We start from the raw sequence: 68,089 nt of genomic DNA on the forward strand, positions 1-68,089 counted from the left end.
AGAGTCTGGTGGGCTGCAGTGGGCCTCAGATGCCTCCCCAGCAACCATTCCCCTTTCCTTGGTAATGTCCCCAACTTTATTTCAGCTGTACACACTTGCCCAAGCAGCCCACTGTGCTTTGTGGGGAACTGACCCCCACGGGTCCCAGGGTGGCACACAAGACCATGCCCATTCCCCCACCAGTTACAGGGTCAGGATGGGAATATGACCCGTGTGGGCCAACATGAGTTTTGCCATGAGCTGCCTGCGAAGTCGCTTCCTCAGCTTCCCAGGAGAGCCCCCCAGAGCTACCCTCCCGCTCCACCTGGACCTGGACCCGGGAGCCGCAAACATGGGAGCTGCTGTACCCCGCTGGGCCCCACATGGGACCAGTCTCCGGCGGCTGCAGCACTGTACCTCCCCGTGGAGACACTGAACTCTCCAGCCCTGCTCATCTGAGCCACAGAGCAGGCAGGTCCTGACTGGGTGAGGCTGAGTCAAACCAGCCCTGGGCTCCCTCTCACTCGGAGCTACTAACCAGCTGGTTGAGCTCCTAAACCTTTTTTCCTGCTTAGCCCAGTGTGACTGAGGTGGATGCTTGCAAATGAAAGCCTCCTGCACGGGGATGGGGACGCCTGGGTGGCTCAGGGGTTGAGCGGCCGCCTTTGGCTCAGGTCATGATCCCAGGGTCCTGGGATCAAGTCCTGAATTGTGGTCCCCGCAGAGAGCCTGCTTCCCCCTCTTTGTCTCTGCCTCTCTCTCTGTGCGACATTCACGAATAAATAAATAAAATCTAAAAAAAGAAAGATGGGGATCCCTGGCTGGCTCAGCGGTTTAACGCCTGCCTTCGGCCCAGGGTGCAATCCTGGAGTCCTGGGATCCGGTCCCACTCGGGCTCCCTGCGTGGAGCCTGCTTCTCCCTCTGCCTGGGTCTCTGCCTCTGTTTGTGTGTGTGTCTCTCATGAATAAATAAGTAAAATCTTTTAAAAATTATAATTTAAAAAATAAAATAATAAAGAAAGAAAGAAAGCCCCTTGCTACCTCTAGGCTGCTCCTCAAGATTGTGTTCTCCAGTCTCTCCTATCTGCCCACTCCCCTACCCCACCTGACCACCACCCCCTAATCTGCCCCCTCCCCCAGAACCTACTGGGCTCAGCCTGGGGAGTGCAGACATGAAGGAAACATAGCCCGACCTCACGGAGAGAGAGAGAGAGAGAGAGGCAGACAAATTATCAAGAGAGAACCAGGTGCTCTAGTAAAGCTGGGCCCAGCAGGGGTGCTGTGTGTGAGTGGTCCTGGGGGTGGAGGGCGCCACCAAACTCCAAACAAGAGTAGTGTTTGCACCCAGCCTGGGTTATGCAGGCAACCACGGGGCTCCGGGCTGCAAGAAGCAAGGGTGCTCAGGCACGAAGGCAGGAGAGAGTCAACACAGGCAGGAGGCTGGACGGGGCTGGTGGCTGGAAGGGGGGATGCCTGTGGAACAAAATGGGAGGTGATGTTGCCCGGGACCCCAGGCAAATGGGAGGTGTAAACTGGGTTAAGGACACAGAGGGAAGTGGACAAGTGGGGAGGTTTGGGGCAGCAAGGTGATGGCACAGCCGCACTGTCCTATAAAATTTCCTGCCGCACAGAAATGTTCTGTATCTGCACTGTCCAATGTGGTAGCCACGGGCCACGATGCAGCTACCAAGGTCTTGAAATAGCGCTACGAAGACTAAGGAACTGCATTTTTACATTTTATTTAACTTCATTTTGTAAAGGATTTTATTACTTTATGAGACAGAGAGAGCGTGAGGGGGGAGGGAGGAGTAAAGGAGGAGGGAGAGGGAGAGGGAAAGAATCTCCAGCAGATTTCCAGCGGTGCGCAGAGCCCCAGGAGGGGCTTGATCTCAGGACCCTGAGATCACGACCTGAGCCTCAGCCAAAACCAAGAGTCGGAGGCTTGACTGACTGAGCCACCCAGGCGCCCCCATTATATTTAATTTTAATTAATTTATACATCAATAGCCACAGCTAGCAGTGGCTACAATATTGCACGGCACAGCTCTCTAGAGGAAGGCCTGGAACGGAGGGACTTGGAGGCAGGGCCGCCCGTGGAAATGGTCCAGGTAGGAGAGGGTAAGTGTGGGAAGACTGTGGCAAGGAAATGGGGAGGACAGTGCCCGTGCTGGAGATGAGTAACTAGAACCAGGGGGCAAGTCACTGTGAGGAGCTGAGCATGGGGAGGGGAGGGAGAGCCTCGGGGCTCCCAGGATGACCTGGGTCGCAGGATGCTTGCTGTGTCCTCACGAAGAAGAGGAACCCAACACAAACAGGGGTGGAGATGACGAGTTCCATTTCAGACACTGGGACATTGCCATGCTTTGGGACATCCAGGTGGAGGCGCCCAGTGGGGAGCTCTGTACGTGGCTCTGGTGCTCAGGAGACGGGTCAGAGCTGGAGTTAAATTTATCAGTCAACAGTATTCACAACGGGCAGCCCATAGGCCAGCTCAGGTCACACATGGAAGTTTGGATTGGTTGACTTTTTTTTTTTCCCCTAAAGGAAACTACATTTTAGGGACACCTGGGTGGCTCAGCTGGTTAAGCATCTGTCTGCCTTTGGCTCGGGTCATGATCCCGGGGCCCTGGGATGAGCCCTATATGGGGCTCCCTGTTCAGCGGGGAGCCTGCTTCTCCTTCCTCCTCGGCCTGCCACTCCCCCTGCTTGTGCTCTCTCTGTAAAATAAAATAAAATAATAAAATATAAAATAAAATAAAATAAAATAAAATAAAGAAAAGAAGAATGAGCTAGAAGAATTTAGCTAGGCTAGATTACAGAATGACAGCTCAAGGGGAGAGAAAAGAGCCCCCGCTATTCCAGCCCCTACCCCCAGCTGCACCAGTGCAGCTGCCCACCCCCCCACCCCACCCCCCGGGGCCCTGTAAAAATCTGTAGAATCATGAGCAGGCAACAAAGCAATGATGGTGGTCATTTCAGGCCACTACAGTTTGGGGTATCGTGCGGCAACAGAAAACTGAGACAGGAGTTACAAACCCAGGCTGGACGAGATCAAGCTGGGAAAAGGGAGCGAGGCGGAGAGAGGCCAATGCAGGGTGTGATGGGAGGACGATGCACAACTTACCTGGCTGCGCTGGGGCCAAGGGCCCTCTCTGAGTGAAACTGAACTCAACAAAGGAAATGTTCTGTGAGAAATTTTCAAGCTGAAGTCTTCCCCCAAATTACTTTACTTTTGAATAAATAAAATGGTCCCACAAAGCACCTGTGAGTTTGCACTATTTTAGCACAGCAGCAGAACCAACGCGACAACCCCCCGCCGTAACCACAGCAGCCAGAGTTATGACTCAGAACTTCAAGTTCAGGATGTATAATATGATCAAACCATCAAGGTAAGCTCAGATTAGTCTAGTAAAACATTACCGGCCTCTCAGCCAATGCAGCCAACTTCCCCGCAGAGTGAGTGCGTTAGGCCTTGGACTTCCCCAGCCTGCAACCCCGGGTCCCCTCTCCTCAGCCAACAGCCCAGGCCACTGACCCCGGTGTCTGCGTCAGTTCACTTTAGGCAACGTGGTGGCTGACCTGCTCTAGAGATCGCTCACACCAAGCAAACCCAAGTAGCTCTTCGAGGAATGGACTTTGAGACAACCCCGCTGAAGGAAAAGCAGCCAGGACCCGTGGCATTGCAGGAACCCCAGAGCACACTCAACTCTGGGTAACATGGTTGTGGCAAAATGAAAGTTCTGGGGTTGCATTTACATCCTTCATCAAATTCTTGAACATATTTGGCCATTGCTCCCTGTAGAGGTTTGTTTCACATAAGGAGGAGTTCCGAAATGCGTTTTTTAAAAACACTCTTTGGGGAAAAAGTGAATTTAAATTTAGTAATGTGACATTACAGTGCTTGGAAGGAAAATTAATTTTATACTGTTGTTCTGACAAAGGAAGGGAAAGGCAGTATCTGAAGGAGCGTGATCTAATTTTTTCCAGAATTTTTCTTTGCTTCTAAAGGGAAGATTTTTAAATGACGTTTCCCGAGGTATATTGTTGGAACGGTGGTCCCATGAGATGCTCCTTAAAAAAGGGGGAAAAAAAAAAAAAGGAGGACAAAGGAGAGAAAAAAGAATGGTCTGGTCACATCTACTCGGAAATCCTCTTTGCCTCTCTGGGACCCATCCTAACAATGGCATAGTCCTGCCTCTTCAAAGAAGCGCAATAAAGAAGTCCCGTTAGCTTTGCTTAACACAATGATCCCCAAACTGATTAGACCAGGAACTCTTTTTTTTTCAAGTACCGCCCATGAAAGACCCCTGAGGCTAGAGCAAGCAGGGAACCCACTTTAAGATAAAACCCGGCCTTAGCCACTGCAGGCGGGAGGCGGCCCCTCATCCCCTGCTTTCTGCCAAATGGTTTTGAAATATTCATCAATTAATTCATTTCGCCTACAATTCCTGTAACATTTGGTACCTGATAAAGAAATTTTAAACAAGAAGATACATTCACGATTGGGAACCAAAAGGCAGCCAAGTGTCCCGCTCACCAGCCGCCTGCGTGTCTGAAGCAACTACTTCTGCTCCCACAGTTTGGGAAGCTTCTGGAACACACACCCCCCTTGCCCACCCACCCCCGCACACCCCACACTAAGGAGCGCTGCTCCAGTCTTCAGCTAATCACCCAGCTCAGCCCCTCCAGCCAGTTGACATACTGGGGAAAACGTGCTCATCTTTTTTGCAGACCCATAGAGAGCAGCGTCTGAAGAACTGATGGTGTCGAAAGCATTCGGGAGTTAGATTTCCTCCCCAAACTTCGCTGTTGGTTCATCGATTTCCTATTGCTAAATCCCAAAGGTGAACACAGCAGTATCTGGAAGTCTACCGACTGCCCCCCCCCCCCGCCAATTTTGCCGTCATTTCTCCAAAGCTTCCGTTCACACCAGCAGCATATCATGTGGTCAACTCCAGTGTGCCTCGCTCAGGGTCTATCTAGTTCATTTGGGGAAGTTAACATATTTTTTTTGCTCGAGAAAATTAAGGGGCCATGATGCATTTATAGTTTCTCCCTCCCCTCCCCCTGCCCTGTGATTAAAGAAGGAATGTAAGAGATGATGCCATTTATTCAAAAATAAATTTCCCAACGGCCCTCTACGTGCAGTGAACAAAACAGCAAAAATCCCTCTCCTAATGGAGCTGACATTTGAGCAGATGGCTCAGGCAGAGAAGTTTCCAGCTAATATGGTGGCTCTTATCATGATCACCAGTCCAAGAAGGAGGCAAATCTTTGCCTTTAGGTTGTTGTCTTGCGAGGAAGGGGTTCAAAGTTATGAAAATAGGAAGGTTCACGTAGACTCTCACCTGAGCATAAGGAGCAGCTCTCAGGGGGGCTGAGGGGTCTAGGTTGCTCAGAAGGGGGAAGACCCTGGCAGAGAGATGGAGCTGGGGTTGCAGCCTCCGCCTGTGGAAACAGCAGAGGCCCAGCCGGAGGACACCCCCAGGGACCGCCAGGGCAAGGCAGTGAGGTAGTTAAGTCAAGGCCCCTGCACCGCTATGGAATCCCAGCCCGACCCTTCACGAAAATACATCTTGGGCCTTGGGAGAAGTTCAGTGTGTTCTGGGCCAGGGACAGGGACAGTATTCGAGAAGAAGCCGTCCCACTCGCTGGCCCTCGGTGGGTTGTTGGATGAGGAGAGCACAGGCTCCCGGGCCTGAGAGCTCAGGAGATGGCACCCAGGCCTCCCTCTGTCCCAGAGTGTGACATGGCCAGCCGTTGTGGCCGTCACGTCTGGGGTACCCTCCGGCGTGGGTAGAGCATGTTCATTAGTGCTTCCTAAGAAGACGGACAAGCCAGGTGCATTTTCTGGCTCTCTGGGGAAGATCTGCTTCGGCTGCAGCCTCTTACTCCTTCTCCCTGTGCAGGGGAGGGAGGCTGCGGCCTCCACAGTCCTGCATGGCACCCTGGCACCCCGGGCCTCGTCACGGGGTCTGAACCACCACAGAGTGGGCTCCTTCCTCAGGCGGCCAGGACTCGCTGTCTGCTGCCCAGAGCGCTTTACCCCCACGTATCTCTACTGATTCTCTCATTCAGGTCTTTGGTCAAATGTCACCTTCTCAGTGACGCCTTCCTTGATGACCCCAACTTAAAATTTCAATCTTCCCCGCTCCCCCACCCCCACACTGTGCACAGACCCTCCCTATTTTGTTTTTCTCCATAGCACTTAGTACCATCTGTTATGGGTGGGATTGTGTTCCCCCATCACCAAACATACGTTGGGGTGCCTGAGTGGCTCAGTCAGTTGAGCATCCAACCCTTGGTTTCAGCCTGGGTGGTGATCTCAGGGTTGTGGGATCGAGTCTCACATTGGGGTCCCTGCTCAATGAGGAGTCTGTTTGTCCCTCTGCCTCTGCTGCTTACCCTACTCTCTCTCTCTCTCAAATAAATACATAAAATCTTTATTTTGTTAACGATTTTATGTATTTATTTGCATTAGAGTGAGAGAGAGATAGGAGGAGCGGGAGGGCAGAGGGAGAGGGAGAAGCAGGCCCTCCACTAAGCAGGGAGCCCCACGCAGAACTTGATTCCAGGACCCTGGGATCATGACCTGAACCGAAAGCAGATGCTTAACCGACTGAGCCACCCAGGTGCCCCATAAATAAAATCTTAGAAAAAATATATGTATATATGTTTAAAATATATATATTGAAGCCCAAACCCCCCAGTACCAGAATGTGAGCTTATTAGGAAACAGAGTCATTGTAGACGTGGTTAGCTGAATTAAAATGAGGTCTTTGGAGAGGGATGCCTGGGTGGCTCAGCGGTTGAGGGGCTGCTTTCAGCTCAGGACAGATCCTGGGGTCTGGGGATCAAGTCCCACATGGGGCTCCCGGTGGGAAGCCTGCTTCTCCCTCTGTGTCTCTGCCTCCCTCTGTGTCTCTCATGAATAAATAAATAAAATCTTAAAAAAAAAAAATGAGGTCGTCCGGGAACAGGGTGGGCCCCTAATCCAACGTGACCCGCGTCTTTATAAGAAGAAAGAGATTTGGAAATGGGGACACACATGGGAACACCACGCCCCATGACAACGAAGGCGGCTGACATTTCAGAGTCGTGGCAAAGAGGTGGCAATTTAAGCGGGGGGGGGGGGGGGGGGGGGGCACCCGAGGCGGGAGGGCAGGGTAGGAGGAAGGCCCAGGGCACAGTCCAGGCCGCGGGGCGGGAGGAGGGGCGGGCCCGGGACTCCCGAGGCGGGGGCGAGCGCGGGAGCCAGACCCGCACTGCCTGTGAGCAGCCTCGATTTTACGAGAGAGACAGAGAGAGACAGAGAGAGAGGGAGAGAGGGAGAGAGGGAGAGGATTTCCGTTGCGGAGTAAGTGGCGCACCCAGAGCGGGGCCCACGGACACAGCTGCCCGCCTCCGGGGCCCCGGAGCCTCCTGCCGAAGCTGGGGGGGAGGGATGCGGTGGGGGCGGGGCCGCGGTGGGGGAGGGATGCGGTGGGGGATGCGGTGGGGGCGGGGCCGCGGTGGGGGATGCGGTGGGGGCGGGGCCGCGGTGGGGATGCGGTGGGGGCGGGGCCGCTGTGGGGATGCGGTGGGGGCGGGGCCGCGGTGGGGGATGCGGTGGGGGCGGGGCCCCGGTGGGGGAGGGATGCGGTGGGGGAGGGGCGGGGCCGCTGAGATAGGAACCCGGAGAACCGAGGCCCGCGCCGTCCGCCGAGGTGGGCGATGTCCGGCACCAGCCGGGACCCGGGCAGGGTGCGCGGGGGTGGCCGGGACCGGGCGCAGGTGCGGGTCCCCCCTTTGGAGAGGCCGGCGGCGCGGGCCGAGGCGCGGGGCGGTCACCCTAGGATCCCGGGGGGCCGAGGGGGCTATTTTAAGCGGAGGAAACCTGAGTGTGCTTCGGGACGGAGGAGGAGGGGGAGGGGGAGGCCCGTCAGCAGCCCCGGGCGGGCGGTGGGAGGGGAGGGGCCTTCTCTGCACGGGGAGGGCACGGGGGTCCCCCGAAAGCCCCTGGCTCCAGGACGTGCCCCGCAGACCCGCGGACTGAAGCGGAGGCGGGGGTCGAGAAGCAGGAGAAGCAGGTGGCGAGGACGCCCGAGCGGAGGGCAGGGGACGTGGGGGGGGGCTCGAGAGTGGGGAAGGCTGGGACCCAGCGGGAGGCCGAGCCCGCTGCAGTGAGGCCCAGGGTGGCCAGCGCCCCCGGGGGGCCGGCCTTGGCGCCCTCATCCCGCCCCGGGCTGTGATGCTCTTGGGAGGCGCTCTGCAGCCCTCGGGCCTAAATTCTAAGGTCGGGGAGTTGCATCCGTCCAGGCTGAGATTCCAGCGAGGGGGGGGGGCGCGGGAGGAGTGACCCCGGGGAAGTGGAGGTGACGCTCCTGGACTGCAGCCCGCTGGGGGGCAGGCGGTGGGGGCCGGGTGGGGGCCGAGGACAACGAGGAGGGAGAGCCGGGCAGGTCAGGGACCACACGTCTGAGCGCACGAGGTGGCAGCATCTGGAGCAGGAGCCCCGCAGGCAGGGTGGCTCTGGGCCACCAGCAGGTGGAGGACTCACAGGTGGGGGGTGGCTGAGCGGCCACCCTCCTGGGGACACAGGACTCAGGGAAGCCTGTCTGCTGTGCGGGGTGGCGGGTCGGAGGCCCCGCATAGAATAGGATGAGGTTGCATCGTGAGCCTCCTTCTGCAGCATTTGGTTTGGCCTCGGCAAGACGTGTGCGTGGTGAGCGCTGGCACAGCGGCACAAGGGAGGGTGCTGGACGGAAGGAACCCGCCCTTCCCTCAAGGTGGGGTCACCGGTCACCAGAGGGAACCACATTCCCACATTCTTCTGACTGGGGGCTCCTTGCCTCCGAGGCAGAGGGCGGTGGGGGCAGCTCAGCTTGGCCCGGGATCCAGGGAGAAGCCTTCCCCACCTGCCCTGGGCAAGGGCTCGGGCGAGGCCACCCCCCACACACACACACACACCAGAGCTGCTGGGGCGCCCACTCGGCTCCGAAATTGCTTCTCCCCTGACTGCCAGGAGAGCCAGCTCCCCCCGCGCCCCTCCGTGGATTCTCATCCTCTGCCTCCGCCCCAGCCCCTCTTCTGCGGAGCCTTTAAGTGGTGCCCTACGGGTTGCCAGGCTCAGCCTCCTCGCACCTTGCCCCAATGGCCCCCTCAAACCTGACCTGTTCCCACAGCTCCACTTTCTGTCTCTGGCAACATCATGGTCCAGGTCTCTCTCTCTGCGGAGCGCCCAGCCCCGTACACCAATTGTCCACCTGACAGCTCCCCTTCCAACTCAAGGCACCAGAACTGGGCTCCTGAGCCGGCCCCTCCGCCTGGGGCCCCTATCTGCAGCAGCCACGCACGAGCTGGCTTATGGCCACCCAGCCTCTGGTCACCCCAGGACTGAAACAGGCCTAAATCTGCTGAGGACACCACCTTCCTTAGGGCCCTGTGGTTTGGGGTGTCTTTTTTTATTTATTTATTTTTATTTATTTATGATAGTCACACACAGAGAGAGAGAGAGGCAGAGACACAAGCAGAGGAAGAAGCAGGCTCCATGCACCGGGAGCCTGACGTGGGATTCGATCCCGGGTCTCCAGGATCGCGCCCTGGGCCAAAGGCAGGCGCTAAACCGCTGCGCCACCCAGGGATCCCTTGGGGTGTCTTGACATTCCCCCCCACACACACACACAGACACACACACTGTGAGTAGAACATGTGACTGAGGCCTAGATCATTCTATCCTCGAAGCATGGGACTTCAGGGTGAGTACACAGCCAAACAGCTTCCCCCCGCCCCCCTTCAGCTGCTCTAGGGTCTTGGCCTGATTGACCTGAGAGATGACCCCCCTCTCTTTCCTGATAGATTTGAACCTGAGAGGCCATAATTCCAGCGTCCTGCCTCACGTGGAGGCTGAGAGAATAAAATGAGCACTTACTGTGCATTGCTCTGTGCCGGGCACCGGTGTGTGGCTCTCATTCATCCTAATTTTAAAAATAATAATAATAATAATAATAATAATAATAATAATAAATAAGCACTAGCTAGGCACTGCCTTTCACCACTCTAAAGAGGAGGGAATCGGGTGCCTGGGTGGCTCAGTCAGTTGAGTATCCAGCTCGTGGTTTTGCCTCAGGTTGATCTCACAGGTCATGGGATTGAGCCCCGAGTCAGGCTTCACACTCAGCACGGAGTCTGCTTGCCCCTCTCCCTCTGTTCCTGCCCCTACATGCTCTCTCAAATAAATAAATCTTTCTAAAAGGGTTTCTTTTTTAAAATTTTTATTTATTCATGAGGAACAGAGAGAGAGGTAGAGACACAGGCAGAAGGGGAAACAGGTTCCATGCAGGGAACCTGACATAGGACTCGATCCCAGGTCTCCAGGATCATGCCTTGGGCCAAAGGCCGTGCTAAACCACTGAGCCACCCGGGCTGCCCAATAAATAAAATCTTTTTTAAAAAATAAAAAGGGGGGATCCCTGGGTGGCTCAGCGGTTTGGTGCCTGCCTTTGGCCCAGGGCACGATCCTGGAGTCCCGGGATCGAGTCCCGCGTTGGGCTCCCGCCATGGAGCCTGCTTCTGCCTCCTCCTGTGTGTGTCTCTCTCTCTTTCTCTCTCTCTCATGAATAAATAAATAAATAAAAATTTATTAAAAATTTTTAAAAAATGGGCAGCCCAGGTGGCCCAGTGGTTTGGCCCTGCCTTCCACCCGGGGCGTGATCCTGGAGACCCAGGATCGAGTCCTGCGTCAGGCTCCTTGCAGGGAGCCTGCTTCTCCCTCTGCCTGTGTCTCCACCTCTCTCTCTTTGTCTCTCATGAATAGATAAATAAAATCTTTAAATAAAAAATAAAATAAAAAGGAGGGAATCAAGCCACCAAGGGATGAAGTACGTTGCACAGATCCCACTGCTAGTGAACGTGGTGACAGCTGTGTGATTCCAAGCCCTTGCTCTGACCACTAGACCGCCCTGCCAGAGGCTGACCACAGAGAGTGGACCAAGCCACGGAGGGAGGAGAAATCAAGGCTGCTCATCGTCTGAGACTGGAGTCCTAGCAGGCGGAGGCCAGAGCTACCCCTAGGCTTTTCAGTCACAAGGCCCAATAAATTCCCGCTGCCCAAGCCAACTATCATTTGGGTTTCTGGTAAATTCAGACCAAAAAAGTCCTAACAGATATCACGTCACTTGAGTGGGTGGTAGGCGTCTCCAGGCTCTCAGTGATTCAGGGCAGGAGCCAGATCCTCCCCTCCTGCTTCCCCCTCATCCCTCACATCCAACTAGTGGCCAAAGCCTGAACCCCGAATGTCCCTGGGATCTGTCCCCTTGCTTTCCACCCTAGTCCAGGCCACTACTCCTTTGCCGGGCTGTGATGACGGCCTCCTTCCTGTCCAGTCTGCTCCCGCCCACCAACTTTCCTCCCAATCCCCTGAGATCCAGATCTTACCGCATCCGTTCGCAGCTTGAAACCCTCTAGCCGCCTCATTACCTCCAGGGAAATTCTACTCCGCAGCCACCACCCTCTGGTCTCCGCTCCCTTCACGCTCTGCTCTACCTTCCCTGCTCATAGGGCACCCCCAGCCCCACACCCTCCGCACCTCTGTCCAGAACGCTCTTCTTCCCCTTCTTCACCCCTGTGCATGGCCATTCAGCACACCACCTTCTCCATGGGCAGGTCACTCTCTGCTCTTGGCTCTGTCGATGCTGGGCACTACTTATTTTTTTTTTATAAGATTTTAGTTACAGAGAGACAGAATGGCAGAGACACAGGCAGAGGGAGAAGCAGGCTCCCTGCAGGGAGCCCGATGCGGGACTCGATCCCGATCCCGGGTCTCCAGGATCACACCCTGGGCCGCAGGCGGACGCTCAACCGCTGAGCCACCTGGGTGCCCCACTTACTGTCTATTTTAACTTTAGTTTGGTGAGCAGTGCTCTTTACTGGACTGGGAGTTCCGCAAGGGCAAGGGCAAGGGCTCCGGGTCATTCACCTGCTCACCCTCAGGTCCCAGGGCGTGCCTGGCACAGAGCAGTCAGCCATCCAGTGAACACTCAGGAAAAGATGAAGAACTGAAGTGTTCCCAGGAACAGGGTGGCCAGTTCTACATCTGTTCTCTGGAGATGGGCAGGTCAGGGGCAGGGGGTGCAGGGGGGATGGGCAGGTGAGGGGGTAGAGGAGCCAGGGGGATGGGCAGGTGGGTGGGGAGGCAGAGGGGATGGGCAGGTCAGGGGGAGGGGAGGCAGGGGGGATACCATCCCATGATAATTACCAGGTAGAAAACCTTTTATTGGGACACCGGGTGGCTCAGCAGTTGAGCATCTGCCTTTGGCTCAGGGCATGATCCTAGGGTCCCGGGATCGAGTCCCACGTCGGGCTCCCTGCGTGGAGCCTGCTTCCTTCTGCCTGTGTCTCTCCCTCTCTCTCTGTCTCTCATAAATAAATAAAATATTTTTTAAAAAAGAAAAAAAAACCCTTTTATCTATGGACAAGCGCATTACCCGTTTGATCCTCACAAGGACACTGTTGCCCCCATTTTACAGATGACGGGACGGAGGTTCGGGATGCTTTACAGCCTAGAAGTCGGTCACATGCTCACAAAACCCCCTGTCATCTCAAAGCACCCCGAGTTAGGGCTGCACTGACACCCCGACACAGCGGCGGCAGCGGGTGGGGTTCTCGCCCACACCGGCCACAGGGGGGCAGCCGAGCGCTGGCATGAGCCTCCCGGCCGCCCTGGAGAGACTGGCTCTGGGTGTGAAGGGCAGCAGCCACCCCTAGGAGAGGCCGGGGCAGAGAGGCTGGGCTTGCTCTTTCAGGATCAGCTAGAAACAGTTCAACCTGGACGGTGGGTGGCATTCGTAGGCCGCTGCCACTGATGCCAAGCGTCCAGAGCTGGAAACATAGACTGCGTACCCCGAACTTGCATTACCAACGTATTTAATAACAAGCCACGGGAAGTGATAAGGCATGGCTGAGGGCTGGGGCACCCGGCGTCTGCAAATGGCCAACACTGACCCACAGCCCTCGGCTGGGACAGGTCAGTGGCCTGTCGGACCACAGCAGCCCGGTACCAGAGATGGGACAGGGGCTGCACTCCTGTCCTCGGAGGCCTGCAAGTCGGGGGGCATGGCCAGCATCTGCTGCGCTGGGCATCCAGGATGTATGTCCACCGCGGCGCCCCGGACGTGCAGCGGATGCTCAGGGGGCTCCCCCATTCCTGGAGCGCTGACCTCCCAGGCCCACGTCCACGGGTACAGCAGGAGGCTGAAGGGAGCAAACCAGAGGCAGGGCTGAGTGCAAGGATCCCAGGGGGAGGCCTCCCCACAATCCAGCCTTCTCCCAGGCTCGTCTGCACGGCTCAGGGACCAAAGGTAGCAGGAGTTCCCTGGCACTGCAGGCTGGCGACGGAGCTCTCTGCGAGACAGACCATGCGAGGCTGAGCAAGGCTCGAGAATCTGTAACAGAGAGCCCCCCTCCCCGCCCCGTCTCTGCTGCAAAGGGTGCTGTACCACGTGGGAGCCGAGGAATGCGCTGGATAAATGCCTGACAGCCCTCTCCACCTCATGCCGAAACTCATGGGCCACAGGAGTGCAGGCCAACGGAGCGTGCTGGGGGTCCCGATGCCCAGCCTTGCTCCTTGGCACTCGGGCCACACCCACTCCCCCACCTGTCACTCCAACCTGAGGCCTGAGAGATGGCAAGACAGCAGCACTCGTTCCTCAATTTCCTGAATCTTTTCCCTCCCCACTCAGTCTGACAGCCTTGGCCAGGGTCAGAGTTCCTTAGCAAACATCTCAGTATCTTCCCTCAGGAACACCGAGGTCCCCGGCACAGGCCACGGCTCCGGCTCTCCAAGCGCTGAGCTGAAGGGACAGCAGAGGCAGGAGGTTGGATAAAGAAAGCCTCTGCCTACACCTCCCCCCTCCAGCAGACACATGCCACTAGGGACACAGCCCTTCCTCCACCAGAGCTCTCCATCCCGCTCCCCGCACCCAGACTTGAATCCAAACGTGATCCAGAAGTCATCACCGTCACCTCCCATCCCTCTGCTCTGTCCACTTGGCGTGTCTTCCACAGATACATGTTCCAGCCGACCCTTGGAGCCTGCCCCCAGCCTCAGGATCGTGCTCGAGAGCTGAGCCCAGCCGGCTGGGGAACAGCTGCCAGCAGCTGGAAGGTTGTACCCAGCAATAAAAGGCTATGTAATGAGGCCACTGGGGAAGAAGGGTCGGGAAGGAGGCAGTAACGTGGGGGTTTGGGGTTCCAGCCCCAGAAACCATATGCCGAATGGGGGTGTGCATGTGAAGGTTCCTTCCTTCACGGAGAGAGGATTTTGTATCAGCATCTCGGGGAGTGGTGGGAAACCAAGGAGGACAGAGCAGGAGTAACCGAAGGGGCGGGGGGCTTCTCACTCAGGGATGCTGGCCCCTCCAGCTCCGAATAGGGAGCCCCAGGGTTCAGCTCTCGCGCTGTCATTCACTTGGGCCTGCCACTTCTCTCTGAATGTCCCCATTTGCAAAATGAAGGGTTCACAGTGGATATGGAAATTCCTATAGCCCAGCTGGGGAAGGAGAGGAGAGCACAGGGTGGAGAAGGGGTAGACGAACACCAGGACGGTACCAGGCAAGGGGGCGAATGAGCCCGGATGCAATAAAGAGGGCATTCTCAGCCCTGCTCGGGCACGTAGGAAGGGGAGGTGGCCAGTGTCGCCCAGGTCCAGCTGCTGCCCTTGTGGAGCAGCACGAGGAGTCACACCGCCCCCCCTCACTGCCCTGGCCAGCCCTCTCTCCAAGGGGGTGGCAGTGGCGTCCCTGAGGTGAGAAATCCACAGCTCAGCGAAGCCAGCGCGGCACAACTGCCTGGGATTAGCGCTAAACCCCGGGCTGCTCGGTGCCGGGGTCACACCTCGTCAGCTTCACAGCTGCTCGGCCGCACCCTGTGCGTGCCCTCACCTTCCCCTCACCAGCCTCCCCGGGAGCTGGGAGCTGGGACCTGGCCTCTGCCCTTGGTGAGCAACGGGTCAGAGGCGCCCCCCAAGAAGAGCCCCACAGAAACGTCCCAGGGGCCCACCGGTGTGACGCTGAGCAGAGGAGAGGGACCCAGAGGGCTTCCCTGCCCAAGCGCCGTGGCTCTACCCAAGGTGGCCTTGGCCTGGAACTACCTTGCCTTTAGGCCACCCAGGCCCTTCACTCCAGATGGTTCTTGTCCTTGGAGAGTCAGGGGCGGGAGAGCCAGATGGAGCCAGCGCAGCTGGGAATCCTCAGCGCCAGCCTCCTCCGGCCACGTGCTTCTGAGGCCCCCCGGCTGTCAGCAAGCTTGCCATCCACCACCTTCCCCACAAGGCTCCTCGCTGGGGCCACACCTGCCCCCCTCCACACACGCAGGGTCAGGGGCTGGGGGAGGGGGTCCCCGCCAACCCCTCCCTCCCCCTCCCTCAGAGTCACCCCAGGCCCCTGGCTCTGCCATAAAAACAGGACCCACGCTCCCGCGCCTGCCTCTAAGGGGAGGCCACAGTGAGGAGTCTTACCCAAACCCCCTTCTAGGGACAAGCTTGAAGAAGGGGAGGAGGAGGAGGATGCAGAAGCCAGGGGGCGGGCCGCCGAGTCCCCGTGTCCTGCGCGCCAGGTGGGGCTGGAGCAGAGCCCCACGGGGTAGGTGCGCTCGGAGGGCTGCAGAGGTCACCCGCCCGCCACTCCCTCGGTCCGGCCCACCTGGGGGGCTGCAGGCCCCACCCGCTGCAGGTGCACAGCCCCACCGGCCGGCTCACCTGCGTCGCGCCCGCCGCAAGGGCCCTAGGGGTCGTCCTCGCCTCCGCTGGCGCCGCCGGGCTCGGCCTCGCGGGACGCGCGCCGCTCTCGGGCCAGCGAGGCCGTCAGGCCCTGGGCCCGGAGGAGGAGGCCACCGCCCAGGAACAGGACCCCGCAGAGCACCAGCAGCGACAGCACGCCCAGCACGGCCGCCTGCACGACGCGCGGCCCCTCGGGGGGCTCCAGCGTCCCCCCCGACTGGTTGCAGCAGGAGCTCAGCCAGGTGGCTGGGGCCGCAGCGCCCCCGGGAGCCGTTCATGCTAAGGCGCTGGCTGCCCAGATGTGCGCGGGGAGGGCCAGATGTGCGGGAGCCCAAGCCGGCGGGCGGGCCTCGGCTGCTGCGCAGGGAGGTCCCCAAGGGGGCGGATCCCAGGCCCGTGGCTCCCACCCTGCGCGCAGAGCGCTCTGGCTCCTCCGGTGGGGACTATGGCCCAGGCTCCTTCTTGTCCCGAAGGCCTCCACACCCACGCGTGAGAATCCTGCCCGTGCACCCAACCAGCCAAACCGGGGTCCGGTCCCCAAGGCTTTCCCTGTCCCTTGGCAAAGGAAGTCAAGAGAGCACCTCCCTCAGAACCCTGAAAAAGCCGTTCAGAGTGCTGGAGTGCTGCCCCACTAAGCAAGACACAAGACAAGCAAGGATTTGGGGCGTCCTGGAGCCAAAGGCCCATACTGCCAGGTGGCCCAGGAACAGGAGGCAAAGGAGCAGCCTCCAGGACCTAAGGGGTGCACATCCTTACTCCTCCATCAGTCCTCCTGGGAGCCCCTTGGAGTTGCACAAGCAGGTTAATGCCTCCTTGGGACGGCAGCAAGGGGAGATGGAGGGGAGGGGAACTTCAAGTCCTAATCCCACCCCCCACCCTCACCCCTCATTTCTTTGCTCAGGCCCGAGGTCCAGATGAGAAAGTGGATTTGAGTCACCAGGGTCCTGTTCCCACCTTGAGTAAACCAGTCCCCTACGTCTGGGAGGTCATAATGCCAAAAGGAACGGAAGGTTCCAGTCCTGTCCACCAGGGGCCCTCACTGCCAGGTGGGTGTCCCACCGTGAAGCTGGGGTCGTGCAGGTGGAGCAGAGTCTGGCTGCAGAAAAGTAAGAGTCTCAAAAAGCTGAGATGGAGGGAGACCCTCCTGAAAGGCAGCAACCTTGAGCTCTCTCTTCAAAAACAAGTGATGGCCAACAAACAGCTCTATCAGCCAACCAACCACTCAGGAGGGATTAGCTGATGGCCAGCTTGGAGGAAAAGATGATCCCCAGACTGCAGCAGGCCAGGTAGGGATTACACACCACCAAGACTTGTTGGGAAGTGGCCTTCCCCATCTCCAAAGCCCTGAGAACCTCCTGAGTTCTCCCAATGCCCCAGAGATCAAGGGCAAGACTTCACAAGATCTGTTGTGAACTAGCACAGGGCCTAGGTGGCTTGGAATGGGAGAGATCTGCAGACACTCCTGGCCGTCCCGCTACCTACCTGGCTCCAGGACCACGGGCACGACCCCGCCACCCCCCACCCCATTTAGCCGGGTGGAACTGCCCATATACAGCCAAAAAGTATGATAAATTAGAGAATAAATCAGTAAGAAGACACAAGGAGGAGTTCACGGATTTGGAGTATGCTCGAGTGCAGAAATGAGTGTTACAGCAGTGTCCTAACAACCGGCAAGGCCAGCCTGACCTGGAGGAAGTGTCATCAGACACCCATCTCAAGTGGGCCAATCTCTCTCCAGAGAAGGAAACCCCCAATTAACTGAGCTTTCTGGTGGGGGCGCCTGGGTGGCTCAGTGGTTGGAGGTCTGCCTTCGGCTCAGGTCATGATCCTGGGGTCCTGGGATCGAGTCCCACATCGGGCTCCCGTCAGGCAGCCTGCTTCTCCCTCTGCCTACGTCTCTGCCTCTCTGTGGGTCTCTCATGATACATTAAGAAGAAAATAATTTTATTTTTTTTAAAGATCTTATTTATTTATTCATGAGAGACACAGAGAGAGAGGGAGGCAGAGACACAGGCAGAGGGAGCAGCAGGCTCCATGCAGGGAGCCCGACGTGGGACTCGATCCCGGGACCCCAGGATCACACCCTGGGCTGAAGGCAGACAGATGCTCAACCGCTGAGCCACCTGGGTGTCAAAAAAATTTTTTTTTTCGATGGGCTTTCTGGTGCACATGGGGAGCTGTATGTGTTCTATGAAGGCAGAGGAGATTCTCTCTGAAGCCATCGTCAAACAGGACCAGATAATAAAAGGGCAGGGATGTCACAGCTTCCCGAGGAAGCGAGAAGAAACAGCAATCCTATCCAAAAGTAACAGCTCCAGATGTGTCATCATTCATAGGACTGACCGCAGTGACACCTGGGTGGTTAACACGGGCTTATGTGAATGTCCAACAAGGTACAGAATTGGTCAGCTTTAACCTCTCCCATCCCCCCTTCGTGGTGGAATAATGCCTTAACACACACCCATATCCTCGCAGGTCCGCCACAAAGTGTTGATGTTCCAGGACAGAACACAAGCCAAGGGAGAGACGGCTCAAGCTAAACACATTCTCAACTTTATTCAGCATCCTAGCGAGGGCTCTTCCGTACAGTAGAGGAAGGGAGACCCCCCCAATAGGGCCCTAGAGGGACAGTGAAGCCCAGACTTGACCATTAGCCAAGGTTAGAGGGATGACCAAAGATTGGCCACCGCAGAACAAGGGAGCCAGGGGTGGCCATTCCAAGTCTCCTCAAGGACCTGGAGCAGGTTCCAGAGCCCCAAGGGCCCAACAGTACGATCCCCAGAAGCCCAGGTCTGCAAGCCATCCAGGAGAGCCCATGGCCCCCGTAGGCCTAGAGGGCCAGGGTGTCTTTGATGAGCCTGCGCATGGTGGTGGTGACCGACGTGCCTAGAGCATCAGTAATCTGGAAGGAAATCTTGTAGAGGTAGGGCTGCACATCCCGCAAGCCCGTGTCGAACACGTTGTCCACCTCCGACTGTGTGGGCATCTTGGGCAAGTATTCGTGCCTGTTCATCACCTCCACAATGTTGATGACCTTCTCACAGAGCTTCTCGCCCACCTTCTCCCGGCAGATCTGCCGCTCCTGCTCTGTGGCCAGGGCTACCACGTGCACCTTGACTGTCCACACTTCCCAGGGGATGCATTCGTCGGAGAAAGGCCAGCGAGACTTCTTCTTCTGGTAGAACTCCAGGGACATCTGCCCCAGCCCATCACCCCCAGAGTTGCGCAGCGCGTCCTGGGGAAGGAGGGGTAACAGATGAGCAGGCCAAGGCCTCGGAGAAGCTGGCTCCCTGGGAGCGCCTGCTTCCTACACCCCAGGGAATGAGGCTCTCCTAGCTTTATTTGTCCTTCAGGGAGGCAGGGAATGAGACCTCCAGAGGACAAAGGACTCCTGTGAAGTGACACAGCAAACCGTCGGCCTAAACTCGAGTGCTCCAAGCAAACCAACAAAATCTCTCTCAAGAAAATCGGAAGAGGGGATTAAAGCCTCATGATTCTAGGGGCGCCTGGGCGGCCCAGCGGTTGAGCACCTGCCTTCGGCCCAGGTCTTGACCCCGGGGTCCTGGGATCGAGTCCCACGTCCGGCTCCCTGCATGGAGCCTGCTTCTCCCTCTGCCTGTGTCTCTGCCTCTGTCTCTCTCTCCCCACCTTTCTTTGTGTGTCTCTCAGGAATAAAGAGGTAAAATCTTTAAAAAAAAAATAAAAGCCCCATGATCCTTAACTAGAAAAAAGGAAACTAAGGGGCGCCTGGGTGGCTCAGTCGGTTTAGCATCTACCTTTGGCTCAGGTTATGATCCCAGGGTCCTTGGGATTAAAGCCTGTGGTGGGGAGGGAGCAATCCCTGCTCAACAGAGTCTGCTTCTCTCTATCTCAAATAAATAGGAAGGAAGAGAAGGAGGGAGGGAGGGAAGGAGGGAGAGAGGGAGAGAGGGAGGGAGGGAACCAGGAATAAAAGGGGGAAGGGAGGGCAGCCCAGGTGGCTCAGTGGTTTAGGGCCACCTTCAGCCCAGGGCCTGATCCCGAAGACCCAGGATCCAGTCACAGGTCGGGCTCCCTGCATGGAGCCTGCTTCTCCCTCTGCCTGTGTCTCTGCCTCTCTCTCTCTCTCTCTCTCTCTCTCTCCTGTCTCTTGTGAATAGATAATATCTTAAAAAAAAAAAAAAAAAAAAAAAAAAGAAGGGGGAAGGGAAGAACAGAGCAGACCTGGCTTCTCCGTCTTCTCCTCTGGAAGCAAACGAGAGCACCGCACCCAGTAATTCGGGCTATCCCCTCACTCCAGGGGTGGGGGCCCCATTCCTCCTCCTAGGGCAGCCAGGCCCCTGCAGCGCCTTTCCATGGGAGTTGGGGCCAGCTCGGAGGGTAGAGATGCTTCCCTCAAGTCCTGAACTGTCCACCAAGGAATTAGTTCTCTCCTCTGTGGACAAAGTGAGGCCCCGGACCTCAGCTGGTCCTAACGCCAACCCCCTGGAATGCTAACTGCGGGCCCAGCTGGTTCACGCACTTGCACTTGACCACTTGACGTGCTCGGCTCACCTGACCCTCCTAGTGTCTTCGCCTCTGAGGCAGGTGCCATTATCAGTCCAACCTCACCCAGAGACCCCGAGGCCGGGAGGTGAGGTCACCTGTCCAAGGTCACACACTCGGGCTCCAGCCTCCAGGCTCTTAGCCATCGTACCTACGGGCCTCTTACAAGGCGTCCAGCGGACAGACAGCGACTAGCACGGCCGCCCTTCAAGGACTCGGAGACTCCTGTGAACCTACCCTTTCTGGTCTCCAAGGGACTAGGCGGGGGACCCGGGGCCTGGCAGGGTCCACGTCCCGCCATGAGCACATGCTGCCAGCACCACGTAGGACTCTCCAAACGTTTGGGGAGTGGAGTCAGCCATGAGCTCACAGACGGCACCTTACAAAAATGCCCGCACTCTAGAATTTAAAACAGCCCCTCACGGGAACAGTGCAACCCTGCAACCCTGCATGAAAACCCAATAAAAAATCAGCCTCACACCGCCAGAGGTGACCAGCACCCACAGCAGCTGTGTCCCTCGCACCCTCCTCCAGGCCCACAGGGGCGGGCACATGCAAACCTGTGCCACTCGGCCCACGGGCCACCACAGGGCTGTCACCTGAGCCCAGCAAGCCTCCTGCTCAGGGGATCTCCCGGGGGAGACCCAGATGGCTGAAGGGAAGAGGAGCAGACGGAAGGCCCGGCCCATGGGGGCAACGATCACCGTAGGGTCCCCCACATCACTGCCGCAGGGCCCTCCTGCTCCCCCGCCCTGGCAGGTTGGACCAGCCTCTCCGCCATGCCGCCCACAGCCATCCTCCCCGCAGGGAGCGCTGAACGCCCTGTTCCCTGGGACGGGAGAGCCTGACCTGAGCACCCAGGAAGGCTCGGCTGGCCTGAGGACCCCCTGCCAGCTGCCGGGCCGCACCCCTACCTTGAATTCGCCCACAACCTTGCGCAGGGCACGGTCCAGCTCCTCGGAGGAGACGCGCACGTAGGTGAAGTCGATGAAGTCACAGTCCACATCCTGGGTGCCCACGGTGCCAATGGAGTAGGTGCCCTCCTTCTTGTAGTGGAACTTGCCTGTGCTACGGTGCAGCAGCACTGTGTGCAGCACGGCCAGCATGGCCTCCTCCACCTGCCGCCCCTCCACCGACACCTCCAGCACCTCCGAGCGACAGTTCATCCTGAGGCCAGCAGCCCACACCAGGGCGGGGGACGGGAACCGAGACGGGGAGCTTCACCCCGGCCAGGGGCCACCCTGCAAGAGCAGCCAGGTCAGAGAACTCACACCTTCTCACTGACCCACAGGTTACCTGTCCACTTCCTCCCGGCCCAGCCAGCCTCTGCCTCTGCTGGCCCTTCTCTGCATCCCGACAAGGCCTACTATCGGAAGGCTCGTGGGAGGAGAAGGGGAAGGGAGCTCCAAAGCTACCGGCAAACAACAGCAAAGGCTTGACTTCAGTAGGGCGTCCAGCGCAGCGGACGGCAAACGGTCCCCGTGCAGCAGCCGTCAGGCACTGGCCGTTCGAGGCAAGCAGGGCCCCTGCCCCTGAGAAGCCGCAGCGCTAGAGTGAGGCAGGTAATGTTACCTGAGCGGCCAGAGCACAAGGCGGGAGGACAAGGAAAAGGAAGCCTGGAGCCTGACTGCCTGGGCCTTGGATGACCGGGTTAAGGCATCCGGACCCTGCTGAGGGCGGTGGAGGGTCAATGCCCTGCTGTGCCAAGATCAGATCTGCGTGTCAGAAAGTTAACTCAGGACACAAGGCGAAGGATGGCTCTCAACTATTTTGCGGCCAGAAACTGCTTGGAGAAATCAGTAAAAACTATGAAGACAGGGCTCTAACACCTGACTGACACGCACACACCCCAAATCTCACCCGGTGCCAGGGCCAGCCACAGCCTCCAGGATAAAAACTTTTAGATTTAAGGCAGAAGGGCTGGGCAAGAAGAGGTCCAGCTGGAAGCCGCATCAGGAGGGAGTTACAGACGCAGCGCCGTGGGACGCGGGGCAGTGAAGTGCAGAGTGGGGGGGGGGGGTTCATGTCCAACGGTCCCGGGTGGAACCCCAGCTCCTCTGTACCTAGCTCTGTGACCTCACGAAAATCACTCACCCTCTCTACGTGTGCTTTACCTGTAAATACAGATTCTTGTGGGGATCAAATAAAATCACGTATATAAAACACACCAGAACAGTGGTTAAGAACAGTGACTCTAAAGCTAAATGGCCCGGCTCTGCCACTGGCTCACTGTGTGATCTTGGACAGGCTACTTAACTCCCATGTGCCTCAGTTTCCCAAATCTATATACACGGGATCTATAAAAGCTACCCTGAAAGGACTGTCCCAGGGATTAGCCCCTGCAAAGCAGTTTTAAAGCAGTACCTGGCAAGTAGGAAACACTAAGTATCCTCCGCCACTATAATTCGTTACGATCACGGTGGCCGAGAGGACACAGGCTATGACACAGAACTGGTGGGCCGAGGGCGAAGGCCAGAACACACCTGAGAACCAGGCCTTGGTAAACAACTGAATATGAGCCCCAAAGGAGGAGGAAAACAGTCGAATTTCTTGCCGAGTGTTCAGCTTACAAACCTGCCCTGACAGGGAGCTCACCACCCGTCCCAGCGCACTGTCCCATTCTGAGACCGCTCTGCTCAGCCATTCCTTGTACAGGAGGAAGCCACCCGCAGCGCTTCACACGGCTGGCCGTAGTTTTTTTTTTTTTTTTCTTTTTTTTATTTATGATAGTCACACAGAGAGAGAGAGAGAGAGAGAGGCAGAGACATAGGCAGAGGGAGGAGCAGGCTCCATGCACCGGGAGCCCGATGTGGGATTTGATCCCGGGTCTCCAGGATCGTGCCCTGGGCCAAAGGCAGGTGCTAAACCGCTGCGCCACCCAGGGATCCCCTGGCCGTAGTTTTGATTCGAGGAGCCACACAGAGTAAGGTTCACCCCCTTTCCACTAATGGGCCTTTCAGGTACCTGGACCATCACCGCCCACTCCTACCACAGGGTAGAGGTCCCCGGGCCCCACACCCTCGCCAGCTGGCCGCTGGCCGCCACATCTTATCTGGCAGCTTCCTCCAAGTGTACTTCAGCTCGTCTCAATCTCCACTCAACAGCGGTGCTCAGCAGTGACCACGAGGCAGCCTCCACACGGCCCCGAGGTCCAGCTGGCTCTGCCTCCCGCCCGGTACCGGCCCGGGCCTCCCTGTCCCGGCAGTCCTCTCGTCACCTCTCTTCACCGCGTGCTCCCGTCCTGGCCCTCCCACTAGACAGACACATCCTCCAGGGCGAGGACTGGACCCTACTCATCCCTGGGAGCCGGTGCCTGGGACCTAGTACAAAGCATCGGCTTGATGACTCAGCGTGACCCAGAGGCTCCAGGTCCTCCAGGGGCTGCTGGGCTGGTATGGCCGGTGCTCGGGACTCCTGCTCTCCTGCTCACTTCTGCCCTCTAGTAAGATTTCCCTAAACAGGCCCCCCCCCAGCGAGGCTCCCAGCCCTGGCCCAGCTGCCCCTGCTTCCGGTGTCCCCCACAAACCTTCACCCAGGCCACTTACTTCGGCCCCTCGCCCTGGGCCTTCCCCCATTCTCACACCTCCTCCAGGAAGTCGGCACTGACCGACCCCACCAACCCCGCAGCAAACCACCCCTGGCCTGAGCTCGTGCGGCCCCTCCCCCCACCCCCACCGCCAGGCCAGGTGGAGCACAGGGCCAGGCTGCAGCCAGCGCAGCCCCACGCCCACTTACCCGAACAGGCCGAGCGCGGGTCCCTCCGGCGCGGACCAGGTCCCGGCTGCTCCCCGCGCGCAGGTGTCCCCTCGGCAGGTGCGCCCCGACTGAGCGCAGGGGGTGGCCTAGGAGCAAACACAGAAGGCTCGGCGTCGGCGTCGGACGCGGGGCGGGGGCCGCAGGGAGGGCCGCGGGCGCAGGGAGGGCCTTGCGCGGGTCCCCTGGCTCCCTCCAACGGGGAGGGGGGGAGGGATGCCCGGGGAGCGCCCGCGAGCCGCGCAGGGAAGGGGGCAGGGGGCGGACGGCAGGAGCTGCACCCACCCTCCGCCCTCGGGAGGCTCCCTCCGGCCCCCTCGCCCCCCCCCCCGCCCCCGGGGCTCCCGGCGGGAGCGCGACCACAGCCCCCGCCGGCCCCCCCCCGCCCCCCGGCGGCTCCCTCCCCGCCCCCCCGCCCCTCGGCAGCTGCCCCCCCCGCCCCTCCCCGACCCCCGCTCCCCTGCACCCCAGCGGCTCCCCCCGCCCCCCCGCCTCTTCCCTGCCCCTCCGGCCCCCTCCCCGATCCCCCCTGCTCCCGGCGGCTCCCCCCGCCCCTCCCCTGCCTCTTCCCCGCTCACCCCTGTCCCCCGCCCCTCGGCAGCTGCCCCCCCCGCTCCCCAGCCCCTCCCCGACCCCCCGCTCCCCTGCTCCCCGGCGGCTCCCCACCCCGCCCCTCCCCGCCCCCTGGCGGCTCCCCCCGCCCCCCCGCCTCTTCCCCGCTTCCCCCTGGCTCCTCCCCACCCCTCCCCTGCCCCCCCGGCCCCTTCCCCGCTCCCCCTGCTCCCCGGAGGCTCCCCCCCGCCCCTCCCCTGTCCCCCGGCCCCTACCCGCTCACCCCTGTCCCCGGCCCCTTCCCCGCTCCCCCCTGCTCCCCCCCGGCTCCTCCCCGCCCCTCCCCTGCCCCCCCCGGCCCCCTCCCCGCCCCTCCCCTGCCCCCCGGCCCCTTCCCCGCTCACCCCTGTCCCCCGCCCCCCCCCGCTCCCCGGCGGCTCCCCCCGCCCCTCCCCTGCCCCCCCGGCTCCTTCCCCGCTCACCCCTGTCCCCCGCTCCCCCCCCCGCTCCCCGGAGGCTCCCCCCGCCCCTCCCCCGCCCCCCGGCCCCCCCCGCCCCCGGGGCCCCCGGCAGGTGCGCGATCACCGCCCGGCCCGGCCGCGCGCACGGCCCTCCCGAGTCGCGGGTCACCTGCCGGCCGCGGGGCCTCGGCGGGGACGGGACGGCGGGGCGGACGGGCCCACTCCCCGCCGCGAGCTCCTCGGGCGCCGCCGGGCCCGCACTTCCGCCATAGAGACGAGGCGGGAGGCGGGAGGCGGGAGGCGGGAGGCGGGCCGGGCCGGGCCGCGGGCTCTCGGTCGCCCCCCGAGGCCGAGCGGAGTCATCGGCGCGGAGCCCTCGGGCCGTCGGAGGCGGGCGGGAGGCGGGCGCTGGAGGCACCGCCAGGCCTCGGCTTGCGCAGTGCGCGGAGCAGCCTCCCGGCCCGGGGCGCCGGCGAGAGGAGCGCCCGGCGGGCTGCCGCGGCCCACCTGGGGACAGCCCCCAGGGCGCCTCACTCCGCCGTTGCCCCCCACCCGTGGGAGCCTCCTGACGTCACTCACCCTTTCCGATGTTCTCCTCTATGAATGGGGCGCTGTTGTGAGGCTCACGAGAGAGAATTCCCACCAGAGGTCTTTGCGGAATGTAAAGCCCTACACGAATGAGTGCATTTTTAGTGCCGCGTCCCTTCTGCTTTTCCGCCCAGATGGCAACCGGGGCAGGCCGAGGTTTACCCCTTGTTTTCTGAGCGCCCCCAGAACCCCGCAAGCCCCACCCCACACACAGCCGAGTTACTCGAGGACCAAGATGCTCCTTTTCCTAACACACACCTTCTCTCTCAACATAACAATAGGTACCATTCGTGGAGCGCAAGGTAAAGAGCAGGATTCTAAGCGCTTTATGCATATGAATTGATTCAAACCTGGGGGCGCCCGGGTGGCCCAGCGGGTGAGCATCTGCCTTTGGCTCAGGTCATGACCCCAGGGTCCTGGGATTCAGTCCCACAGCAGGTTCCCCCCAGGGAGCCTGCTTCTCCCTCTGCCTGTGTCTCTGCCTCCCTCTCTGTGTCCCTCATGGATAAATAAATAAAATCTTTTTCAAAAAATTTAAGCCTGATAACGATCGATACTAGAAGGCAGATAAAGAAACTGACGCCGCAGGCACCTGGGTGGCTCAGGTCATGATCCCAGGGTCTTGGGATTAGCCTGGTGTGGGACTCTCTGGTCAGCAGGGAGTCTCCTTTCCCTCTCCCTCTCCCCCCCACTTCACCCCACTCATGCTGGCTCTCTCTTTCTCTCTCTCTCTCTGAAACAAGAAAGAAAGAAAGAAAGAAAGAAAGAAAGAAAGAAAGAAAGAAAGAAAGAAAGAAAGAAAGAAGGAAGGAAGGAAGGAAGGAAGGAAGGAAGGAAGGAAGGAAGGAGAAAGAAAGAAAAAGAAAAGAAAGAAAAGAAACAGACACTGATGCTGGGAGAGGTTAAATAACTTGCCCAAGGTCACCCAGTAAGTAGCAGAGCCTGGGGTTCAAATGCAGGATTCCATACCACTACAGGGGGTTTCTTTATGGTTCCTCCACCCTGATCCTCCCCACGCACCACCGTTCTCCGGTGCACCCCACTCCAAAGCCTGCTCTCTAGTGGGAAAATGCCTTGATCAGTTTAGTGTTTGTTGTTTTCTACGATGTCTGATTTGAAGCTACGGGACGTCACTGAGTGCAGAGTCCAGAATGAATGAAGGATTACATTTTGATCGTCAGATGTACAGTGGGGTCTCCAGCACCAGTGCCAGCTGGCTCCAGCACACCAGTGTCACCCACCCACCCTTTAGGCTTCCCCTCTCCCACCAGTTTTTCTTTTTTTTTTTTTTTCAATTAAAGATTTTATTTATTTGTTTGTTTTAGAGAAAGGGGGAAGAGAGAGAGTTTGATGCAGGGAGGAGCAGGGGAGAGGGAAAGGGGATCTCAAGCAGACTCTGAGTTGAGCACGGAGCCAGTCACAGGGCTCAGTCTCACGACGCTGGGATCATGACCTGAGTCAAAAATCAAGAGTTTTGACACTTTAACCGATTGAGCTACCCAGACACCCTCCCACCAGGTTTGTTTTTCTTGTTTTTTTTTTTAATTATTTTTGAAGACTTTATTTATTTGAGAGAGAGAGTGTGTGCACACAAGTGGGAGGAGGGGCAGAGGGAGAGGGAGAAGCAGGCTCCCCACTGAGCAGGGAGGGTGTCAGGAGGCTTGATCCCCAGGTCCACCAGGTTTGTTTTTGTTTTTGTTTTTGTTTTTGTTTTTGTTTTTGTTTTTAAATCCCACCAGGTTTTCTAAACCACCACACCACTCCTTTTCTGGCTGACCCTTCCCCCTCCTCATCAGTTCCCTACCCACCCTCCTCCTCCTCCTCCTCCTCCTCCTCCTCCTCCTCCTCCTCTCCGCAGTTGGGTCCCTGTGCAGCCTCGGTCTCTGGTTTGTCTCCATCCCAGGTGCAGCTACCTGTCCCCTGGCAGCCTCAGGGTAACCCCAGCCTCAGGAGTGAGAGAGCTGCCTACCTTACAGACCAGCAGCCTCCTCGGGCTGCACCTGGACTTAACCAGGAGGAATCAGCATAAAATGCTGAGAGGAGAGAAGTGTATGAGGAGCCAAAAAAGGGGGGCCCAAGGAGGTGAGAACCAGCCCTGGGTGGGCGAGGGGATCAGTGAAGGGAGTGGCTGAGCTCTCCTCTACCCTTGACACCCTACACCCCTTGGAGGCCACTATCCTGACTTCATCATTGCTCCCCAGCCCTGAGCCTGAGGCACACCACCAGCACTTTGAATCCACTATCATGCTGATTTCTCCATCTACCTTTGAAGGTAAGTACAATCCCCCCTCCCCCAATTTACAGATAATGAAGCTGAGGCTCAGTGATATGTAGTGACTTACTTTGATGGCTAATTTTTTTAAAGACTTTATTTATTTATTCATGAGAAAGAGAGAGAGAGAGGCAGAGACACAGGCAGAGGGAGAAGGAGGCTCCATGCAGGGAGCCCGACGTGGGACTCAATCCCGGGTCTCCAGGATCAGGCCCTGGGCCGAAGGTGGCTCTAAACCACTGAGCCACCGGGGCTGCCCCAGACACTTGATCAAACATTATTCTGGGTGTGTCTGTGGGGGCATTTTCTGAATGAGATCAACATTTGAATCTGGTAGCCTTGAGTAGAGCAGACCTCTGCCTCACTTAATGAAGGTGGGCCCCGTCCAATCAGTTGAAGGCCCGGCTAGCATAAAAGGGCTCAGCCTGCCACAGCTAAGGAGAACTCCTGACTGCTTTCAAGGTGGGACATTAGTTTGTTTGCTTGTTTGCTTGTTTCCTGCAATACCTGCCCTGCCTGGGGCTCCCGCTTGCCGACTGCAGATCTGGGGCCTTGTCAGCCTCCATAACCACATGCGCCAATTCCTCATAATAAATCTCCTACAGATATACATCCTATTAGTTCCCTTTCCCTGTAGAACCCTGACTAACACACTTGCCAAGGCCACATGCTCCTCTGTCCTCATTCCACCCACTCTTGTCCCTCCTCCAAAACTCACTGTGTCCCTGGAGACTTTTCTGCCTGAGGCTGAGGCTAAGCCCTCTCACCTTGCTTGTCTCCCGCCAGATGCTGGCCAGTCCTTGCCTCCTCTTACTTCCCCAGATCCTTGCAGGGCAGCTCTCACTGCAGCTCAGACCTTGCGTCCTATGTCCGTGTGGGTGGTTCTGTCATGGAGGAAGGGTCCAAAAAGAGAGACCATGTGGCGTGAATTATCCCACCCCATGCCACTCTCTTCATGATCAAGATATAATCTTTTTTCCATTGTTTTTAGAGATTTTACTTTTAAGAAAACTCTGCACCCCACATCGGGCTTGAACTCACCACCTGAGTTTAAGGGTCTCATGCTCTAGGGACTGAGCCAGCCCGGTGCCCCTCAAGATGTAATCACTTGTTCATTCACTTGTTCATTCATTCATTCATTCATTCATTCATTCATTCATTCACTCATGCCAAGCATATGTAACTATCCGCACGCTACACCGTGTCATACCAAGGAGGACAACGTGGCCCTCTGGAAGCTCAAAGTCTTGCAAAGGAAATGGGTCAGGGGGCTGCACCTGCGCAGGAGAACACAAGACCTGATGTGAAAGAAATGGCAGCAGGCTTTACGGGGACAGGAAGGGGCGAGGGTGGAGACTGCTGCCGTACACTGAGAATGAAGAAGGGGCCCGAGCCCTACTTTCAGCAAGGTGAGGGGTGACTGGCCCCCAGAAGACTGAGATGGCTGCAGAGGGCACAGGATGGGACGTGAGGGGATGCGCAGGGAGGGCGAGTGGTTCCAGAAAGGAGTGGAGCTACAGGGAATTATTCTGGGGGCAGGGGGAGGGGTGCTGCTTCCTGGAGAAGGAAAAGGCTTGGGGGAGACTTCTCGCTGAGAGCTCAGGCTGGAAACCGAGGCTCTCGAGGCAAGGGAGGCGAACACGGAGAGCCCAGCGCCCCGGCCAGCCAGGCGGCCGGGCCGGCGGCGAAGGCCTGTGCAGGGACCTTGAAGGCCAACCCAGGACCTTGGGAGTAGGCAGCTGGCTGTGCGCGGTGACTGTGGCCTTGGACGGCCCCACCCCATCCTAGCCTGTGCCCAGGGGAGAGCTGAGCCCCGAAGCTGGCCCTGCAGGCCACCCCCAGTCGCTCCGGAGCTGACCCTAGTGGCGTCACGGGGAGTGACTCAAGCCCCAGCAACAACAATGAGTGGGGCTGACGTCAGGCTGGGGGCTCCTGACGGTGCCTCGCCTGGCCCGGCAGCCAGCACCCTGTCTGCTGACCCTCTAACCCTGGCCAGGCTGCCGGGCCAAGGAGAGTCGGCCGTCGCCTTCTGACATGTGTCCCCCTCCCCCGCTGGGGTCCCCGGGCAGGGGCTCCCCCATCCCCCCCAGCACCCGTCCTCCGAGGCAGAGGAAGTGGCTGGGCTTCCGACGGGGGTGGCAGAGAGCGTGAGAAAGAGGCGCCTCCCAGCCCCGACCTCCGCAGGCAGCCTCTGGACCCGGCCCACGCTGCCTTCTCTCCTGGGGGAGGTGGGCCCGTGTCCTTCGGTGCTGGGGACGGTGGCGACGGGTGGCAGCTACTCGCTCTGGGGAGGTGCGTGTGTTTGTCTCCCTGGCCAAGTCGGGGGTGGGATGGGGGCTAGTTTCTGTTTGGGTCCCCAGGGGTCGGGGGTCCGTCGTCTCACTGTCCTGCAAGGTCTGTGCACCAGTTCCTTTGGGAGCCGTGTATCTGTTCCCTGGGCCAGAGGATTCTCTGTGACTGTCCTTGCAAAGGGAGAGGGTATCCCCCCACCCCAGTAAGGGGTTCTCTCCATGTACCCCTGGTCTCTTGTGAGGTTGAGGGCATCTGTCTATCCTCTTAGTGCCCCAGTTCCCAGATTAGGGTCCAGGTCTCCAAGGCCTGGCTGGGTGGGGGCCTGGTCCCTGCGATGTGCCCGACGAGGAGGGCAGTGACAGTCAGCCTCCCGGCCGCCCGGCTTGCAGCTGGGCACCGCTCCCTGCTAACACAGCACGTGCCAGGGCGGCCCCCCTACACCCCCCTGCCCCGGCACCCAACTCCCGGCCCGGCTGCCACCCCCAGTCCCCGCGGCCATGCCTGGGTAGGGGCTGGACGGTGCCAGGGCCTGGGTCAGACCTTGAGGAGACCTCAGGTGCCCACCCCAATCCCTGGCCTGGCAGGGTCAGGGCCCAGCAGGAGGCCAGGGGGAGCCAGGACGGTAGGAAGAAGACAGAGCACAGGCCTGTGGTGGGGGAAAGGGGGCAGGAGCCAAGGCCAAAGGCTCCAGGGCCCCATGGTCCTCAGGCCAGCTCGGAGCCTAGCTGGGGACCCTGGGATGGGCCTCCTGCCCTCAGCACGTCCCTGGCTGCGTGCGGAAGGCAGTATTGGGGGAGTAGGGGGGGTTTGCTCAGCCTCGCGCTAACTCCTTCCTGCCCTCACAGCTGGAGGCTGGCGGCTTCGAGGTCCCCGGGCCAGCCTGGACGGCCCCCAGCAGCCCCAGCCGGGAGTGACCCAAAGGGACAGGGCACGGCCGGAGCCTGAGCCGGGAGCAGGGGCGCGCGGGGGTTGGCGCCGGGCTGTGTCCTCCCGGGGGGCGGCCGGAAGCTCAGCCCTCAGCCCCATCTTCTGAGGACCTTGGGAGGAGGCCCCGCCGTTCTGGGGTTTCGGTTCAGATTCAAGCGAGAACCCCGGGACACCCCAGGCCTGGCTGTCGTGGCAGGAGGGCCCCGGCCCTGCCCACGCCGCATGGAGCAGGCCGCCCAGGGCCCAGCGCGGGGCACCACACCGCGGCTCAGGTCCGGGCCGTGCCGTGACCTTCAGGGCCTCCCTGAGGCCGACCTTCGCCGGCTCCCTCCTAAACCAAGTGTCCCCGTGGCCAGAGCCCAGGCCCCAGAGGAGGGCACCAGACAGACTCCGGGGTGCAGAGCGCCCACTCGGATCCTAGGCCTCAGAGCCACCCCAGCCCGTCACAGTGGCACCTCGGGCCTGGGGAGGGGGCCAGGGCCTCTGGGCACAGGGCCCAGCGTGGGTGGGGTGGGGGGGGACAGGGAGGCAGGCTTCCTGGGTCTCCATGTGAGGACAAACAGCAGGCTTTGAGGCCTTGGAAAATCCCGCCTGGGATTCCAGGCCCTGCCGGCGTCACTGCCTTTTGACTATTGTCCCCGTCGGAAACGGGCCCAGCCCCCGGCTAGCCGGGACAGAGCAGCCATTGTGAGGCCCCACCAGGCTCAATGCCCCCTTGTTCGCCCTCCCAGCCCCTAGCAAGACTCGGGGGCCAGTTCTTCCAGTTGCTCAGTGGAAAGAAAGGGCCTGCCTCGGGGCTCGGCCCTAGGGCGGGGCAGGGTGGGGCAGGGCGGGGCTGGGGAAATCAGCCTCCCACCCTGTACCCCAGTGGCCGAGTCCTGGAGAGGAGCCACCGTGGGATGGATGGAGCGAGCGCCTTCCATTTACGAGGCCTGGGCAGGGAGGCCTAGTGGTTAGGTCGTTAGACACACCCTGCTCCGCCACTTAGAAGGCGAGTGACCTTGGGAAAGTCATTTCCTTTCTCCTCTTTTGTAAAAGCAACAGCTATGATTTATCCCGTGTTTGCTCCCCACCAGGCGCTGTCTGAAACACTTGGTCACTGTAGCAACTCTACGCGATAGATACAGTTGTTTCCCCATTCACACAGGGAGATGCTAACTTAGCCAAAATTCCACAGCTAGAAGGAGCTCTGGAACCAAGACTTAGAGCCAGGTAGTCCAGCTCCAGGGGTCTTGCTCTCTGCTACTCGGCTCTGCTCCCTGTCCATGCGGTGGAGATAACCACACTCAACTCATAGGGTGGTAGTGAGGGTGCAAAATGACAAATATCATGTGAAAAGAACTTGGTGGGTGATGGAACCTCGTAGGTGGTGGTGATTATCATCACTACGGGCATAGATACCCATATGGACCAAGATTCTCCACGGCCCGCCCCTGCCCCTGCCCCAGCTCCTGCCCCTGCCCATCCTCTGCCCTGTGCTCCGCATCTATCTTTGCTGAAGTCGAGGGTATGGAAGAGAGTGACCCAAAGGGACAGGACTCCATCCAATCCCACAGCTGGTGGGAGATTTCCCAGCAATCTCTGCTCCTAACCAGAGGACTGCCACCACACCCACCTCCCCAGTGAGCGGATGGGGAAATCAAGACTCAGGGAGGAAGAGGGGCTTCTCAGAGAGCAGCATGGAGCTGGAGGCAGGGCAGAGAATAGAAGCAGATCTAACTGACCCCTGCCTGCCTCGGACGTTGCCAAGTATGGGCTTTGACAGAGGCTCATTCGGGGACTCTGGCTGGGGGTGCCGGGGACACATGCTGGAGGTGGTGGCCACCGTGCGTGGGGCCCAGGGCTCCCCACCCCAACCACATGGAGACCCTTGACAAGGCCTGGGGCTGCACTGACTTCCTAGCATTCAAGCGAGGGCATGTGGTCGAGAGCTCCCGGGGCTGTGGCTGGAGCACTAGGAAAGGCCCTTGATTCCATCCTCGGGAGCAAATCCCTAGTTTATATGACTTCCATCCAGGCAGGGGCCACAAAGGTGGAGACTCGAGTCCTGGGCCAAGGGTTGTGAGGAGCAGGTGTAAGGGGCAGTGCTTTCAGGTCTCCTACCAGGTCCTTGGGAAGAAATCTAGAAAGACACTTAGCTCAGTAAAGGGGGCTGGACCCCTACCTCGGCCCTCTCAGGCTAGGGCTGACCTAGGTTCATGTTTCTCAAAAAAGTGGCTCTGAGACACCTGCCTGGCAAGCACTCTGGGTGTTTGGCATAAGCGCAGATTCATGGGTCCTACCCCTCAGCTAATCGGAGTTTCTGACATAGATCTGAGGAATCCGCATTTTAAGCCAGTTAAGCAACTGATGAGCTTGGAAGTTGGAGGATGTACGGAGGGGCACTTGAGTACAGGTAGGCACCCCAGAACAATCTTTTTACCAAAGGGACAAGGGCCACCAGCAACCCGGCTCTTATTACTGGGGTGCCAGGCAGGTCCGGAGGAATGGTGAAAATGCAGACAGAAAAGAAACTTCTACTAACAACAGCTAACGTCATCCTGGGCTGCCCTGTACCCAGCCCCAGGCTCAGCCCTCCCGCCCAAGCTCCTGTACTCCCAGCAACAACACGAGGTAGGCACTGCCCCTCGCCGTTTTGCAGATGTAGAAGCCCAATCAGAGACCGTGACCCCAGAGTGGTGCTCTCGTCCCTCAGCCAGCTGGGCTCTGCTGCAGGCCCCATCCACGAGGCGGGGGCTTATCCAAGGCTCTCCGCACATTCGAGACTAGTCTGAGCGCTCTGTGTAACGCCCCCAAGGAGTGGGTGTCATTATTATCCACCTCTTACAGAAGAGTAAACTGAGGCCTGTTAGCTCAGGTTGGTAATATCCACGACTTACCTAGAGTTATTTCTGTCTCTTCGGTAATTATGGGGGACAGGGGGCGGGGGGCAGGGAGCTGTGGTGTGGGGGAAGGTGTCAGAGATAGACAGGCTCCCGATTTCAGCTACAGGCCTATTTTTTATTCAATATATTAAATATATTAATCAGAAAAGTCACATACTATAAATCCAGGAAAATACACAAATATAAATGTCAGAATCTGTCATTTGTCTTCTTTGTAGAGTAAGGTTATGTACATGTGGAAAGAGGGTGGGAAGAGAGAGCAGGTGCAAGGAGGCGGGAGAGGCTTGCCCGGGCTGGTGGGGGCCGCCCCTCCCTCCGAGCCCCCACTCCCATCTCGGCCTCTTCCTTCCTATATTTACAGCAGCATCTGGCTTATTTACAGCACGGCGGTGTGTGTTAAAAACGGTTTATCTTACAAAAACATGAAGGCCAGGGCTGGGCTGGGGGCTAAGACAAGTAGTAGGGGTCACCCCCATGAATGCATCCCCCTCCCCCAGGGCGTGAGCTCCCTGCCAACCACCCAGTACAAGGGCGGAGGCCGGCTGGTCTGCGGCTCAAGCCCAGGCTGGGGGTGCTCTGAGGGTCCGTGGGCCATGGGCTAAAGGCACGTGGGGTGGTGTAGGAGCGTGCATTCACGGCGCACGCGTGTTCCTGGGCTGGGGTCAGAAGGGCAGTGTGTCCATAAAGATCTTGTCGACAATGGGCGGAGGGGGCACCAAGTCCTCCAGCTTGAGGTAGAAGATGCGTTGCAAGCCCTGGGTGCACAGGGTCCGCAGCTCGGGGAGCTTGCCCAGCAGGCGTGACAGGCAGCTGGCCGGCTGCGGTTCGCCCGCCACGGCCGAGACGTGCTCCTTCAGGCAGCTGGCGATGCGATTTTGCAGCTCCTCCACCCGCCTTGGCTCCTGCAGCCCGTGCCGGTCTAGGGGGGCACAGAGGGGAAGGGGCAGGTCAGCCACCTGCCAGAGGAACAGCCACTCCCGCACCTCAAGACCCCGCCTCGCCCCACTTGCTCCCTGCCTGAGAACTGTCCCCACTGGCCATCCCTCACACTCCCCTGCGCTCTGCAAAAGCAAGTTCCCGCAGGAGCCGTATTCAGGCCCCACTGGAAGTCCAGTGGTCTCGACAGGCAGTCGTACTCGTTATCCTCATCTTCCAAATGAGAAACTGAGGCCCTAAGAGGTTAAATGACTGGCCCAAGGTCACTCAAACGAACTAAATCCCTAACCAGGTTTTCTGCCTTGGCCAGTGGTTCTCTCCCTGTTGGTTCTGAGAAGCCCTGGAGCCGAGCAGTATGGTTTAGAGGTCACCTCCACGGAAAGCTGATTCCAAAACCCACCACTCCTTCAGCCCAAAGTGCCCCGGATTTTGTACTATATTGGCTGGGTCCTCTGTGGAATTTAAGTGGAAAGGGAAATGGGTGCAGATTCGGGGGCTTTAAAAAAAATTAAAAGAAAAAAAAAAGATCTGAAAACCTCTTCACTTAACACCAAAAAATTGTGTCCTGAGTAACTGTACTTGCATAAAGTAACCAACAGGCACAGGTAACCTATGCTGCTGGAGGTCAGGGCAACAGTTACCCTTGGGGGAGCTGATGACACTAAGGGGATAGGTACAAGGTGGGGTTCTGTTTCCTGGTCTAGGTGCTGGCTACGTGGGTGTGCTGAGCTCACCAAGGTTTAGCATCCATAAGCTCTCCTGCATGTGACATAATTCAGAAGATTTTAAAAACAAACCCAAAACCCCAGGCCCCACACGACAGCTACGCAGGGTGCATCCTGGAGGGCAGGGGATGATTCACAGACTGCCTTGGGCTTTGCGGTCAGATGCTGCGGGGCCTGGACCCTGGCTCTGCTGCCTCCTAGCTGTGTCACTCTGAGCGAATGCTTGCCCCTCTCCGCATCTGGGCGCCCTCACTCCGAAATGTGGGCCCCCCCGCCCCCCGAAGTGCCAGATGCCGGGCCCTCACACCCTCCCCAGCTCCCCACTGGCCACTCACCTGTGATGAGGACGAGCGCCGAGAGGCAGGCGAAGGCAGGGACGTCCACCACCAGGCCGTGCAGGGACCGAGAGAAGGCCAGAATGCTGTCGATCCAGTCGCCAAAGCCGCGGGCGCACTGCAGCCGGTGGAGCACCAGGCCCGAGCAGAAGATGAGCTTCCCCTCGGCCGGCTTCGAGCTGGCGGGGAGGGATGATGCAGATGTGGGTCAGGGCGGTGGGGGGGCCCGAGGACAGGGCAGCAGGCGAGGGGCTGAGCGTGCAACGGCAACTCACCGGTAGGCCAGGCGGAGGATGAAGAGCTCCAGGAAGGCCGACTCCAGCAGCAGGTCCTGGTCACCCGGGGACAGCTCGGCAAAGCCGGGGATCTTCTCGGCCCACTTGCGGATGACCTCCAGGGAACCCGAAAGCAGGTCGTAGAACTGCTGCACGTCCCCGGCATCTTCCTTCCCGAAGTGGGGCAGTACCAGCTCCTGGAACTGAGGTGGTCGGGCGGGGTCAGCACCGCCACGTGAAGGGCCCTGCACCGAGGCCCCCTCGTACAGCCCCGTCCCCCACTCGGATGATCACCAGATCCCGGGGGGCGGGGAGAAGCGGCGAGAGAGGAACCGAGGTTCAGTCCCTGCTCCTGCTCGCCAATTCTCAGACACCAACCCGGGGCTGAGGCTGCTGGAAGCAGCACATTTTTCTAACTGGCCGCCCACCTAAGGGGGGTGCACTGTTCCAGCCAAGCAGCCCAAAGGGGGCTCCGCTCTCCCCGACCTGTTGGCCTGGGGCGGGGCCCGCGTGCAGTGTGCACCAAGGCCCTAGGTGTGGAGCGCGCCGGGCCTCACCTTGGAGTAGTCCAGTTTGGCTGTGCTGGGCCCGGAGTCCAGGTGTGCCCTGACCAGGGACGTGAGGAGGTTGGCAGGGGAGGCGTCCGGGGGCTGCTTGGGCTTCGAAGGGAGCCGACCCCGCCGCCCCTTCAGGCTGTCTGTCCGGACAACTGCAGAGAAACGGGCAGGGCTAAGGAAGGGAGGAAGGGGTCCAGGGAAGGGACTCTCCACTCAGGTTCTGTGCATCAATGCTCGAGGTCCCTTGGAGCCTAAGGACCTAGAGCCCCTGAGACCCTATAGAGAGCACCCTCCCGCCCCCGATGAGCCAGGCAGGTGGACCAGAGGTGGAGTGCAGGCAGGTAAGGTCAGATCATGCCATCCACCGCGGCCCACCAGGACAGATGTCTTGGGACGGCCTCCCTGCCCCCCTCAGGCCTGCCTCTGTCCGGCCAGCCCATCCAGCCACCCACCTTCCTTCACCATGCCTACGGCCAGGCACTTCTGGAAGCGACAGAACTGGCAGCGGTTTCGCCGCCTCTTGTCCACAGGGCAGTCCTTGTTAGCCAGGCAGATGTACTTGGCGTTTTTCTGTACTGTGCGCTGGATGGGGGGGCAACAGGGAACAGGCTGTCAGAGTCGGGCGGGGGGGGGGGGCAGGGGAGGGGACTGTCCAGATCCTGCTGCCATCCCAGACAAAAGCACCCTCTGTTCACAGCTATTTTTCTAACATTTGGGTGGCAGGGGAGGGAGAGATGGCGGGGGGTGGGGGGGGAGGAAGGAGAAAATCTTGGGGACACTGGGGGAGGTTTTTGCCGAAGGAGGGAGACCCCCCTCCCCTCCAGGACACAAGATCAGGGGCCAGGGGTTCGGGGCTCCCTGGCAGCCCAGGTATCTGGACTTCTCAACGTGCCTTTTCCGGGACAGACAAGCGAGGACAGAGGAGGGGTAGGGGGTGGGGACGGGAAGCTGAGCAGGCACCCAGAGCTGGGACAAACATACGGCCTGTTCCCTAGTCCACCCCCAGCCCTCTTCCCGGATCCTTTTATCTCACGCCAGGAACATGAGTGCCTGGGGCCCCCTTCTCACCAGGACCTTGGGTTGGGGGAGGACGGGCAAAGGGAAACCAGAGGCTGGCCTTTCGAATGTACCCTCCCGGGGGCACCCCCGCAGCCTGCACCCTCGCCCACGTGTCACCACCCCTCTACAGGCAGCCCGCTGCCATCTGTGGGTCCCCAGGAGGGTGGCCCACCTGCAGAGGTGACCCCTTCCTGAAGGGCAGGACTAGTTGGGAAGAGAACCCCAGGGAGGCTGCCACAGAGACAACCTGCTGGGAAAAGAGACCGGCCTTGCCCGCTTCCCACAAAAAGCCGCAGCCAGGGCAGCCCAGTACCTTGAAGAAGCCCTTACAGCCCTCGCAGGTGCGGACGCCGTAATGCTGGCACGAAGCGTTGTCCCCACACACGGCACAGCGGCCCTCGCTTCCACTGGGGGCCCCGCTCCGGGCCTTGGCCGAAGGCACCGGTGCGTCCAGCATCCCTGGGCCGTCGAGGTGTGGAGAAGTGGGCGCCAGGCCCGGGAAAGCCGTGGATATGGAATAACTTTCTCTCTCCCCCAGCTGGCAGGTGGCCTGTGAGGGGAACAGCTTCAAGGGGCTCTGGGCAAGGCTGGGACTGGGACCAGTAGGGGGGCTGAAGGAAAAAAAGGCGGGCGGCTGGGGGTGCCCAGAAGCCTTGGGCAGTTGCTCTGTCCATGCCCGCAGGCCTTCGTACGTCTGGCTGGGTGAGAAGGGGCCGAACGAGCCATCCCAGGGAGAGAGCTGGGGTGGCTGGAAGCTGGGCGTGGACGGGGACGGCGCTGAGCAGGGGCTGCCGTAGTAGTCGGAACCGCTGGAGGACAGGGTCTCGTCCAGGGGACCGCTCAGGGGGCCAGGGTAGCAGCCGTACACCTGGAAGTCCTCAAACTTGAAGGAAGCAGAGGCGGGGGAGGTGGCCGAGGAGGAGGACGTGGAGGAGGCCGAAGAGGAGGCCGAAGAGCATGGCTGGGCCGTTCCCGGCAGCTGGTACAGGAAGGTGTCAAACTCCCCCGTGTAGCCGTCCATGAAAGTGCTGAAGCTGGGCAGGGCCGTGGGGGCGGTGGGGGCTGCCTCAGGGCTGGCCAGGTCCATGGTGGGCTTGCTGAGCTCGGGGGTCAGGGGGTCGCTTGCCAGGTGGTCTCGGGGTCCTGGGCTTGGTGCTGGTGTCCCATATTGGGCTTGGATACAGGGCATCTCTGCAGGGGGAGGAGACCAAGATTGGGGGGAGTGAGAGTCAGCGAGAGAAGCCTGAAGCCTGACCTCTTAGGTCCCTGAGCAGCCAGGTGGCAGGAGTCCCAGCCAGACGCAGGGCACCATGGCCCAGCAGAGAACCCAGAAACCCTGGTCCGCAGCCGGAGTGCCATCTCAACCCTCATGTCACAAAGCCCCCGGGCAGTGGCCCAGCAGGAGTGGGCTCAGCTGGAAGGCCAGCCACACCCCGGTCAGCCTGGGAACCCTAGGGAAGGCATCTAGCCAGCATTTCTCTGCTGGAACAGGGGGAAGCTGTGTTCCTTCAGCCCCCTGCCCTCCCGCACCGGGTAAGGCGTGGGCAGGGGCTGGAAGAAGGGTGGGTGGGAGAGGCAGCCAGGCAAAGCCTTACTTAGCCCACTCTCTGGGTGAAGGTATGTCATTTCTCCAACCTGGCACTTCTGGGAATATTCCCAGGCACAGCCCAGCCTTTGCAAAGCCCCCTCTCCTCCTCCCCCCACGGTGCCTGGGAAGGACATCCTGAAAATGGAAGAGGAGTCGAGACTGATGGCCCAGCTGCTAAGCAAGAGGCCTAAGCAGCCCCGAGCCTGTCCCCCATCCCTGCCCCCACCCGACACACTGAACAAAGGCTGCAGCTCCCACGCGCACCCCAGTCCTGCCATCTGGGGATGGGCACCCACTCGGCACCGCCTGGGATGCTCCCAAAGGCAAAAAGGAAGGGAGCCCCGGCCCTCCTCAGCAATCCCCAGTTCCCCAGGGGATCAAGTAGCCGGGCTCCAGACCTTTAAAGGCTGTACGCCGGAGGGAAGCCGAATAGGGGCAGGAAGGAGGAGAGAACAGGCCCCCTAGACTTCCAGGAGAATGGACAGTCCCTAAGAAGAATTTCTCTGCTACCCCCAAAGCATCGCCTCTTGTTAGTTTTATAAGAGAACTCTGAGTCCAGCAGACTCGAGGTGGCCATACAGGGAGGAGCCTGTTGGCGGGAGGTGGGCAGATGGAAGCCATCCTGCCCCCGCCTGGGTCCCTCCACGAAGGAGTTTCTGGGCCCTGAATAACCCAGGCGCTCAGGCAAAGAGGGTTGGTTACACCCTCAATCATGAGCGGCCTGAAGGGGCAGAGACAACACCACTTAGAAGGAGATCCTCAAGTTTGCAGACCCATGGCAAACTAGCGCAGAGGCGGCCCCGGGACGGGTTCCCATCCCATGTCCACCCCTGGGGTCTGCACGGCTCTGGCCCTCCCAGCCAGGGCCGGGGGGGGGGGGGGGGGGCAAGAAAGCAAGCTGGAACACAGAGTGCCACGATCAAGGGAACAGAGAGAGGGGGCAAAGGCTGGCACCACCTCCTGGCCAAGAGCCCGGGGCGGGGGGCGGGGGGGTATCGTCTGGGTCCAGCCCTCTCCCACCTCCACGGGCGACGCACCCCTGGCCTGACACTGCCACAACCGGCCGGGGGCCACACAGCCCCTCAAGCTCTGCACCAGCCACCCGGTAGTGCCCACCCGCCCGCCCGCAGGCATACGCGGCACCTGCAAGAGATAAGAGTGGCCACGTCTCCCTGCGCTAGGACAGCCGGGGCAGGGATGGGTTTGGGGTGGAGAAGAGGTAGCAGCCACCTGGAATAAGGCTGGGTGTTCCAGCCTTATTCAAATCCTGTTTCTCCACTTGGACATCCCACATCCGGATCAACCCCCACCAACCTGTCCTCCCCCTCCACCCCCCTCGGCGCAGGTACTTAACTACAGCAGATATGGACCTGCATCCAGCGTCAAGGGGGTGGGGGAGAAGCAGTCCCCCAGGGAGGAGGAAGAGGCGGGGCTGGAGGAGGGAACAGGGAGGATCCGGCTTCAGGCAGGTCCTGGCAACAATGTGGTTTGCACCTGTTATGCTGAACAAGCTGCGGGCTGCACCCTACCTGTAGGATCCAACGGGGACTGGGGGGAGGGGGGCACGGGTGTGACCGGGCTGTGGGGCTGTGAGGGGTGTCCTTCAGGTACTACACCAGGGACTCCAACATGAGCAATTCTCACTCGGGATCCCCAAGGACCAAGATTTCCACACCTCTCTCTCTCTCTCTCCTCTGTCCGCACCCGCCCCCACGCCCCACAGGATCCAAGACACCTCTTAACCAATCTTCCCGGTGCTTCCCAGACCCTGCCTCTAAGAAGACTGAGTGGAACACCATCAGCCCCCCTCCACAGCTCAGCCAAGCCCCCCATGCTGGCCACTTCCTCCAGCAATCCAGAAGTCTCCTAACACCGCTCAGGCACCAACTTCGGGGATCCCTGCAAACTAAGCCACAGCCTCTAACGTGTTAAGAAAACAACTAAAGGAACGAGGAGGGGGGGGGAGGAGGCCGACCAGCCGGGGAGGAAGGAGACCCTTTTGGAAACCCAGAGCTGGCAGGAGTCCCGCGGATCCTTGCAACTCAAGTTCTGGGGATCTTCCCCCCCATACACACACACACACACCCCGCCCCACTGTACCGAGAGCCCATCAGCACCTCGGTCCGGGGCGCCCTGGGCCACTCGGGCACCCAAGTGGGGGGGGGCGCTGAACCACAGGCAGCCTCGTCCCCAGCAAGTCCCCACTCCCGGTGCCAACTCCAACTCCACCCCCCCACCCCGCGGCTTCCACCTGGCTTCCACCTTGCACCTCTCGGGCGCCCGGGGGCTGGAGTGCGGCCCGGGTCGCGCCCCCGCTGCAAGCGCTCCCCCCGACGCCCGGGCTGCACCCAGCGCCCGCGCCCCTGCACGCCGACCCCACAACATCCTTTCTGCCCGCGCGGACGGCCGTCTCCCCCATGCAACACCCCCGAAAGCCGGGGCTGGGGCGCACGCTCCCCGCGGGGCACCTACCCGGCGGCTCCGCTCCGCCCGCCCGTCCCGCGTGTGCGCTCCCGGCCGCGCGCTCCGGGCTCCGCAGCCTGTGCCGCTGGGGCTCCCCGGCGCAGCCCGACCCTCCTCTTAAGCGCTCCGTGACGCACGGCGAGGGGCGGGGGCGCCACTGACGCACGCGGCCCGGCGAGCTGTGGCCATACAAGGGCGCGGGGGGCGGCGCGGTTCCGGCGGGAGGCGGCGGGGGGAGGCGCGGGCCGGGGAGCCCGGGGGGCGGGGCGAGAGGCTGGAATGTCTGCGCGCGTGACGCACGCGGGGTTCCATTGACGCAGGGAGCGCGGATTGTTTGATCTATAAATAGTCCCCGCGCGCCCGCCGCGCCCGCTAAAAATAGCAGCTCGCGGACTCCCGAGGCTCCCCCCGCCCCGCGCGCCCCGGGCCGCGCCACCCCGAGGAGGGGGCGCTCTAGAGCCGCGGCCGCGGGGCTTCCCCGGGCTGAGCTCCCTGCAGCGCCCGCTGCTCCGCCTTCGCAGCCGCGCAGCCTCCCCGGAGGCCTGGGGCGCACCTCGGGGCGCACCCCGTGCCCCCCCCGCCCCGCAGCCTGCGCCCCTCCAGCCCGCGGCGCAGCGCGGCCACTTACTCCCCAGCAGCAGGGTCACCGGGTCGTCTGAGCCTCGAGCCCCCCCTCCCGCTTGCCTCCGCCCCCTACTCTCCCACGCAGGGCACCTTCCGAGGGCAGGCGTTGGCCGGTGGGCCCCGCTCCACGCGCTGGCCCTGATCGCTTCCCAGTCCCTTCCAGGGTGGGTGCGCTGCAGCTGGGAAATGACCGAATTTCAGAACCGGGCGGGGCCTGAGAAATCTGGTCCAATTTGTGCCGACTCTTTTTCCCCATTTTATAAATAAACAAGCTCGGAGAAATGATGGCACTTGCTCAAGGTCACAGGGCGAGGTGGTGGCACACGCTGGCCCCCCCCCCCCCAGCCCCAGGGCCTCTCACTGCATCTCTAGGGGATCTTCTCACGCCCTCCCCTGACCACCTGTGGAGAGGGTAGCCTCGACCTGCCCCATGAAGCCAGAAGGGATGGCCAGGGCTGCATCGATGGATCGGGCACAGGCCGCACTGCAGCCACCTGGAGGCCTCCCTGGTCTGGTTGTCACCTCGACACCCCCATTCCACCCCTGAACCTGGGGAGCCTGCACCTGCTAAGTAAGAGAGAGAGGGGAAGGAGTGCTAACGTTTACAAGAAGAGACACCCCCCCCAAACACTGGGGTCCCACCCGGTCCCCTTCTCCCCGCAAGTCAGCTCGAAGAGTTCCTGCTTCCACTGCGCCTGCGCTGATGGCCCTACTCTCACCTCATCTGGCCACCCGACAGCACTTCCCCCTAGCCTTGAGGCACTTCCTGTTCCTCCTCACTTCCACTCTCACCTCTCGGGTTGGGTTTCCCACACCCTAGTTTCCAGCCTCTCCTGCTGCCCAAAGGTCCGGCCAGCATCTCGAACCTCATGCGGTGCCCACAGAGCTTGTCCTCGCTGTACCCCCTCTGCCCACTGCCCCATCTCTGCTCCTGATGCCCCACAAGCAACTTCTCATTTTTTCTTGAAATTCTATCTTGGAACGTCTCTCGGATCCCCGTTCCTACTGCCAGCCACAGCCCACGCCTCACTGGTGCAGGACAGCAGGCCCGCTGAGTGAGGCCAGTGACCTCCACTTCTCCTTGCCCACAACCAGTAAGGAAATGGCCCCTTAGACCAGCTTGTCTCCTCTTCCCAAACGCCCCCTCCCCACCAGCGGAGCAGTCTCATGCAACAGCAATCTCACTCAGGGATCTGGTCAGAACTTGCCACAGCTCCCCCACTTCAGCATACAGTCTCAACATGGACCAGTCTTCGGAAAGCTCTGGTCTTTCCCAAACCATCATCCGAAGACCCTTCAGGGCCATCTGGGCGGAGGTGAAGCGTGGGCCGAATAATGCACCGGGGCCTATCCAAGATCCACACTCCACTTCCACACCAAAGTTTTATTTTTCTTTGTGTTGGGTTTTTGCATAGATTTTGCTTGGAAAAGAGATTCCAAAGAAAGAAAAAAACAAAAAGGCTTTAAAACTGCAAATATGGGGCACCTGGGTGGCTCGCTCAGTTAAGGGTCTGACTCGATTTCAGCTCAGGTCCCGGATTTCAGGGATCTCTCAGGGATCTAGGGATCTCAGGGTCGTGAGATGGAACCCCATGGGGGTGGGTGGGGGTGGGGCTCCGTGCTCAGTGGGGGTCTGCTTCTCTTTCCCCCTCTCCTCTGCCCCTCCTTTGGCTCGTGCTCCCTCTCTCTCTAAAATAAATAAATCTTTTTTTAAAATAGGGATTTAAAGAGAAAGAAAATAATTTAAAAAAAATAGAAAACTGCCAATATAAATTTTTTTTTTAAGATTTTGTTTATTTATTCATGAGAGACACGGGGGTGGGGGGGCAGAGACACAGGCAGAGGGAGAAGCAGGCTCCATGCAGGGAGCCTGACGTGGGACTTGATCCTGGGTCTCTGGGATCAGGCCCTGGGCTGAAGGCAAGGCTAAACCACTGAGCCACCCGGGCTGCCCCCCAATATAATTCACATCATCCTATTTTCAGATTAGGACCCAATGATTCCCAGAGGAGCCATGCCTTGCTCAGAAGTATATAGCAAGTTTGGGCTGGGGAAGCTAGCCCCAGCCACATCATGGGCTGGCTTCCCATCTAGCCTGTCACCCCACCCTGGGATGCCTCCCTCCACCCCAGCAGGGCCTTTCTCAAAAAACAAACAAACAAAAAAGCAAAACAAAAAATCCCAATGTTAGCAAAACATGATTAGCCAAGTCAATGTTCCCACCATCCCGCACCAGCTAAACAGGTGTATTACGGGGCAGCTGGACCAATCTGTGGCCAGCCCACCCGGGAGCCCCAGGGAACTAAGCGTGGCGAGGAGCTGCCCCAGGGCCTGGCCTAAATCTCCAGATCTCAGCATCAGCCTTCAGATGTGTGCCTGCAGCCCAGGCCCCACGTCCCCGGGATACTACAGGTTTGGAGGCTGCATTCTCACTGCCCCAAAGGCAGATGGAGGGGAAGACAACCACAGCCACCACTTGGCCATGTTCGTGGAGGCAGGGATGCTGCGGGCTCTGTCTACACTATGCTCTGGAAATAAGCAACTAAGGAAAAAAAAGGCAGAGTCCCTCTGTGGGAGCACAGCCAGGGCCACCCCTTCAGTGGTGAAAATTCACTCCTGTGGAGCACCAGCTTGAGGCAAGAGGGGTTTTGGGACCCTGGGTCTCATCCCTGTGGGACAGATGCCCTCCAGGGCATCCTGGAGCTCTGAGGGGGAATCTGGCTAAGGTGCAACTCTGGGGACAGGCTCAATGAAGGCAGACCCTGGCAAGCCTGGAGCCTAAGCTGGTCTTAGCCTCCCAAGGGGTCCCCCAGTCCAGTCCCCAAGAGCGAGGTCAGGGTGAACAGCCCCTTGTGGGGTGAGGTGTGGGGTGGGAGGGACAGGTAATGACCAAAGGGGTAATGATGGGAGAGATTCAAAACTAGAGGGAAGGACTAGAAGGCAAGGCAGGGCCATGACAGCCCAAGAGGCGCGGGGAGAGACGAGGTCATGTGGGAGATGAGACGACAGTCCCCGCCCGCCTCCCACAGCACAGCCTGGCCCAGCGCACCAGTGTTCTCATTACCTCTAGCTCCCTGCTGCTCCCCTAAAAGGACCTTGGGGTGAAACTTCTCACCACTCATAGTGACCCCTCTTCCTCCCTCCTGCTCTAATCCTGCTCCTCCTCCAAGACTTCAGGCCATCCCCCTTCCCCAGCCTAACTCTTCATAATAGGCACCTTCTCACAGGTGAAGGGGATTATGGGGAATACCTCGAGGGTCAGACCTCAGTCCATGGCACTGCACAGGGTTTCTTCCTGTCAATTCCTCCCCCCACCTTTCAGGTTTAGAATTGTGACCCAAATTTTATCAACGAGGAGATGGAGGCTCGGGGGCAGGACGCAAATATAGGTGCCCTGACCCCCAAAGCCTGTGCTGAGCCCATGGATCCACTCTGGACTGCAGACAGTGGCTTCTGGCCTGCTGGGCCTTGGCTCTTCCTAGTGTACACAGATCCAAGTGTGTGCAAGCACACGCACGCACACACACGCACACACACACACACACACACACACAGTCTGTATTTGGAAACAGCAGCACCTATGATGGGGTCTTTGGTCGGACCGGAAGCATTCCAGTTTCCAACCAGGGCAAGGATCAGCCAGATGTGTTCACCCGGGAAAAGTCATCCCACTGTCCTCTTAAGATTTCACACTATGGGGGGCGCCTAGGGGGCTCAGCGGTTGAGCATCTGCCTTTGGCTCAAGTCATGGTCCTGGGGTTCCAGGGTCCCGGGATCGAGTCCTGCATCGGGCTCCCTGCAGGGAGCCTGCGTCTCCCTCTGCCTGTGACTCTGCCTTTCTCTCTGTGTCTCTCATGGATGAAAAAATAAAATCTTAAAAAAAAAAAAAAGATTTCACACCTATGATTTGTGCACTTTTCTGTGATGTAGGTTACATTTTCAAAGACAAAAGTTTCAAAAATAGCCACGCCTAAATGGGAGAGACGCATTCATTCACACGGACGCAGAACGCTGCTGGAATTCATTGAGGACAGATTCATTCAAGTGTGTGTTGCTGGCATCAGAGGACAGTGCCCGTTTCCCATCACGAAGGTGGTGTGTGGGCACACGCAGGGCACAACTACAGTTAGCAGAGGCGATCGTCTCCCGTTAGACAGGGGTCTTCACACAGGATGCCTTCCGTCAACCCTGGATGTTTCCTGAGAGCCCCTGCCCCTCCTAGCGAGTGTAATGTGGCCTGGGGACTAATGTGCTGACTCATCCCTCACACCTATGTGTGAATGTGAGAGCAAGGCCCTGGCTCCCCGACCTCAGCAGGGGGGGCGGCTTCATGCATCAACAGTAACTAGCCCAGGGCAGGCCCCGGATGGGCAGCCTGCGTCCAGCATCGTTCACCAGCCCAGAGGGTGGATGTGGATGTGGGTAAACGGGCAATGAGGAAGTGGAAGTGCCCGGCCTCTTTCCCACGCTGACCCCCACCCCTGCACCAGCCCTCACCCCCGCCCCCCAGCACCGGTCAGGGACTTGCCCTACTTTCACCAAGACCGTCCCCACCCACAGGCCTCCACACGCTTCCCGCGTGGTGGGCCCAGGGATGACCTCTGCCTCCTGCTGCCACGGGAGTGTCCCCCCTTCCGCCGCACGACCTGGTCATTCCTCTTCCTGCCTCAGCAGTGGGGAGGAAGACTTGTGCTGTGGGCGAGGGAGCAGCGCCTGCCACCCCAGGGGCCCTCCCGCCAGCAGCTGGGTCAGGCCCCGGCCTCTGGCTCTCATCCCTCGGCCCTGGCCCTGGCTCTGGCTCTGCCGCGACCACACGTGCCGTCACCTCCATGGAAACAGATTCCCACTGCCCCCCCCCCCCCCCCGCTTCCTGCCCCAGCCCTGGCAGGGACAGAAGATGGGGGGCTCTCAGAGGCATCTGTGACCAGAAGCTGGGAAGCCTGCTGTGTCACCTGGGGCCAGTCCCTTGCCCTCTCCGAGGCCGTTCCTCATCTGCCCAAGGCAGACGCTCCACACTCCCCGGGGCTGGGAGGGCTCAGTTCATTAAGGGCACCGGGAGGCTCAGCAGTGAAATGGAGCAGTGCCTGGGGCCCCGGACTCCAGGACCCCGCAGCTGGGATCCTGGGGCAGGTGGGCAGGCCCATACCAGGACCTTCAGCTGGACTCGGGAGTCAGCACCCCCTTCAAGAAATGGAGACCAGTAACCCCATCCACACCTCTTCCCCCTCCAGGGCTGAGTGGAAGGAAATGAGAGCGTGCCCAGAGACGTGGCTCCACCCAGCACCGGGAAAATACCAGCCTCTGTATGCAGCAAGTGCTCAACTAATACTCTGGAGAAAGCCTGTGAGTTGAGGAGGTCAGGGCCCTCTCCAGGGAGGCTGTCTCTAGTCCAGGCTGCCTCAGTCCGACCCTCACCTCCCTCCAGGGCTAGGAGGAATTAGCATCAGCACGAAAGAGTAAGATCAGACTTTGGGAAGAAGAGCCAGACAGCGCTGGTGCTGGAGAAACGCAGACAAGATCACCGAGTGCCTCTGGGAAGGCTCGGCCCACGCCTCCGCTGCACCCTCCTCGCGGCTCCTCCGTGCCCCCGAGCCTGCTCAGCTCCCGGCCAGCTCCTCTCCTCCACCCTTGGAGGGCCTCCCACCACCTTGCAGAACATCACCACCCACCAAATTCTCCTGCCCCTGCCCAAGGTCTCCACCCAGCCTCCTTGGGCAAAATTTCAAATTCCAAAATAAAAACCCTCCGATAACGAGCCCCAGCCGGAAAGACTGATGCATTTTCCTATTGTTAAAGTATTTTTAGTCACAGGCTCTGGATTCATTTAGAGACTCACGTTCAGAAAGGGGGAAAATTTTTTTTTTTTTTTTTGAGAACCGAGGAGAGCACAAGAGCCTCCCACGTCAGGAGCTGCCTCTTATTCCATGCCGGGCTGCAGCCCCTGGCCCCGGGCCCGGGGAGCGTGTTTGTGGCAGGATGGTTGGCGGACTTGCCAGACCTTGCTCCAGCCCTGTTTCGCAGGCACCAAGACCAGCGAGGGAGCCAGGCAAGGAGAGCGGGGCAGGGGCTGAGGGCTCCGGGAAGCCAGGTCCCCTAGGCCCAACCAACAGGGGGTAAGGGGGCTCAGGGACCCTGCTCAGGGACCCACGCAGAGGCCCCCCACCCAGGGACACCCAGCCCACTTCAGCGTCCCTCCCCAGCCTAGCAGGCCCGTGCCTCCTCAGCAGAAGGGGAGGACCGAGAGCGCGGTGGAAGTCTCCAAGGAGGGCGAAGAGATGCCAGCACCTGTCTCCTTCCCTGTCTCCCAGCTCTTGACCACAGCGAGTTCCCAAGGGCAGCTCCCCCCCACCACCCAACTCCGGTCAAGCTTTACTCTCACTGCCTGGGAAGGTCAGCCCTTCCTGTTTCCTCCTCCGCCCCCCTCCTCTCAAGGCCAAAGAAACCACAACACGGATGGTCACAATGGCACAAGAGCCACACAGCTCAGCTCCTGTGCCTCAGTTTCCCCATCCCTGAGACTCACCAGCTATCTCTTCACGATCTGCTTAGACTCTCCGAGATCCTGGACAGCTGCACCAGGCGAGAATCCCGGGGTTGGTCAGGGGCTCTTCCTGGCGGCCTCAGGGAGCCCTGCGGGAGCAGACGGGACTGCCCGGTTAGCCCGGCCTGCCCGGCCAAGGCTATGCACCAGCTGAGCGGGCTTAGGACGTGGAGCTGTCTCCAAGCCAGCATGTCCTGCTCTGTTTATATAGCCGAAACCAGAGCCGGCCTCTGGGGACAGAGGGAGCTGCCTCGGGGCCCTCCTGGCGGAGGCCTGACTTTGGCCCAGGTCAGCAAGAGCCCAAAATAGTCAGCTGACGGGAGCCCCGGCGTGAGCGTGACCCTGGGCCCGTGCCCGGGCCTGGCACACAGGTGCCCACGTCACAAGACCAACAGCTCTAGCACTCACGGGGCCCCGGCTGGCAGCCCCTCGGGGTGGCCTTGGCAGTGTATATGGCATGGGAGTTCCACTCAGGCACCACCATCACCCAGACAACGAGGGGAACACAAGCACTCTGCCCACGGGGGCCGCTCTGTACCCGGAGGGAAGGTAGGGGTGGGGGCCGGGCTGGGGGAAGCCATCTGGCCTGCTGCTGTCATCTTCACTCACGTGCCTCCCGGGTCCAGATCCCCGGCTGACCAGGGACACCTGCCTCTCCTCCGTACAGTAATTCCTCTCCCTGCCCCCAGCCCAAGGTCGGTGGCACGGAGCCTGCTGCCAGCGGGCGGCCAGGTGCACACCCAGCCCAGCCCCTGGAACAGGAGGCCCTGCTTCCCAGGGCTTCCCCTCCTTCCACCCAGGCTCCGACTGGACACCCCATCCTCCCCCATTGGCAGCCACCTCCGTGGGACTCCCTGTGCCCTGAACGCCAACACCACATGAGACAATGGTGTCTGGGGCGCTGGGGGAGATACAGAGCCAGCTCCTACTTCATCTGGGGATCTCTCAAGGCCTGAAGGGGGCTGTGGCACGGAGACAGTTCTGGGGGAAGAGGAAGGCCATCACAGGTCCCCGGCCCGGGTGTCAGGCTGAACTCCAGCTCTCTTAGGTAAACACGGTAACCAGGACCGTGGTGCCCTTGGCCCCATCCTATTATCTGAGATGGCTCAGGAAAGGCCAGGTGAAAATTCAATTCCTACACTCCACCCCTCACCCCTGAATCTGCTTGTACCTTCTCCAGAAGTGTCCTCAGGCGAGGAAGGCGTGTGTCCACCAGCAGGTTGGGCCTCTGGGAGAACTTGATTCTAAGCTTTGCTCTAGGGACGCCTGGGTGGCTCAGCAGTTGAGCGTCTGCCTTTGGCCCAGGGCATGTACCCGGGATCCGGGATCGAGTCCCACATCAGGCTCCTAGCAGGGAACCTGCTTCTCCCTCTGCCTGTGTCTCTGCCCCTTGCTCCCTCTCTCTTTCATGAATAAATAAATTAAATATTTAAAAAAAAATAAACTCTGCTCTACACATCCTCACTATAGGATCTTAAAAAGTCACTTCTCTGCTCTATAACTCCGTTTCTTCATCCATAGGAGGAGAAGGTGGACTAGAGGCCTAGAATCCCTCTGGCCGTGGCCACAAGTCTGAGACTCTCCCGCTCCGGGCTGCTGGGTGAATCGTGGAGGGTCTAGCACTGCCCTTTGTCAGGAAGATCCTCCCCCTGCATAGAAGCACCTCCCCATACCTGCCGTGGAGGAAGGGGGTGGTCACTGCCCTCTTGCAGGAGATGATCCCAGCCTTGCCCCGGTGCACTCCCCTGGTGTACGCCCTGGAAACAAACCAATTTCCTATCCCCTATGCCCGCCCTGCCCGCCCTGCCCGCCCTGCCCCGCTATACTCCCAGCCTGGCCTTGAGCCATCCGGCCACACCCCATCAGAACCAGACACATGCTGCCTTGGTAACAGTCGTCATTCACCCCCACCCCTGCCCCTCTCCTCCCACAGCAGCCCATGCCCCCCAGACAGAGCCCCTCAGCCTATCCTGCTAAGAAAGCTGGGCTTTCCCCCTCTCCATCCCCCCTCACCCCCCACCCCCATCACCAAAGAAATCAGATCTCCCGGAGTTGAGCAGCACCTCGCCTGCCACCTCTGCAGGGCTTCCCCCTCCATCCCCCAAACCACATCCACTTACGGCAGCTTCACACCCACCTCTGCCCCCCAGCCCCACCTGCTTGAGGGCCCCAGAGGTGTACAAAAGACAACTGTAGAGCACTTACCAGTCTGGATGAGCCAACAGACTTCGGACAACAGTCAACCGACCCCTGGGCCTTCAGGGTCTGGCAGAAGGAACTGGGACACCAGAGAGGGACCAGGGCGGGCCTCTGTCCATGGTGGAAGCCTACGGAGGGAGAATCAGTGTGAGTGAGGAGGAACCCGCCAGCAGGGACAATCCCTAGAGACAGCACAGCCAGGAAACACAGGAGTAGAAACAGGGGCGGGACCCAGGCCATGAGAGGCGACAGGCCAGCCCGAGGACTGCCCTGGGCTGGGCAGCAGAACCGGGAGGCACACAGAGCCCCAGGCAAACAGTTCTTGGGGACATGGGACGTGATCAGGAACTGCTGCCGGTATCTGGGCCGTCTCAGGGCCACGGAGACACGTGCCAGCATCCAGCCCCTCAGTGTCCTCCCCACTCCTGCGTTGGGTGGGGAGGCTTCAGTCCAACACTTGGCCCTGACGTGCACAAAAGGGCATTTTGTAGGCAGAGAAAAGGGAGCTACTGTGAAGACAGGGCTAATAATACCCCTCTCTCCCTAGGGGGCTCCACATTGGGCCCTAAAGTCTCTGAGGACCCCACAGGGCAGGGGCTCAATCACCCCAACTCCAGGCAGCCCAGACTCCTAACCAGAGCAATGGGGACTCCCAGGAAAAACTCTGCGAAGCCACTCTGGGCCCCAAACACGAAGGCCCAACTTGAAGCAAAGTGGTTAAGGGCCCCGATGCTGGAACCCCGGCACCTGCGTTCAAGTCCTGGCTCTGTCACCTGTAATCCTGAGCAAGTTGCAGAACCTCTCTGCGCCCCAGGTTCCCCCACTGTGGAAATGCCAACCGGTGATAGACATCTCCGAAATGAACAACCACGGGGCTGCCGGGGAACTTAAAATGAGTCCACGTGTGTAAAGGACAAAGCAGAGCGCCAGACACACGTACAACAGCACTATCGTTATTAGGAGAAATTAAATGAGGACACGTCAGAGCCAGTCGCAGGCCCTGGGTTTTATTCCAAGCCATCTCTGGGCACCCGGTCTCCCCTTCCAGAGCCAAATGTGAGCACCACCCTTCCAGCCAGAGTACTCCAGGCCCTACATCTCTCCTTCCCTTTTTCTCACCCCAATTCAGCCCTCTCCTCTCTCAACTGAGCCTCAAACTGAGAGCAGGACCGGGTGCCCTCTGGGGCAATGTGAGGCGTGGGAAAAGGGAAGTAGATGCTCCCATGCTGGCAGGTAGAGGGTGCAAGGAGGAGGCTACATGATGTAATGGGCTTCCTTGCCCTCCTGACCCCTCCCTGCCCCAGGGTCCACAGACTAAAGGGAGCTACTCTGCACCATGGTACCCAGATCCTCCTCTAACAGAGCTATGAGCACTCCCATGCTCCTCTGCGTGAAATGGAGACCAAGGGGTGAAGGCACCAGGAGTGAAAGGCAGGGGAGCAGTCTTGAGCATCTGGGGGGCTTCCAACCCTAACAGAGGGCAAAATCAGGGGGCACCTGGGTGGCTCAGGCATGATCCCAGGGTCCTGGGAGCCTGCTTCTCCCTCTGCCTGTCTCTGCCTCTCTGTGTCTCTCACGAATAAATAAACAAAATCTTAAAAAAATAATAAAAATAAAAATAAAAAAGGTGGCCAAATCAGCTTCCAACCTGTCTCAGCTCACAGGCTACACCTGCTTCCCAGAGTGACACCATCATCGTCCCGTACCCCGGAAACAGGCCTGCAATAAGGCCCCAGGGCTCCCCTGCACAACCTTCCCTTTTCTCCCTACCAGTCCACAGCTGAGGAGGAAGGGCAGGAAGGACCAACAGCTCCCACCACAGTCAGGCCCGCCCAAGTGCCCAGGTCTTCCGCACTCATCTTCCCCAGTCTCTGAGAAATAGGGGCCAGAGTCGGGGATTGGTCATGCCCAGAAAGTGCTTCTTAACATCTCGGAGCCGATATCTGATGCCATCTCCTGTCTCAGATCAAAATTCCCTCCACAAGCCTCGACTGAGGGCCTCAGCAAGCCAGGCAGTGAGCCACGAACCCCATGTCTGGGCCCTGGGAGGCTGTGATGGGGGAATGAATCCAGGTCAGTCACCTGTGCAGAGGGCGAGCCTAGGGCCGAGTTACCTGTGCAGAGGGCGAGCCTAGGGCTTGGAGAAGAGACTGATGCCCCCTAAGTGGTGTGGAAGCATCAGGCCAGACCTGGGACCCAGCTCTTGCACCCCCTCCTTGCTGTGCCCCCTGCATACGGGCTTTCTCTCCCCAGGCAGGGCCTTTGCTTTGGCTGTCCCCTCCACCGAGGCCATTGCCCGGGAGGTCTGTATGCTTAGCTCCTTCTCAGCAGCCAGGCCTCCTGTCCTCTTTCACCTCCTTGGAGAGCCTCGGCCCCCACCGCCCGCACATGGCCCTGGTTTGATTAGCTGCAGCGGACTAATGCTGCCGAGCTGTTCACTCATCTGTCCTAATCGCTGTGGTCTTCACTCTCCCAAACACAGCTCAGCACTACTAGGTACTTGGGAAATATTTGAGGAATGTTGCCGAAGAAGACTCACACATGCCTGCCTCAGAACCGGGCTGAGCGGGGGGCGCCTGGGTGGCTCAGTGGCTGAGCGTCTGCCTTTGGCGCAGGGCGTGATCCCGGGGTCCTGGGATCGAGTCCCTCATCAGGCTCCCAGAGTAGAGCCTGCTTCTCCCTCTGCTTAGGTCTCTGCCTCTCTCTCTGTGTCTCTCATGAACAAATAAAATCTTTAAAAACAAAAAAGAACTAGGCTGAGAGAACCGGCCAGCTGCCTGGAAGGAGGTATGGAAAGGACACCGGAGCTAAGGAACTGTCCCTTCTGTTCGACGGCAGATCCAAAGTCCGAGGATCCTTCCCTATGCTGGGCTACGACCCCGACTCCTAGAGCCCCAGCCCTGCATCCCAGTTCCACACAGGCCCCCCCAAACCTCCTCCTCCTTCCTACCAAGTATTTGTCTTCTCTTAACTTCTCCTCACCACAGGATGTGGTGGGCAGACCCTCTGCAGCCCTGGTGCCTTCCTGGATATAAGCTCTGCATCGGCCAAGTCCCCCTGCCCCCCAGAAACGGGCACACTACTAGTATTAACAATATAACAGCAGATAACACCTACTGAACACCATGCGCTAGACACATCACCAAGCACTTTACATGCACGTTCTCATTTCGGCCTCATGACGCTACGAGGAAGAGATTATTATAACGAACTAAGTTTTACCAGAGGGGACACTAAGGTGCAACAATGCTATGCAACTTGCTGAAGGTCACACAGCTAGGAAGTGACAAAGCCAGGATTAGGACCCAGGGAGCCCCAGGGCCAGGCCTCCTTCTTCCCCGCTTGGACGACTCTAGTGGGTAGAGGTCTCAGATTGCACAGAGCTGTCAGGCAGCTGACTCCAGAAAGCAAGTGGGAGGCTCTGGCCCTTAGAGTCAGGCTCTAGGCCTGAACTCCTGCAACTAATTTTCTTCACTCCAGCACAGGCCCCAACATTTATAATCAGTCACATTCATCTTGTTCATCTTGGTCCACCCTTCTGCCCGGCTGCCATCATCTGGAATCTTGATTTTATCCTATCGTACACCTGTCATTCCCCTTGGCTCTAGGTCTTTAGAAAGAGTCAGCCGGCCTCCCTTTTAAGTCTTCATCCAAATCACTGATCTAAAGGTTCACTTGCAGTGGGTGTAGGACCATGGCTGTAGCCCGCCCCCCCAGCCCCCTGTCCAGGGTGTTATCAGCCCCCTGAGCCATCAGCACCCTTTGGGCACAGCTTTTGTGAAGACACCTACCTCTCCCCGGCCTTCCTTTGCCCTGCGTGCCCCAACACTAGCCCCAAGTCCAAATGAATGCTTCGCTGGAAAGCCCTGTAAGTGCCTCTTCTGAAGCATTTCTAACCCCAGGTCGGCTCCTGACTCTACCTGACCCTCTCCGGTTCGATTTCTTCTACTCAATCCCAGGATGGGGTTGCACCGGGCAAGTCTGGTCCCTCCCCTCCCCAACTCCTGGACTCCTGGAACCCATCGCCCCCACCCCCCCCCCCGCCCCGCCCGCAGCCGGCGGGGAAATGGAAGGAATGTCTCGGCCTGGCCACCTCCAGCGCCCCGTGGGCCAAACCCCACCCTCCGCGGCCGGGAGAGAAAGCCTTGGAAAGCCTGGGCCGCCACACTCGCGCCCGGGGCTGACTCTGAGCCCGCAGGTTCCTCCGGGAACCAGTCCCCCACCCCCCGCCCCCGCACACGCTGCGCCTCGACCCCCCGCGGGACCCCCCAGCACACGCTGCACCCCCCGCCCCCCCGCACAGCTGCACCCCGACCCCCCGCGGGACCCCCCAGCACACGCTGCACCCCCCGCCCCCCCGCACACGCTGCACCCCCCAGCACCCCGCACAGCTGCACCCCGACCCCCGCGGGACCCCCCAGCACACGCTGCACCCCCCGCCCCCCCGCACAGCTGCACCCCGACCCCCGCGGGACCCCCCAGCACACGCTGCACCCCCTGCTCCCCCGCACAGCTGCACCCCCCCAGCACCCCGCACAGCTGCACCCCGACCCCTGCGGGACCCCACCGCACACGCTGCACCCCGACCCCCGCGGGACCCCCCCGCACAGCTGCACCCCCCCAACCCCCCCGCACAGCTGCACCCCGACCCCCGCGGGACCCCCCAGCACACGCTGCACCCCCCGCTCCCCCGCACAGCTGCACCCCGACCCCCGCGGGACCCCCCAGCACACGCTGCACCCCCCGCTCCCCCGCACAGCTGCACCCCGACCCCCGCGGGACCCCCCCCGCACAGCTGCACCCCGACCCCCGCGGGACCCCCCCGCACACGCTGCGCCCCGACCCCGGGACTCCCAGCGTGGCTCCCGGCCCTCGCGGAGACCGCACCGTCCCGGGCCTCCCGGGGACCCCGTCGCCCCCCACCCGGCCCCCGTCACCTGGGCCGCCGAGCTCCGCTCGCCTCGGCACCCCCGCCTTCCGGGGCCGCGCACCGCCCGCGGGGAGCCGCTCCGCACCGCAGGGCGCCCATGCCGGGGGGCCGGGGCCGGGGCCGGGGGGCGCGGGGGCCCCGCCTGTCCGCCGCCGCCGCCGCGCGCTCGTGCGGCCGCGGCTCGGAGCCCCCCGCCCCGGGCAGCCCCCCGCCCCGCAGTTCCGGCCGCGGCCGCGCCCCCCGCCCCCGCAGCCCGCGCCGCCAGCGCCGCCGTCCCAGCCCCGGGCGCGCCTCCCCCGGTGGGCGGGCGGGGACCGTGACGCGCGCCCATTGACGTCTCCGGAATCCCGGCGGCGGCGGCCGACGCAGCCTCATCAATGGGGCTAAAAATAGCGGCGCCCGGAATAGCCGCGAGCGCCCCGCCCCGCGCCCCCCCCCCCCCGCGCACCCCGTTACATAACCCGCCCCGCTGCGGCCGGGGGCGCGCTCGGCCGGGACGGCCCTGGGGCCTGCTGGCACCTTCCAGGCAGCACACCTGGAGCTGGATTATGAAGGTCACCCGGGGCGTCCCGGAAGGAGACGGGAGAGGGGCGCCCAGAGAGGCCCCGCGGGGGCCCGGAGCCGCACAGCACCTGGGCTGGCCAAGAGGACAGGGCCCGGGCCTCGGAGCCTTGAGCGCCCCCCCGCCCCGCCCCGCCTCGATGGCTTGGCCTGCGTGCCACCCCGCAAGGGCCAGGGACCCCGCGCGCAGGTGCCCAGCTTCCATGCAAGCGCGCAGCGGGGGCGGAGGCATTCCCCGAGGTGGGAGGGCAGGGCTGGGCACGGCGGGTGGTGGCTTCCCTGATCCAGCTGTTCCCGCGCTCCCGTGTGACCAAGGGCAAGTCACGTGGCCCCTCTGACCTTGGCTTCCTTACCCATAAAACGAGGGTGATACTGTGACCCACCTTTTCGGGTGATCGGGAGATGGAACAGCTGGGCAGGTGCCCTGTACACAGTAGGCACTCATAGTTACCTTCTTCTCCTTGCTCCCTCCTCGGAGTCTGACTTCCCCCAATCCACACAGGAGGGCTTAGTGCAGGAAATACACAGGGGCTCCCCACAGGGCCCAGGAAGCCATGAGTGTCCCCCCTCTTCTGGCCCGAGTCTCCAAGCCTCTGCCTCCTCAGTAAGCATCGTCCTAGGGGTGGGAGTACTCGGAAGGTTTCTCTCTCACACCTGGGAGGGAACTACCTTGTCCAGAGCAAATCCTTCTCCCCCTGCCGCCCCCCACCAGCTCCCGATGCGGAGTGGCCGAGTGGCCTGTTCAGGGAAGGCAGGCCAAGGCTGGGGAGTGGGACTGGGTGGGGGCTGACTGGGTGGGGCTGGGTTACCGGGTCTGCTCCTCTGTTGCGGGGAAGAGCCATGAGGCAGGACCCAGGACCCAGGACTCTGCTGCACCAGCCACCAGGCCCTGCTCATTTTTAGAGCCACCTTAAATTACAAGCATGCTATCATATCCCCAGCACCCAAGCCAGGCCCCACGCAGCAAAGAATCTCCTCTGTATTCAAAACTGTCCAAAAGAGGCCCCACAGCCCCACTCAGCCCTCATTCCAGGGGCCACATTCCTCTCCCCACCTCCCTGCCCACCCGCAGAAATCCTTTTGTGGACCTGTCCTAAACTGCTGCAACTCAGAAGCCCCTTTCTCTCGTTCTTCAGAATGATCCCAAGGACCTCTGGTTGGTCTCAAAATCCAGGTTCTCCTCGGAACCTCGACATTTCTTTCCCAGATTCGAGGATTAGGCGGACATAGAAATAAAAAAAAAACTGAAGCTTCAAAATGGCAAGGTAGGGAGGCCTTGGGGCCAGCACCCCCTTCTCCTTCCTAGCCCAGCAGCTCCTTCCAATTAGGCGTTTTCAAGAAGCCACTACCCCCACCCTCTCTTTTTCTTTTTCCAGAAATCTAACTTTCGAAATACATTTTAAAAATATTTGCCTGTGTAGGAGAAATACATTTATTTGGACAGGAAGGATAAAAAAAAAAAAAAAAAGAAAGAAAGAAAGAAAGAAAGAAAAAGGCTTGATTACCAGTTTTTCCATGAAGGCTTCCAACCCACAGAGGTCTCTCCCTTCTATAAATACTTTAGCACAACTTGGCTTTATTATATATTCTCCTGTTTTATAATCAAGTAAATCATATACTAAGATATGTCATGCCAAAGCACACACACACACACACACCTGTGTGGCTTCCGATGGCCGCACGGGGTGGTGGAAGGAGCATAGGTTCAAGAGGCCGGTGCCAACTATTACCAACTGTGTGACTTCAGGGAAATTACTCATCCGGTCTGGGCTTCAGTTTCTTCGCTTGAAACAAGAAGATGAAAACATACCGATGACAAGATGTCACGGAGCTGTCGTGAAGAGTGTGTCTTTGGTAGTGGTTACAAAGGATGTAGGAAGTAGCCTGGCTCATGTAGCAGACCTGCTACTTCCACGCAAGAGGCCTTGGGGGACCTGGGAACTGGTCCTGAATGTGCACATGCAGGATACGCACCTCGCTTTGTCCAGCTGGTATGTTTTATCTGAGGGCTTGAGAAGGAGCTACACAGTGATGGAGGCCATGTCACCTTTTAGTGTCATTACAGACGTCCAATAGCTCTCAGCGCCCCCCTCGCCTCCTTGACCCAGGCCACTCAGCTAGTCAGTGTCCAAGCTAAGACCACAGCCCTGGTCTTCTGACTCCCAGACCAGGGCTCCAGTTTCTACGCACCATCTTGTTCCTTCAAGCGCTTCTTCTTGCTATACAAGTTCCAGGAACTACCACACGAGCCCCTTTGGCAGATGGGAAAACTGACGAGAGGGAAGTCCAACCACGTGTGTTGGACTAGCAGGAGCTAGGACCGGAGGGGAAAACAGGCCCCTTGGCCAGTGCTGTCACACAGTCTGGGAAATTCCCAAGGGAGAAGGACAAGCTCCTGGGTTGGAAAGTTGCTTCCCAGTGTGATGGGGGAGGCAGGACACGGAATGGTTATGAAAACATTGCCAGAAGACGCCAAGGGTGGCCTCCAGGAGGCCTCCAGCTGGCACTGGGATGGGAATTTGGAGGGTTAATCTGAGAGGCCTCCCTTGAAGAAGAGAACATGGAGCACTCAGGGTGTAAAGGGAGAGGACCAGGCAAGGCAGAGAGAAGGAAGGGCATCCATGGAGGGGAAAGGCTGACCTTGAAGGTTTTAGGTACCGAGTGGGGGACAGGGTGGAGAGCCTGGGGGTGGAAAGCCCCAGAGCCTGGATAGCCGGAGCCCTGGTGGTCTTCCCCACACGCCCCTCCCTCTCACAGCAGCAAACTCTTGATCCACCCAGTCAGGGAGTCACGGTTCTACCCCATGACACCCCTGGCCCACGGGAGCTGGGGGTAAAAGTGTGTCAAGGGGGTTGGTTCCCCAGCCCCTGTGGGGCCAGCAGGGGCTCCCCTGTCCTGAGTGAGGAGAGGGGCTATGGAGGGGATTCCTTTCATGGTTCCCTTCCTCATCCTGAGAAATCAAGAAAGACTTCGCTGGGATCCCCCACCCCTCCCCAGTTTTAGGAGCAATTCAAGGGGGGAAAAATAGGGACGCAAAGACAGGGCAGGGCCTTCCTGGGGCTCTCCCAGGGATCAGGGGCCTCCCAGGGACACCGCCCGGATGGGGTTACACGCTCTGAATTACATAAGGAGGAGGAGGAGGCCTGGCTGGGTGCTTTTTCGAAAGTGCCTCCACGTTTGCTTTTTCCCTGGTTGTCATGAGAGAAAGGCCCAGCAAGAAAAAGCGACCAAGGTCACTAGGCTGGAACGAAGGCCAAGATTTCCCCTAAATGCAAGCCAGGCCCTTCATTGCAAACAAGCAGCAAACCTCGACAACTTAATTTTTTTTTTTTTAAAGTCACAAAATCAAACAGGCTTGTCGTAAACACATGCAGAATGTTACGGGGCTACGTGATTCACGAGCGAGAGAGAGGCTGGTCGGCGACTCCCGGAGGAGCTGCGTTTGCTAATCCTCCAGCGTCTGCTTCCAGATTTCCCTCCGCCTCGCCAGAGTCAGACCTGGCCCGGCGGGGCCTCCCGCGGGGCCGGGACCGGAACGCCAGGCCGGAAGGAACAGGGCCGGGCCCCGCCGCCGCGCTCAGCCCCGGCCGCGCCCCCCGCCGCCGGCCGCCGGGTGCGGCCCGGGGAAGCCGCTACGTCACCGCGCGGAGGGGGGAGCCCGCGCCGCGCCGCCAGCCTTCCATTACGTCACCGAGGCGGGGCCGCGAGGCGCACGCCGCCGCAAACCATTGGCTGCCTTGCGGCCCTTCCGACCAATAGCGCGAGCGTATGCAAATCAGCCGCTGGGCCTCCGCTTCCTCCCGGTGCGGGGTATGCAAATAGCCGCCTGGGCGAGGACCCGCGCGCCCCGGGTCGGGGAGGGAGGGGGTCCCTAAGTCCGCAGGGGCTGGGGCCTGGTCCAGCCCGTCCCCGGGGGACAGGAGAGTGGACTCAAGGCTCAACTCCCTCAAGTCTTTTCTTTTTTTTAAGATTTTATTTATTCATGAGAGACACAGGCAGAGGGAGAAGCAGGCTCTGTGCAGGGAGCCCGACGTGGGACTCGATCCCGGGTCTCCAGGGTCACGCCCTGGGCTCAAGGCGGCGCTAAACCGCGGAGCCACCCGGGCTGCCCAACTCCCTTAATTCTTGAGCTGTCTTTCCAGTTAGACCTCGTTTCTTGGAGAGTCGGTGAACCTAAGAAATGATGCAAAAAGTATTTAGGTCAGGGGACGCCTGGGGGGGCTCAGTGAGGGAGCATCTGCCTTCAGCTCAGGGCGGGACCCCGGGGTCCTGGGGTGCAGTCCCCGCATGCATCGGGCTCCCTGCAGGGCGCCTGCTTCTCCCTCTGCCTGGGTCTCTGCCCCTCCTCTTTCTCTGTGTCTCTCATGAATAAATAAATCAAATCTTTTTTTTTTTTTTTTTTTTAAGTATTTAGGTCAACTTGGAGCTGAGGAAGAGGAACAAATAAATAAAGAGAAACAGGGGTGTCTAAGTGGCTCAGTGCGTTAACCCTCCTACTCCATTTCTGTTCAGGTCGGGATCTCAGGGTTGTGAGGTGGAGCCTCGAGTGGGGCTCCGCTGGCCATGGAGTCTGCTTGATTCTCTCTCTCTCCTTCTCCTTCTGTTCCCCACTTCCTCAAAAAGCAAACAAACAAAGGAATAAAGAGATACAGGAGCTGGAACGTACTTTGGAGAACACCTAGGCCAAGTCCTCCGTGGAGACATCCTAAAGAACAAAACAGACATAGCCTCTGTCCTCCCACATGAACTCTTACAGCCCAGTAGGGGAGACTAATGCTAAACCACCTTGGGAATAAGTAATAAATAAGTGCCATAAAGAGAAAACGAGGGGATCCCTGGGTGGTTCAGCGGTTTGGCACCTGCCTTTGGCCCAGGGGGCGATTCTGGAGGCCCAGGATCGAGTCCTGTGTCGGGCTCCCGGTATGGAGCCTGCTTCTCCCTCTGCCTGTGTCTCTGCCTCTCTCTCTCTCTCTCTCTCTCTCTCTCTCTATGTCTATCATGAATAAATAAATAAATCTTTAAAAAAAAAAAGAGAGAGAAAACGAGAGGGCTGCCCCTCCAGGGGCAGCCGAATGGGTAAGAAGTACTGTGCAGTAAATCATTTGAGCCCTGGGGGGGAAAAGAGAGAGAGAGAGAGGGAGAAGAGAAAAACTAAATGCAGGATGCCAACAAGATATTTAATGGGGAGCTGTAATTTAGAAGAGGTGACGGGTAAGGGAATGCTTCTCCAAGAAAGTAATTTTTCAACTGAGGAGTCTTTGTCAGGTGGAGCATGGGGGGGGGGGGTCAAGTTTTCCAGGGAGAGGGAACAATATGTGCAAAAGGAGAGCAGGGAGAGAGTCTGGTTCCCTGGAGCAGCAGAGGAAGGTGAATGACCCGAGCCCAGTGACTAGAGGGTGTCGGGACGTGCGGCCAGAGAGGAGCGCCTGGCCCAGGGCTGCAGGACCGTGTGCCAGGCATTGGGCCAAGCACTTTCCTTGCTTTGTCTCTTCTTTCTTTCAACAGCCTTCTAAGGTGGGCACTATTTAGTGTGGAGCCTTGGAGGAACCAAGGCTCCGGGAGGCTAAAGAACGTGCCAGATGTCGCACAGCTGAGAAATAGCACGGTGCAGATTAGTGTCCAGGCCAGCAGGGCCTCAAAGCCTATGCACTGAACCACCAGTTACTGCCTCCCCGATTGCAGAGTGCGGTTCAGAGAGGTGAACTGACTCGCCTTCAATCTCACGGCTGGTACCAGGGCCTCGGATCCCCAGAGAGGTCACTGGGCTGTGAGGGGAGATAGGGCTCAAGAAAAGGAATAGGGACGGGGAGGATAGGAAGGATGGGGAGAAAAAGCGTTCTCAGCCCAGACGTTTTGGGGTTTCTGGAACTCGCCTAGAACTTGGCGTTTCCTGATGCAGAAATAGGTAGAAAATTTTAAGCATCTGTGTCTGGGGGTCTGCTGGTAGCCAGCAGGCAGCTGCCTGCCAGGGCAACCCAGATTAGCTGGATCTTGTGTGCTGTCCTTGTTGCCAAGCGACACCTCCTCCGGCTCTCACCAGCAGAGCCAGCTTTGGTTACCGGTGACAACTCCCAGGGGAGCGCCTGGAGAGACACGGAGGCAGACAGGGGAACAGGAGAGGCCAGGCCCTTCTCCGTATGGGTTTACCTGGCAGCGGGATGGGTATCCCTTAACCCTCAGGCGTGCCTTTGGGGCCTTGTCTCTCCTGTGCCTCCTCCACGGGCCCAGAGGTCCAGGACCCACAGGCGCACAGGAGGGTGGCAGAGGGTGGACAGTGCCCGGGCACAGGCAGGCCTTTCTGGAGACGGCTGTTGGCAGGGGAGGTCCGCCCCCACTCCTGAGCGCCAAGAACAGCAGCACGGCGTGTGCCCGTGTGTGTGTCTGTCTGTCGGTCTGGTCACTGAGCAGGGAATCTGTCGTCAGGAAGATAACTGCCTCTGTTGGGCAACTCACCTGCCTTCTGTTGATTTTGTAAAACTTCCCACGCTGCTCCAGTTGGGGCGTTGCTACGTGTCAGAGGGTTCTGGAGTCTTGGAGTAAAGAGGTCTTAACTCCCTCAGATGGGAGTGCTCATTCCACGCAAGGATTTGGGGGAAAATACTTAGCTGATCTAATTGCTAGGTAACATAAAGCGTTAATCTTATATTTTTAGGGAGAGGGCGGTGGTTGTTATTTGGTTGTTGTCATTTGTTTTTGGAGGACTAAGTAACTTAAAGGCACAAAATTGCAATAGCCATTATCATCACTCTTTTTTTTTTAAGATTTTATTTATTTATTCATGAGAGACACAGAGAGAGAGGCAGGGACACAGGCAGAGGGAGAAGCAGGTTTCCTGCAGGGAGCCCGATGTGGGACTCGATCCCAGGATCCCGGGGTCACGCCCTGGGCTCAAGGCAGACGCTCAAGCACTGAGCCCCCCAGGCGTCCCCCCTTATCATCATTCTCCACACACGATCCCCGTACACTGGGAGAACAGCCCCCCATGCCCCGGGGGCTCTGTGAGGGTGTGCCCAAGTTGTGTTCAGGAGGAGGGGTGTGCGCCTGGTGACCAGAGGTCGAGGGGCTCTGCCCTTTCCACAGGCGTCAGAGTGCATGAGCCCCTCCTCCGATTGAGGGGCCGTAAGGGCAGTGACCGGGCAGGTGTGACGTGGGTGCGGGGTTGGGCTGGAGAGTCGCCCCGGAACAGTGCGGCCCACAGCCTCCAGCTGTCCCCATCCCCCCCAACTTCTCAATGTCCTCCTGCTCTCTGTTGGGGCCCTGAGTGGAGGACTCAGAGGAGCAGAGCTTCCCGCTGTCCCTGGTGCTGGCTCCAGGGACCCCAGAGCACTTTCTGTGGGCTCGGCTCGGCTCCCAGCATCCTGGGGGCCTGCGGGGGCGGAGTGTGGCTATGAGCTGCCCTAGCCACTCAGGCTTGTGAGTAGGATGATCCTTCAGACGCTCGCACCATAAATGTCCAGACGCAGAGTCACTTTGGAACTGTCCTCTGCAAGCCAGGCAGGGCCTCCTCCCAGGGAGGGCTGGGTAACCTGAGCCGCCGGCAGGCCCTCAGGTCACTTCGGGAGCGGTCAGCTGATGCTCCTGGGGACCATTCATCATGCCCCCGGCCCAGCCCGGCACTGCCGTGGCTATTTCCAGTCCCCGGGTATGGAGCAGCTTATGTAACAGGCTGGAAGCCAGGGGCTGGGCTGGGGGCCTTCGTGGCAAGGGATGGGGCTGCTCCCACCTCGCACTATCCGGCCAGCCCCTCAGAGCCCCTTTTCTACCTGTGGAGGGGGTGGACGGGGTGGCGGGGAGGGGAGGGAGCTCATGGGCCTGGGTGGAATCACGGTGAACAACCTGGCGTGTACCAGCACCCTTTTCATTTCCTCCCTCCCATCTTGGCCCAGAAGGCGGCTCAGCCTCCTTCCTTCCACGAACTTGAAGCGCCCAGCAGCCTCTTTCAACCACTGGGCCCCACGCGGCCTCTGTTCTCTTACTGCCCCCCCGACCCTCAGAGGGGAAAGCAGGCATGTCTGCTGCTGGTCCCTCGGAGACACCCCAGGCCCACCCCCCAGCCCCTTCCTTGCTGGACTCCACGGGGACTGGGAGGTACCACGCAGGGTTCAAGCAGGGTTCAAATACACCTGTTTGCATCATGGCCTTAGCAGCCTTTGTAAAGCCTGCTGAGCCTCAATTTCCCACCCGGGAAACAACCATAAGAGCTGCTTCTCCGAGTGGTTGTGACCACGGGGGCTTGGGAACCCATTCCGGGAGGGAGGCCGATTGCCTAAGTCTGTATCCCTGCCCTATCTGTGTGGCCTCGGGCAAGCTGCTCAAGCTGGGGATTTAAGCTTCTTCATGTGCAGCCTGGAGGCAGTGATGGGCCACAGCTCCCCAAGTTGTGACGACCCGATGAGTTTGTAGGCAAGGAGCACTTGAGCGGTGCCTGGCACAGGGCAGCATCGTCTAAGTGTTGGCTATAATTAGCCCGCCTTCCAGATCACTTTCCTCAGCCTTGGCTCCTAATAAGCTCTTGGTGAAAGGTAGTTGTTATTTTTAACAACTTCTTCCTCCTTCGCTGTCTTGATCTTCCTAAGCCCACCTCCCTTGAGCCTGGCAATTCCCTTCAAGTGCCCTCGGATCTCTCCTCTTCTGTTGCTGACCTGCCGCCACCACCAGCGAAGGCGTGTAGAAATCACATTTGCCTGGTATTTACGTTCACAAAACACGTGGAGCACGCTTCTCTCTGGGCCCGGGGGCGAACCGGCGAGCAAGCCTCGCAGCTGGTGTCACTGCCCTCATTTGGCACAGCCCGGCCGGCGTGACCCACCCAGAGGCATCAGCTGCTAGCATGTGTCTCGGGGCAGCGGTCAGGGTACTCCGACCTCGGGCACCGGGCTGCTGGAGGACGGGGCCAGGGCTCCCCAGCTCCGCGCTGCAGGACAGCTCAGCCCAGGAGCCCCACGGAGGCCCACAGGGTGGGAAGCCCGTGGGCTTCATCAGCTTCTCCCATCCTAGTCCCAGGCCGGACCACCCCCAAAATGCTGTGCGGTGGTGCCCTCTGCTGGACACACGTGGCCTCTGGTGGGCAGCTGCCTGGGAAGGGAGCCTGCGAGCGGGGGCTTACTCATACACCCCAACCTGTCCAGGGCCCACTCTGTGCCGGGCAGTCTTCTAGGGACCACAGGGGTGGGAGAGCAATAAAAAACCCTCCGTAAGTCTCTACTTCCTTGAAGATTATGTTGCTGGGGAGGGGCGCCGGGGTGGCTCCCTGGGTTCAGTGTCCGCCTTTGGCTCCGGGTCGTGGCCCCAAGGTCCTGGGATCAGGCCTTGCACCCCGCTCCCCGCTCTGCAGGGAACCTGCTTCTCCCTGTCCCTCTGCCCCTCCACCCTACTTGTTCGTGTGCTCTACCTCAAATACATAAATAAAATAAAATAAAAAGGATATATTGCTGGGGAGAGGGGAGGTACAGATAAACACATATGTAACATAATGCCTCATACCAAGAAGTGCTGTGTAGACAGGGCAAGTAAGTGGCATCGGAATGCCTGGGGCTGCTAATTTTATATATATATGTGTATATATATATATATATATAGAGAGAGAGAGAGAGGTTTTTTAAAGGTTTTATTTATTTATTTATTTGTTTATTTATTTATTTATGAGAGGGAGAGGGAGAAGTAGACTCCCCACTGAGCAGGGAGCCTGATGGGGGTGGAGGGGGTGGGGGGGCTAGATCCCAGGACCCTGAGATCATGACCTGAGCCAAAGGCAGACACTTAATCCTCTGAGCCAGCCAGGCGCCCCTGGGGCTGCTAATCACAAAGGAACAGCCAGAGGGGCTCCAGGTAGCAGGGACCCCAGGGAAGGGAGGGTTAGAGCCCTTATGTGGGGGAAGGCCGGTGAGGCAGAGGGCGGTTGCAGTGCACTTAGGAGGGGGAATTCCGAGTGTGCTGGAAGGGTAATGGGACCCGTGAGCCAAGAGCGGCTTTGGGGTGGGGGCAGCCGGGAGATGGACGGCTCTCCGCCCCGGGCTGTTTCGGCTCACGTACAAGGGGGAACATCTTGCACACTCCAAGAATCCCGGGGCTGGAGAAGAGTCTTGCTCAAAATACAACCACAAGACAACACGGCTGACCCAGGTTCTGGGGTGGACGTGCCAGGGCCTGCGAACGGGCTGTTCCTGGCATCAGCACCATTTTGTAGACGGGAAACGGGCTGTGAAGGGCAGAGGCTCCGTGGTTTGCCTGAGGACAGAAGGACTTGAATCCAGGTGTCTGTCTGACTGCAGAGTCCAGGCTTTTAGCCAGGACCTGTGCACCTGGAGAGGGGGAAAAAAAAAGCCAGATATAAAACAGTAGGTAGGGTATAGGGTATGGTCACATTTTTATTAAAATCCGTGTGTATGCTTCTGTGTAGGGGCAAGGACTACCAGGCCGTGTATCAAAATGGGAGGATCCCTAGGGGTGAACCGTCTGCAGCTCCACATGGGCCAAGGACGGACGGGGGAGGGTGGGGGGAGGGTGGTCCCCCCTAAACGTGACCCACGCCCCGGGAAGTAGGAGAGGCCCAGCAGCGCGCCTCGCTGTGCACCGAGAGCCAGTGCCCGTCCCCGTCCCCGTCCTCGGGCCGCGCGTCCGGAGCCCTGGGGCGGAGGTCACGGAGGGCGGAGAGGGAGGCCGGGGAGCAGCGGCGGCGCGGGAGGCACACCCCGCGGGGACGCGCTTCCCGGGTCTGCCCGGTAGGGGGCGGCGGCGCCCCAGGCTCCGCGAGGCCGCCCGGGCCACGCCCCCTGCGCCGAGCGCCCTCGCGGACCCCGAGCCGCCCACCTGCTCCAAGGGGTGCCGAGGGGTGCCGAGGGGCCTGCGGCGCGGGAGGGCGGGGGAGGGGGAGGGGACTACTCCCCGGAGAGGTGGCCCGGGCCGTCGGGTGGGTGCCCGCCCCGGGTCAGGTGCCAGGGTGCGGGGTGGGTGCCCGGGCTGCGGGGTGGGTGCCCGCCCCGGGTCAGGTGCTGGGCCCTGGGTCAGGTGCCAGGGTGCGGGGTGGGTGCCCGGGCTGCGGGGTGGGTGCCCGCCCCGGGTCAGGTGCTGGGCCCTGGGTCAGGTGCCAGGGTGCGGGGTGGGTGCCCGGGCTGCAGGGTGGGTGCCCGCTCTGGGTCAGGTGCTGGGCCCCGGGGTGGGTGCCCGGGCTGCAGGGTGGGTGCCCGCCCCGGGTCAGGTGCTGGGCCCTGGGTCAGGTGCCAGGGCGCGGGGTGGGTGCCCGGGCCGCCGGGTGGGTGCCCGCCCCGGGTCAGGTGCCGGGGCGCGCGCGGGCGAGCGGGGGTTTGCAG

The 68,089-nt window shown here is 59.8% G+C and overlaps 3 protein-coding genes across 9 annotated transcripts; all 3 read right to left on the reverse strand.

The window, feature by feature from the left end:
* Window positions 1-12,865: 12,865 nt before the first annotated feature.
* On the reverse strand, window positions 12,866-16,007 carry SMIM41 (small integral membrane protein 41; the record flags this gene model as incomplete). The annotated part of the gene is made up of 2 exons (XM_077871903.1): window positions 12,866-13,209; window positions 15,713-16,007. A coding segment is annotated over one exon (270 nt), but the record flags the coding sequence as incomplete, so codon positions are not given.
* Window positions 16,008-18,264: 2,257 nt separating this feature from the next.
* On the reverse strand, window positions 18,265-25,317 carry ATG101 (autophagy related 101). 2 transcript variants are annotated; one of them, XM_077869966.1, is made up of 4 exons: window positions 25,193-25,317; window positions 23,993-24,099; window positions 21,172-21,498; window positions 18,265-18,968 (listed from the first exon to the last, which is right to left on the reverse strand). In XM_077869966.1, exons 3-4 carry the CDS (start codon window positions 21,421-21,423, stop codon window positions 18,564-18,566), a joined length of 657 nt encoding a protein of 218 aa, XP_077726092.1. In that variant the 5' UTR covers window positions 21,424-21,498; window positions 23,993-24,099; window positions 25,193-25,317; the 3' UTR covers window positions 18,265-18,563. The 2 variants fall into 2 exon arrangements, with proteins under 2 accessions (XP_077726092.1, XP_077726094.1); XM_077869968.1 differs by lacking the exons at window positions 23,993-24,099; window positions 25,193-25,317 and adding an exon at window positions 22,118-22,236.
* An 8,764-nt stretch (window positions 25,318-34,081) lies between these two features.
* NR4A1 (nuclear receptor subfamily 4 group A member 1) lies at window positions 34,082-56,245 on the reverse strand. Of its 6 annotated transcripts, XM_077869970.1 has the most exons (10): window positions 56,227-56,245; window positions 51,296-51,417; window positions 50,764-50,847; window positions 49,073-49,179; window positions 38,188-39,065; window positions 37,268-37,397; window positions 36,816-36,967; window positions 36,259-36,461; window positions 35,984-36,162; window positions 34,082-34,906 (listed from the first exon to the last, which is right to left on the reverse strand). In XM_077869970.1, the coding sequence occupies exons 5-10, from the start codon at window positions 39,061-39,063 to the stop codon at window positions 34,650-34,652; spliced, it is 1,797 nt and encodes a 598-aa protein (XP_077726096.1). In that variant the 5' UTR covers window positions 39,064-39,065; window positions 49,073-49,179; window positions 50,764-50,847; window positions 51,296-51,417; window positions 56,227-56,245; the 3' UTR covers window positions 34,082-34,649. The 6 variants fall into 6 exon arrangements, with proteins under 6 accessions (XP_077726096.1, XP_077726100.1, XP_077726098.1 ...); XM_077869974.1 differs by lacking the exon at window positions 50,764-50,847 and having other exon boundaries at window positions 56,227-56,243; XM_077869972.1 differs by lacking the exons at window positions 50,764-50,847; window positions 51,296-51,417; window positions 56,227-56,245 and adding an exon at window positions 50,262-50,716.
* Window positions 56,246-68,089: the final 11,844 nt, after the last annotated feature.

Source organism: Canis aureus, chromosome 25, assembly GCF_053574225.1.
Source record: "Canis aureus isolate CA01 chromosome 25, VMU_Caureus_v.1.0, whole genome shotgun sequence".
Lineage (NCBI taxonomy): Eukaryota > Metazoa > Chordata > Mammalia > Carnivora > Canidae > Canis > Canis aureus.

Excerpts from the sequence above, each read along its gene's own strand:
- ATG101 (XM_077869966.1), bottom strand. The coding sequence starts at position 21,423 with ATGAACTGTCGCTCGGAGGTGCTGGAGGTGTCGGTGGAGGGGCGGCAG. Across the intron at positions 18,969-21,171 it reads AGGTTGTGGGCGAATTCAAG|GACGCGCTGCGCAACTCTGG; the intron begins GTAGGGGTGCGG and ends CTCCTTCCCCAG.
- NR4A1 (XM_077869970.1), bottom strand. The coding sequence starts at position 39,063 with ATGCCCTGTATCCAAGCCCAATATGGGACACCAGCACCAAGCCCAGGA. Across the intron at positions 36,968-37,267 it reads CGTAGGCATGGTGAAGGAAG|TTGTCCGGACAGACAGCCTG; the intron begins GTGGGTGGCTGG and ends GTTTCTCTGCAG. Across the intron at positions 34,907-35,983 it reads GGCGCTCGTCCTCATCACAG|ACCGGCACGGGCTGCAGGAG; the intron begins GTGAGTGGCCAG and ends GTGCCCCCCTAG.